The sequence below is a fragment of the Micropterus salmoides genome, unplaced genomic scaffold (assembly GCF_014851395.1).
Source record: "Micropterus salmoides isolate LMB-PRFRI ecotype aquatic unplaced genomic scaffold, ASM1485139v1 Ms_hic_scaffold_18, whole genome shotgun sequence".
In the NCBI taxonomy this organism is placed as follows: domain Eukaryota; kingdom Metazoa; phylum Chordata; class Actinopteri; order Centrarchiformes; family Centrarchidae; genus Micropterus; species Micropterus salmoides.
This window is the reverse complement of record NW_024040928.1, coordinates 11068170-11140258: the sequence shown is the minus strand read 5'-3', so window position 1 is coordinate 11140258 and position 72089 is coordinate 11068170. Positions and strand designations below refer to the sequence as shown.

Genomic DNA, 72089 nt, shown 5'->3' with positions numbered 1-72089 from the left:
ATTGTGACTATTTTGGCAAGAGAGAGAGTGAGAAAACACAGCATTTGAGGTGAAGGTGTGCTTATATCCTCATGGGCATTTCCTGTATACGCACTGGTGAAATACCGTCTGAGACAAGCCGATTTAAACAGCCAATTTGGTCGACAATGTTGTGCTGTTTTAAAAATAGCCTCATGTAAAGCCATTTAAATGGCTTGGCTTGTTCTGAGTTTGTTCATTTAGCCTGTTCAGCTTTTCACAGCATAATGGAGCGAGAATTGCCTCTTCCTGCTCAGGGATGAGGATTTTGGAAGGCAGGAGCAGAGTGGGACGGTGTTGACAAAAACAAACAAATCATGCTATTTTTGGTTGGATTTTTCAATATCAATATTGTGCTGATTTGGGAAAATACTATATATAACTCCAGTGTCTGAAAAATATGAACACACACATAAAAAGCTTAAGCCCAAGTAATATTTTTTTTGCAAGCATGGCACAAAATCTGCACAGTGTGGCGAAAGAGCTCTAATATGCAGCACGGTATGTAGATTAAAAGTTTGACTCACATTTTTGATAGTTGAACCTAAATGGGTTTTACTTAGTGGACAGATTTGAGATGCCATTAGATGCTATGAATGGAGGGAATATGGTGTACATGTAGCTTAAAAAATCGAACTTCAGCCATTGGAGGAAAGAAATAATAACCCGAATACGTAGCTCTGGTTTTGTTTCTCATGTGATCATAAATGCCTCTTTACCCTAAAGTTTACTGTTCACTGTCTGTCCACTACGGTCAAAAGCAAGATACTGTGTCTTCACTACTACTGGCCAGATAAGCATGAAATTTTTGTTCATGCTCCCCAGATGATGAACCTCACTTAAGTTGGGGCATGCAATTTTGTCTAAAATTTCACCAATGATAACACATCTAAAAATCTAATGGTTGGATCTCCTTGAAATCTGCTGTTCATGGTCTCCAGAGGATGAATCATAATGTCTTCAATGATGGCCTCTCAAAATCTGGCTAAAATTTCCAGTTTTGCACAAGAAATATGCTAGCTCTTAATAGTGTCTCATTTCTCATTTCCTAAAAGAAGAAGAAGGAAAACATCTGAGCATGTGTGCCAGTGAGACATGTTTTCAACTGTTTTGTTCAGAAGGGATCAATTCAAAGCTTTACCTCTGGAGGATGAATGTACTACTCGTTAGTCTGCTAAATGAATGTAATGTAAAGGAACATAAGTTATGATCTAACAGACATTTGCTGCACACCTCCAAGTGGATGTACCCTTTTAGATACTCTGAAAGCTGGACTCTCGCGCCACCCTGAGGTCAAAATGTCAACCTTGTAAACTTGATAATGCAACATGCAAACTTGTTTCGCACATTCATGATCCCAGGATGATAAACGGTTTTGATTTAAATGACCCCAAGCCGTTTCTCTAATGTCACTTACATAAGGAATGTTACATTTTTATCCTCAGCACACTGGAAAAGCTGGAGTATCAAAATTGTCAATATGTTATTTAAAAACAAATAGCACATGCATCCAACAGTTTTTTATCAAAAACACTGCAGCCCTTTGGGGCCGCAACGGAGATTCAGACTTTTAGTTTTGTTTACATGTATATCCTCCTCTCTCATACACCAAATTAGTCAGGGTGTGAGTCACTCCCTGTATGTGTTGTCAGAAATAATGTTGGAGCACTCAAAATAATTTCAGTGATTATCTACGACAAACCTGGAGCTGGGCGGTGCTGGAATACTGATAACCTCTGACTGTTATCAGACAAGAAAAAAACAACACAGATGAATAAATCTCCCCCATGACAGGGCTAATGGCGTGGCAGCTGTATTAATCAATCCTCATCTATAAAAAAATATATATATCTATATTATATTCACACAGAGCAGTGCTTTGTCTCTGACTGTCTACTGAACCGAAGATGATGTGTAAAAATTAGAATTGATTTGGTTTTGTACACAACATGCAGACTTACTGATTATTGATTAGTTATCTTTTATGAACTCGTTTTTTTTTTCGTGTTTTTTCTATCTAATTATAATATAAACCTACCAACAGACAATCTGAAAAGATCAAAGCCAAATCTGTCTTTCTTTATATACCATTTCTCTTAAAATGACAAATAAATAATGGCACACAAGGATTAACCTGCAGCAAATGCCATCCAAGTAGTGGTGGTCTTTAGTCTAATAAACAATTGGCACTTTCAGTACAAATATGTCTTAATTAAATCATGTTATTTTAAAAATACTCTTTACTAAAGAAAAATGCCTGTATGGTTAAAATCCAGCACATTGTGACAAATCAACCAAACTTTCATTCAAGTTCCTGGCTTCTATTCCATATTTCCTTGTTGGACCTTGTTGCAAGCTGCTTTATAGAAAAAGTAATTTACTTACAGGGCAACCAGTCGAATCCCCAACCTTCAAACCTGCTTGCTCTACTCCATCGTCTCAGAAAATATATAATACACCCCGGTGTTATGCATGGACCACAAACTCTGACATTTTAATTGAATTTACAGAGAAAAGGTCTCAACAGCCAGATTCTCTGAGCATGGTATAGTAACTCCAATAGTAACTTCCAATATCCACCTCCGGCTGAGTCATTCAGTCATAATCTCAGTAGCTGGAGGGTATCATCACTTTCTGCAAAGTGAGAGGAAATTTATTGGTGCACCCCAACTCCTTTATTCGTCAATATCTTTTACAAAGAGATTAGGCTTCACGAGACATGTTAAATGATGCTTTAATTGAATTAGGATATTATATAACTGTGGACCACAGTCCCCATATTTGAATAGAAATCAGGGTGATAACTCTGCAATACTTAACAAATTGGTTTTCAGCAGTGCAATTAATTATTAACAAGTCGAATTATATTAAAGCAAACACTGGAAACACTGTAATGTATTATAATCTACTAGCACAACATCATCATAACTACAGCAGTATACAGTCACACAAATTACTAAATGCAAACATGCCCTTTACATATATACTGTATATTTGGAACTGTTTCTTCCAAATATATATTTATAAAGGCTTTTATTTATAGATGTAGCTAGGTTTTGCCTAAAAAAGTAAAATGTCAAAGTTAGAGCAAGTAAAGCTAAAATAAATTTTGCATTAGTGTCAAATAAGCTCGGCGCTAGACAGTTTGAGCTAGAGACCAGTGAAGCATGGTCCTGATTCTGTGCATTGTTTTGTAGTAATTCTGGTCTCTCCAGGTGTATGTGTGTGTGTGTGTGTGTGTGTGTGTGTTTCAGAACTCAGTCTTGGCTGGTGATTGGACTCCCTTGCCTCCTTCAGCACTCAGCTGTGACTGTTCCTCCTGCAGTCCCTCATTTTGCGTTCACCCAGAGATTTCTTCACATGTCTGACCACAATGAAGGTGACCACAATAAGCACCTTTCTGCACAAGTAACACAGGTTTGCATTACCTCTAAGACAGCTCTCTTTTTTTAAAGGTTTTTTGTTAAAAGTTAGGGGACGGAAAGGAACTGTTCTCAGAAGAGAAGAGTTTTCATGAGCTTCTTGAAGTTAGAGAGGGACGCCCCTGCTCTGATGGCATGTGGTAGCTTGTTCCACCATTGTGGTGTCACAGATAAGAACAGCCGGGACTGAGATTGCTTTGTGTGTAGGGATGGCAGAGCCTGACAGCGTTCGTTGGAGGAGCGTAGTGGCAAAGAAGGATTTTCTACAAAACATTCAAGGATTTTTAGGATGAATGGTTGATGAGAATTTGGTTAGATGTTATCCTTACCGTCTGGGTCTGTAGTTGGATTTTTAAAAGAATGGAGGTTTTAGAAGCAGAAAGCACCCTAAATGTGATAATATTTACTAAACTCAGGAAGAATATCACCATCTTCCAAAATCTAGGTGCAATACTTGACAACCTTCTCTCCTACAAGTCCAGCATTTCAGAAACTATATTGATTCCTTTCCATATGATAACCTGGACATCAACTTGTCCAGACTACTCAGACTACTGTCCCTCATGACTCCAGGAATGTTAAAAATATATCTGTAGGTCACTTCTGAGCAAAGAAAAGAAAAGAAAAAAAAACATAAAGTCAGCGAGGTTGTTGAAGTATGTGATAAATATTGGCAGGGCATCAATAAATGCGATGCTATCACAGCGTATGTTCCAGCCACTTACACAAAGCAGATGACATCACCCCCAGAGAAATAATATCTGATAGTCTGAATTGATGATTCAAATTTTCCACTGGGAGCTGCATGAAATATCAGTTATGCCCTTTGACTGGCATTTGGACACGCTGCTCTACTGATTACCCAGGGAAGCCAGGACTGCTGTCTCTGCTAATAGGGCAAAACTGACATGCTGTTAATTAGTGGGGCCTAGTAATCAAAAGGTACACAGACCCTCATTTAACAGTTGCCAATCACGTATCCAGGATCAAGTCAGAGACAGCCACAGGAGGCTTGGCTGAGCACAAAGGCACAGTGAAATGAGGCCTGGTATGCTGACAGACACCCTTCTTTTATGATACCATGCCCGCAAAAAGATGCAAATGTTTAAATTAGATTTAGCTTCCATGCTGATTCCTAACCCCTGAAGAAGCAGGTTGTCTTTTCCTCAAAAGAAGAGGAAAGTTAATATATATCAGTTTTCTAAAAACAGAGGAATAACAGAGGAATCCCACCGAGCTGCACAACTGTTTCTGCAATATTTTTCCATTAAGATAATAAGGTCTGATACAGATGATACAGCTGAATTAATTGCTAAGGAGATGACTGTATCAGTCATTATAATGCACACTGGAGCATTAGTTGCTGAGATTCTTTTTTAAACAGTGATGGTTCATTTTGTTCATTATTCACTGGTGTTTGGGTTGTGTGACTGTAAATCAGTCTGTACGGGTTATCCATGGTCACACAAGCGGAGATGCTGACCGGTTGATGGTCAGACACAGCGCAACAAGTTCAGGCAGGTGGTGGAATCAAAGAACACGAGAGAGACGCTTAATAGGACACCCTAAGGCAGGCAGTGATGTAACAGAGATGGAGAGGGTCCTGATCAAAGAGGAGGATGAGCTGAGAAAGCATCATCAGTGGAATATAGTCCCAAAGAAGTGCAGAAGTATTTTGAACTGTATGTGGTGCATGGCGTAATAGCGTAATGCTCAAATTGCATTCAAAGATATTTATCACTGATCTTAGATGGGCAAACACACATACATACACAAACACACATATATGGTCAGACCGACATAAGGGGTATCCTTGAGTCATGCCGGCAGCTTCAGAGGTTTACCTTCAGGCCAACCCCGTCCTATTTTTCCTCTCTTTTTCTATCCTTAAAGGGATCTCATTCATACCCATACTTTATGTATGTTCACCTTCCTGAGCAGATTAATAACCGCAATTTCAAGAGACCCGTTACCCTTGTCAGTCATAACACTATGAACCTGTCCTGCGAATTACACACTGGAGCGGTTTATTCCATTTGTGACTGAACAAATGTGCGATTACTCAATTCTCTAATCTTTAAAACTATTCATTAAAACAACTGACAGTGAAAAATTACTATGCACAGCTGAACCGACCAAATCATGTACACTTTGCTCTGACAATTGACTTTGTAATCTCAGTCTGAGTAGGCCTATATGCCTGAACTGACTCTACCGATTTTTTCTGCTTTCCATGTCTGCTTCCACTTTTATGCACCAAAAAAGCCTTCATCTGAGCAGTTTTGAAAAATACATCAAAAGTTGAATAACAGAACAAGATATTTCCTCCATATGGGTCAATTTTAAAAGGGGAAAATAAGATGCAATGTGAAAACTATGCTTACTATATTAGCAATTAATAATTACTTTTAAATGCACAGAGTATTTACCCCTTATATGAGAATAAGAAACACTAAATATTCAAATAAGTAATGTTACTCAGATGAGAGACCTGTTTTTTTTTTTTTTTTTAGCAACCAAATAGACAAATGAGTACCAATGGATTTCTGGTGAAACATGAAAGTCTGCTGCATGATTTTCAAAAGGCAATAAGTGGGCAAAATGTCAATCTCAACAAGGAGCAGAGAAACTGTTAAAATGAGAAGCTTGATGGATTCCCAGGGAAGCCTATTAGTAAAACGCCAGTTACTATAAACAGAAGGGTGCTTACAAGCGTAAAAGAATTAATGTTTGACATGGGGGTGGGCAAGAAAGAAAGCATTATTGAGTACTCGCCTCTAAATCAAACTGTGGCCATGAATGTAAATTAAAGACATAGCTGGAGTGGGGCGATATGTCTATTTTGACAGTCTCAGTGCTTTCTCCAATAATCTGCTATGACTGCTCTCTTCATATTCAAACGAGAACAAAAGTCAAGAAAGATCTTCAAAGTCCTTTTGGAGCGGTGTGTGTTAAGCACCAAGGATGGGTCCACTTCTTGCTTGATTATTCTCAGACCTTTTGTTTTTCTTCTCTGTTTCGTTTGGTGGGGAGAACACAAAGCTTCGTTTGAAAGGCCACTGTGATCTGCTCTCATTCTGATTGCAAAATCCCATGAAGGTGTAAACAAAGTGAGCGCAACGTCTCAAAAATGAATGGGATTTCATTTAAATCACTGAGCTAAGGACCTTGCATTTGAACAGACTTAAAAGTCAAAATATGAAACAAAAATTAAGAAAGAGGCTTTCTTCATGTGCTGAGTTCAGAGGGATGACAGTGGTGTGTTGATAGCATGCAGGCACCCATTCTGTCTCTCTTCTGGCTTGAAATTCTCTTAGGAAGTGCCGCACTGGTGTGTAGTCTCTGTGCTATAGTTGAGTTTATGTGACTGATCTTACCTTCAGTAGAGGGCTTAAAGGGAAATGGAGCCCACAGCAACATTATTTTTTACCTCGAGGTGGTTGGGTTTAGTATGCGGCAATGCAAACCTTCAGCTCTTCTGCAATAGCCACATTAAACACACGAAACAAAGGTTAGACTCTACCCACCTTGCAGCTATTACCATGAGACAACACTTTTGCCTGAGGGTTGTGAATATATTATATATTTAATATAATTTCTGGCAGATTGGTAGCCTCAACTACATATAAATTATCATTCACATCATTTATTTTGATATTGGAAACATTCCTTATAGCACAACCCTTCTCCCATTTATTGAGGGGTGTATGTGCTGTTTCTTGGTCAGGAACAGTTCCTAGGCAACCAGAAAAGACAGGACATTTCTAGTCATGGCCAAGAATTGTCGTTTTTACACTTTGGTTTTTGTACGAACTAAAATACAAGATATAACACATTCATTAGTGAGCTTTAAAAGTGCTGGTAGCCAATTGGAGGATTTTGTTACCTTTGGACAGAGCCAGGCTAGCTATTTATCTCTCTTCCTAGACTTTATGCTAAGCTGAGCTAATGAGCTGCTCACTCCAGCTTCATCCTTACCGGGCAGATGTAAGAGAGGCATCAATCTTCTCATCCAACTCTCTGTGAGCAACCAAAACGTGCCCAAAATATCAAACTATTTCTAAAGTGTACGGTAAAGAAGAATAATCAATGTTTAAATTCAAGAACAGATTGCAGGCCTCACCAGTATTGCTAGCAGCACATTTCTCTCATTGTGGCTTAGCTATATTACAACTATTACGACTATTATTACGACACACAAATGTGTAATTTACAGTGAAGAAATCAGCAAAAATATACCATGCACACACATTGAACACTATACATACAATATGAACATTGTGTAATGTATGATTATATACATGTAACACTCACCATCTTCTGGTCCAGCTGTATAGAAGTTCTCAAAAAGTTATTTTCACATCATTTATATTCCTGTCTGTTCCTCCCTGTGAGTGTTTGCTAAGAGGGAAGATACTCTAACTCTGAGCACGACACTATAGATGAGCCCTCTAACTTCTAAACTCTTTTGGGAGAAGGTCTCTAAAGGTGAGAGGTGAAACCAGGAGGGAAAAGCAAGAGAAAAGGTTGGAGGGGAGAACAAGGTTTAATAAAGGCCTTAAAAAATTCTCTTCATGCATCTGCCAATAACCCCGGTGTGTTTGTCTCCTGTCTCAAAAAAGAAGTGTGGGCTGCTGAGCCCAGGGATATTAATTTGGAGCCCTAATGTTCTGTGGCAAGGGAATTGGAGTCATCTCAACACAAATAAATTGGATCTTGCGGCTCATCTGTAATGCAAAGCATTCCTGCAGGTATGGCGGCGAGCTGAATGACCCCGTTCCAACACGCAGGAGGATATGGCTAAACTCTCTGGCGTGGCAGCGGTTCAGTGGTCAAGCTGGGTTCAAAACAAGAGGAGTGAAGGAAGGAAGAAAAGCTGTGTATGATATCTATGATTGATAGGTTTCTGATGAGGTCCTGAGTGCAGCTGGCCAGCGGATCTGAATCTATTTGTCAGATATGATTGCAGTGATATTGAGTTTTGGGGAAAAAAGAAGACAGTATTGTGGGGGGGACAGAAATATTTACAGAGTGAGAAAGATAAACACCAGGCAACACTGCAGGGTAAGAGCAGAGGATGGTTTGGGAAAGAGAGGTGTGATCAGTGTTTCATAACACTCAGGCTATTACACAGCCTCTCAGAACCGCCTCCCTTTGTGCCCTCTTTCCTGGTCATCCACAGCAATGATCAGAGCAGCCACAAGACTATTTTTGATCCTCTCACTTTTGGGCTATTTGTTGACCTCTTTGCCAGCATGGCTCCGTAGTGCACAAATGCCAAATGCACAATATGTTGTACATGAAAGGAGGGAAGTGTCAATCCCGCAGATCCCTCCTTGCTGCAAACTCAGGAGCTTTTTCTTGAAAGATCAAAATGACATGATTGTGGTCAGGACTCCACTTATGTGATGTTAAAGGAGATTTAGATCCCAGTTAATGAGGTGGGATTTCAGACCTGGTGTCTGGTTACCTTTGAAGTCCATTCACTGCAATGAGCTACTTGAACTACGCATTAACTCTGTGGAGTCTCGAACTACATTATGACCTTCATTTATAGTAGGATCATAAACCAGACCTATTTAAGAATTATAGCCTCTAAACCACAAAGCGTTAACATTTCTACATACTGTATATATTAACATTGATGTCTGGCCCAGCGTTTCATAATCGCATCACATTTCTAAATATAAAAACACCAGTATGAGTGCGGCAGTGAAAATGACACTACACTCATGGAGTCTTTCAGCACAACTGCTGCATTCTCCCATTTTCATTTCCACACAGCATTAATAGAATTCCCTATCGCCATAAATTCCTTTGGATATCTGTGGAATTGCATTCTCTTTTGCAATAATGTCTCACCTTCTTTGAACTGCAAAACATGGTTAAAAACATCTCATGTGCACACAAAAAAAGCAAAATATGTGCAAACAGAAAATAAAGTCTGACAGAATTATGATTTGTCAGATTAAAAAGCAGTTATTTTTCTCACATGTTGTGTGTGTGTATGTATGTTTGATGTACAGTACACTAGCTTCCATTTTTATTTACCACACCAGCAACAACAAGAAGACATTCAAGACAAGGAGACAGCTAGCTATATATAGAACATATTGATGTGAGAGTGCATGAGTGCCTCAAATCTATAGCATGGATTTTCATAATAATAATCAAATTAACAGGGAAAGGCAGGTGCTTATAGTATATAAGGGGCACATGGAATCATGCTTTAAATAGGGCTGTGCTTAAAATATTGATCCAGAAATATATCATTAAGTATTCCTTGTTGATACTTGTATCGATACAGCAGGAAATGCTGTGACACAGTTTTGAAAAAGAAACATCGAACAGTAAAGACCATTTTAAAAGTTAAAGAATATTTTATTTGCACCTTAATAACTCTGGGATTAGAAACGGAAGCGTCTGAACGTTAAGGCTTTTTCTTCTCTGTTATACAGAATAATAAAGTAGAGAAATTGAATACAGACAGTTATTTACTGCATGTAATTCTAGGTAGTCAAGAGGGAGACACTCACAGAGACTGCTGCACACCAAGAGCTGCAGGGAGAGGAAATAAAATGCCAGATTCAAAAAAGTGTGGGAAACCTGAAAAGGAAACCTAAATTCGTGAAAGGATGAGGGTGGCCATGGCAGTTTGACACACAAATCTATAGACAGAGGTGTGTGTGTGTGTGTGTGTGTGTTTGTTATCTACAGTATGCAATACTGTGATCATGATTTCATATATTGTATTATGAGTCTGAGATATTTTTGGATTTTGATTGACTATCTAATCGTAAATCTAAATAAAGAAACTACAATGAGTGTGTATGTTCATTCTGTTAGCCCCTACTAAACATCACAGAAGCAATAATCTTTCCTATTGACATTTCATACCTTTTCCTGAAATTACTAGGTCCCTTTCTTCTTCACTCTTTACTTTGATGTCAGGAACATTATTTATTTTACACTTTACACTTACTTTTAACAGTTTGTATTGTGGTTTTGCTATTGTAAACACGAGAGTTGCTGATGTGGAGAAAATATTTTTGTTGTATTTCAAATGTAAATCTATTCCAATCCTGTTCTGAATTGAATGATAATTTAAAAAAGGGCTGATAAGTAGGCTATAATTCGGAGGAATAAGTATCAGAATAAACCTGTTTTACCAATGTGGTATAATTATTTTTAAGGCACACTGTGTTTTTTTAAATAAATACTGCAATAATACTAGTTCAAAGTGAAAAGTCTTTAGTTAAATTATATTTGAAAAAAAGACAGAGCAGGCACCTTTGTTTATATTACTGGAGAACATACGTTAGCTGTTGGCTAATTTATTATTCATTCATCTTACTAATACTTAGATTGGGCAGGCCTTCATAAAAGGGCCTTTACAAAAGAAATTTAAAATAAATATAGGAAATTTTGCCTTGACATAAGGGCAGCAAGGGGCAAAAGAGCAGGTGCTCAAGCCTTAGTCAAATTTTGATAGGGGTCAGCTCCATAAGACATGTAATTGTCAAGTAGATGCATGGTGCAGTGTTGGCCGTTTTCAACAGGTTTTTTAACAAGAGAATGCAGTTTCATAGGTGTTGATAGTTTTGATTTAATGCATTTATCAGGGATGTACTGGGACTGAAATTCAGCCCGGGAATTTGAGATGGAGAGGCCTTTTATGCGAGCGCCATGTGGGGGCGTGGAGAAAGATTTTTTGCAGTTATTTTAAGACAGAGTGTTACATTGTATTGTATAGTCAGAGTCCCCTGTGTTGGACCCTGACTGTGCTTGTACTAATTATACAGCTACATATGCATGAGAACATCAGTAATAAATATAACTAACAATAATCCATTCTCTGATTCCATCTATGGATGATTGCCTACCCAGCCCTGCACAGTACCCCTGTCCCTGTTTCTCCAATCCAACTCCAACTTTATTTCTAAAGCACATTTAAAACAACCAGGTTGACCAAAGTGCTGTACATGAAACAATAAAAAGACAAAATACAACACCAAACAAGTACAACATACAGATCTCATGCCGGATTAAAAGCCAAGGAACAAAAATGCGTTTTAAGTTGTAATTTCAAAACTGGAGGGCTGGGGGCCTGTCTGACATGAAGAGGCAATTAATTCCACAGTCTCAGGGCTGCGACTGAAAAATCAATCCTAAAATTAACTAGGAGCCAGTGAAGGGAGGCAAGAACAGGGGTGATGTGATCTCGCTTACGAGTTCCAGTAAGGAGACGAGCGGCAGCATTTCGAACCAGTTGTAGACGAGAAGGAGGCCTGGCTAACACTTACATACAAAGCATTACAATAATCACGGTGTGTTATCACAAATGCACTATAACCTTCTCGAAGTCTGTGAAGGATAAAAAGGGCTGTAGCTTAGTAAGAAGCCTAAGTTGAAAGAAACTTGCTTTCACAACAGAAATCCCAATCAATTTTAATACCTAGGTTTGTTACAATAGACTTAACATAAGGTTCCAAGGTGCCCAGGTCTATTTGAGAGACATCAGAGGCGCCACTGGGTCTAAAATTATGATATCTCATTAAAGTTTAAAAAACTTAAAGCCATCCAGGCTTTAATATCATTAAAACAGTCAACCAATCTTGTGCTACCATCTTTTCTTTTGATGGGCAGGTAGATTTGAGAATTCTGGTTATTGTCCTTCTCTTCCTTGTCCTTCTCCTACAGCTCCTCCTGTTCTGCCTCCTCTTCCTTCAACTGTTGTTTATAGTATATATATATATGTATATAAACTCAGGTTATAGCATTAGTTCCTGCTTGGTCCTGCCTTATCTGCGCTGCCACATCATCTTTCCACCAAGATGTCGGTTATTTTAAACATAAACATTTTAGCACACATTTCTCTTTCTTTCTTTCTTTCTTTTCGTCATATTTACCTGCTCTGTTGTGCTTGTCACACAACCCTGGGACAACACCTATTGAGATTGAACTCCCAGCTGGAAAGTAAACTCCTTTCATCTGCGCCGTTGAGCCAATCAGATTTCAGCAAAAAGGAGGGGCTGCCCGGATCCCCCCTCAATATTAAAAGTATTAGTTTGGCCCAGTCTGATAGACACAGACAACGGTCGCACTCAGCCGGCTGGCGCAGTCATGGATCAGTTAAAGTTGAACACAAGAAAAATGTAAAACCTCTTGTATGATATGTCCAAACTGGGTAGTAATTTGCCATGATCTTGAGTTGTGTTAGTGAATGTGGATATTGGTAGCAGATTTGTGATGATTATTTATTTATTTATTGTCACCATCATATGGGTGGTTTCATATGTTGTGTTTTCATTGATTATCCATTACACATTTATAACTCTTAGTTCATATTTGTTAACACTCAATCTGCATCATCAGTAGCCTACTGCTGGTGTGATTTGATCCAAGTTAATTGACAGCAGGCCGGGCAACACAAGCAAACAAACCCATAGGCCTAATTATCATCTAATTTTGATTAAACCGTTGCTAAAATCTGATTGGTGCATCGTGTCGCATGTGACGTCACTTTAATCCAATCCCACCCACATAAACCCAGCGAGAACAGAAAGGACAAAAACACAATAGCGGAAATCATCTAAATCAGAGAGTGCCTTCTCTGACATTATTGTCGTCCACTTGAACTAATCACATCAGCAGGCTCATGGCAGACATCACTGGTCCACTCAGAGAAATTTAAGTGGCTGATTAAGAAAGGCACTTTGGTAGCAGCTACCTGCCCTGAAAGACTTTAACTCATGATAGATGACAATACCCCACCAAATCGTAATTGTAAAAAGGTTTGATGATAAATATATAGTTTATATTTTACTGTCACTTGTAGGCCTTTTTTATATATATAGTTTACCATCTGTTTCCAAACTGTAGCTCCATGTAGGGTTTCAATAAGCTAAATGGTTTGAATATATGTGTATAATCATTTGTTTTCCAAGATGAAGCTTTGGATACTGTTGCCTGGTCATGATTTGCAGTAAAAAAGCTTCCGCTCTAAAAGAACATTAACCTCGTTCACACACTGGAAGTAGTGAAAGTAAACGCAGGGAAAGAGTAGACGCTGCTTTCTCCCTTTGCGCGCACTGCGAAGCGCATCGGACTGCTCTCCTCTCCTCCCGCGCCTGTTTCTGAACCTCTCTCTCTCTCTCTCTCTTTCTCTCTCTCTGTCTCTGTCTCTCGGAGGGTGTTTTAACTTTCAGAAGGCAACAACATTTCAGTCGACTCTCGAGGTGAACGTTTCAGTGGGAAGGGAGAGCTTTCATATTTATAGAGGAGAATGATTACGAGAGTGTGACGGCGGCGTTTTGCCTAGAGGAGACCTGTTCGCCCGAAATGATTGGCTATTTCTGCAAATGAGAAAGTCTACGAAATGTCTCTCTCCCTGGGCGACACCGTCAGCATCCCAGCCACGATGTACAGGCGGAAACAAGCGAGTGTTTGCGTCCTCCAAACAATATTTGGATTGTCAAGAAGTCAAAGGTAGGAAATTAATTAATGCATTCAAGCTAAAGCTTTTCTTTTTTTAGATCTTGTTTTGTTCACAGTTGGCATTGCTTTTAATATTTGTAAAACGTGATTATAATTGTGAAATGCCTTTACGCAAAATACGTTTTTGGTAATGCACATGATAAAATCTCTGAGACAGAAAGAAGTGGATAAGTGTCGCATTCCAGTGTGTCTGTTGTGATGGAGGATGTTGATAAAGAACTCAGCACACAGTTTCCACCTGCGACTGCTGGACCATAAATCCCATCCTCTTGTCGTCTTTGTGTGTGTTATAGATGTGGCATGAAGTCATCAAGTCGCTCTGTGGGCTCTGTACTGCAATAGAGCCCATGTCTGTACAGAGATCGGCCAGAAAGTGCATTTTAAGAGTATTTTTACAACCTGTAAAAACAAAGAGCATGAAAAGGAGTGGTTCAGTGTCTACATGCATCCTCATTACTTTTATTTTCATTTTTACACATGCAAGATGTCATTAGTTTAAGGTGATAACAGGGATGATTGTTTCAGCCAAGATTTTGCAGCTTGGGAAAAACAAAGAGGCATGCAGCAAGGAGCTTATGTCCTCTTTCTCACTCTGTCTCTCTCTAACACAAACACACACACACACTCAGAGAGAGCTATCAATCCCCACCTTTTGCCTCTAATCTACCCCTGGTGCCTGCAACAATTGGGATGGCACAAGTGATGTCAGGTCTGATCGCAGCTTGAACTGCAGTCCTAATAGACTGAAAAACCTTAACCAGAAAGTGGCTTGTTTTCAAAATAATTTCCAACTTAATCCACAACACATTTATTTCACTGTATTGTCTGATTTTAAGTATTTTATCTACTTATCTATCTATCTATCTATCTATCTAGCAATGAATGTTAGAGACAATGATTATCAATAGGCATTGAAGTCAACTTAGCCGGAGCCTGTCTCTCTCTAACAACAAACCACTCTATAGCATCAGTGTGCATGGCTGCTATTGACAGCGACGCCCCATTGAATTATTGATAACACATGTGGCTGCAATTTTCATTGGTGAATTTACACATCAAGGAACACTTACAAGCATCTAAAGGAGGTGTGAAAAACACTAAGCCAAGTGGTGAGAGTGTAGTTTTACACAAGAGGAGACAAGGGTCCAGAGGAGTGCAGACTTCTCTGTGGGAGGTTCCTTGCTGAGGGTTTAATGTTTTATCAGCACCACAGATAGATACGTTGAGGGGGACAGACTGTCAGCAGTGGCTGGACGGAATAGGATTCAGATTAATTTCAAATGGATTATGACATTTTACACAGTCTTCTTTGATGATAATAGTCCATAAAAGGATCAGTCAACACGGTTTTAAGCCCATTACTCACTCCTTCTTTTTCTGTTGCTTTAATCTGTCAGTGGACTTTCATGTGCCGAGGCCAGGGGTAAGGTTCACTGACAAATGTGGTTTGGTATGTATTTGCATTTTCTGCAATGAGCTCTCATGCATTACCCCGATCGGTGATCATCAATAACTACCTGGTGTAACCTTATTATGCATACAATATGCCAGCCACTGCGTTTCAAATGAAATTACAGAAAGACGAAGTTGTTGTTGTCGAGCGCAGCGAGCAGATCTCCGCATGCGGTATCCAGGAAAAGCTGTGAGAGACACAGGCTGGATGAAATGGGTGGGTAAACATGGCCGACAGATAAGACACATTGGTATTCAGCTGCATCTCGCCACGCTGGCCTCGAGGCCCTGGCTGATAATACCGTCTCTCGGCTTTGGGGTCAGAGGTCTGTGGTTGATTGGCAACGGGCTGACACAGGGAAATAGAGTGTGCTGACTGGAGTCTAATGGGGTTGAAGCGCACAGATATATAAGCATGGCTGGCATGTTAGCCGTGCCACAGTCTCATTCTTACCCTTGTGCACCTGGATGCTTACAGGTTGTCCACTAATCTATTAGCCCCTTGTCAGACACCTGTGGGCTCCCTTACACAGCAGCACTGCAGCACACAGGCCTGTGCTTGTGCCATCTCTGTCATGCTGAATTGTTTTCCTCGCAACAGCGTTTTGCTCTGCCTCATTCCCTTTCAGCTGTACCTCCCAGCTCTTTATACCTCTGTGTCTACCAACATGCCCAAATGCACTCAACCAGAGAATCACATATAAGTATGATCTCTCTCTTTCTGTCTGTCTCTGTGTTGCTCTCTCTTTCTCTCCCAAACACATCCACCCACTCATACACATATATTTACTCAGAGCTGTACACGCACAAAACACAAACGGCCAAATACAAACGTGCACACATGTAAACACACAGGAACGGTGGTTATATCTTCAATATTCATCCACTGAGGTGTCCTACTTGCTCAGCTTGCACCGAAATAGCTTATTCACACTTAAATTCCCATTAACCAGAAGAAAAGCCGATCTCTGCACCAACAACACAGCAGAACCCTTATTTAGAAGCAACACCAAAAAGATTTCTCTGAGCATGCCTAAGTAATGACACGAAGTAATCCGCTGTCAGCTTGTAGCATTTGTGCTGAGTAGGAGTGTTACAGTGGCAGAAACAGGGAAGTACTTGGAAGAATACTTATTATAGCTATATGTATTTAATCTGGTTCCTTAAACCATGTCAGAGAGAGTGAGTGAGTTCATTAGCATTGATCTGTTTGCAATACCTGATGCACTGGTCTGTGGAAGACCTTACTGAAGAGAAAACAAAATGGTAATTTTTGTCTGAGGCTCCACCATCTGCCACTGTGAGAAACTTTGAAGTCTTTAGCTCCTTTTTGGAAGATTAACATCCAGTTTTGAATTGTCGAGGCAATATCTCTTTGAGCTGCAAAACTCCACTATCAAATCCTGTGTGGTGGAAGCCAGTAAAATTAGTTTCTCCTCTTGCAAACTGTCTCACGAGATTATGCTAATCACAGCGGCGCTTCACTATTAATGCAGTAGTGATTTATTGATGTTAAAGTGCTATTTTGTAGCCCCTTTAACTTAAGTGGTTTGATTTTAAAAAAAAAAAGAAGCTTTCTGACATATTAAAAACTCAGGGACACAGGGGTTTTGTTATGTAAAAGTTGACACCCAGTTCGAACTGATAAATAGAAAGCAGTACAAATAATAAAAAAAATAGATGCAGATCATGTTTACAAAATCAGTTTTGATTACTCATCAACCCCACCCAGGAGGTCACAGCCAATTTTCAGTAATAAATCATCCCCCCCTGGGGTTGGCAGGGGTGCAGTATTTTAAGGACACTTTAGCAAGGCATTGCCAGAGGCCCTCCGGCCCCAGAAAAGCAGCAGTGTATGCAGCAACAGCATCCTAAGTAGACAGCAACCTCAGCACCTGCTCATCTTTAGTTTTTCATGAGAATTTGTTCATAACGTAAAGTACTCACATTTGTAGTCAACTGACTCAAGAACTGCATGAGTGTGCGGTCCCTGGAGCTATACGTGGACCAAAGGGCGCACTGGTGTGGAACAACAATGTCAGCACATTCAGATGCAGGAGGTCCAACGGGGAGGAACTTTGTTGGCTGTCCGGTGTTTACTGAGTGTCAGGAAGCCCGGGAGCATGGGGCTTGTATTTTATTCATGGGGCAGAAAACATGAAAAGTGCAGCAAGCAAAAACGTTTCATTATGAGGGGAGAAAGAGAGATTTAGAGACAGTGAAAGAAGCAAGTAATGATCACACAGAACATTGAAACATTTGAAAGTGAAGATTGTTATTGGCTGGTCAAGTCACTTCCTCAGGACACTGATATAGTGGGACTCTTCTGGCCTTCTGTCCTGTCCGGAGGAAGACTACCCTCGAGTATAGTTACATAAAATCTTTAATTATGGAGCTTAAGATGATGTAATATTGGAAACAGCGAGGAGAGATCTTGATATTTTTGTTACTGCTCCGGAAATCCATATGGCGATGGGGCAGTGGATAAGACAATGCCTTTGGTGAGTGATACCCAGGTTCAATTCCCCACTGTGACCCATCCACTAATGTATCTCTGAGCAAGACACTTAACCCTATGTTGCTCCAGAGGTGTGCGACCTCTGACACGTATATCAATTGTAAGTCACTTTGGATAAAAGCGTCAGATAAATGAAAAATCAAACTGGATGTCTGTTGTATTTTAGTTCATGTATGAGTATGTAAAGGTTAAGCAACATAAAGATTACAATTTTGTTGGCTGTATATGAATCAGCTTTCTAACCATGATTAACCAAAGGATAAAGAAAATACAGACAATGAGACGATTAGTGTACAAGTTATTAACCTGTGCACCTACAAGCTATTATCCATATCCCATCAGCACAATGCTATTTTGCATTATGTTTAATATGGTTGTCTTCAATTGGAAATGCCTTCTCTTTAAGCATTTGGTAATAGTGCAGTAAGCCAGCCATACACGATTGGGGTTAGGACCCCAAAAAATAATCAGCTTTTGGCATTTCTATTCAAAACGCAGATTAATCAGACAAAGGTTAAGGGTGACAACTGAGAAGCAGAGAACTGTGGGTTATTTGTTGCAGTGTGGAAATGGCTGGGAGGGAAAGTTTATAATTTGGTTTAGATATGTTTGATAGTTAAATTTAGAGTAGATGCATCCTCTACAGCTGATTCAGGCCTCTTAATCAGGCTGCCCAGCAATGCCCAGAGAAAATATTGGCATTTTACTGTATTGTTGGCATCTGTATTATAAAGACTGATCAATGGTGGCTTACTTAGGAAAGTTCTAAAGGCTGTAACCACACCTGTGTATGGTTGTGCATCTCTGGTTTACATTTATGGTGAAATGTCAGAACAGTTAAGGCAGCTTTGTATCAAACAGACAGAATTTTTTTAGAAGGGGAAAATGTATGGAAGCAGATCAAGGCTATTAAGATGTGAAACCTTTACGCAACTGAATGAATCCGTGCTGAATAATTTATTTTGCAATTGGTAACAAACATTATAACACACATTTCACTTCACAGTTCAGCACAACAGGTCATCTCACAACCAAAATGCAGTAACGTAATAAAAACACTTCATACAGATCTCAGAATCAACTCGTCCCTGAACACTGACATCATTTGTCTGCCAACAGCCACTCTTTGTCCCTCTTTACACTATGACCTTTAACAACTTTAGCAACAATTAGCGTTACAATTTAGTGTTACTATTGCTTTTGAAGTATTTTTATTTGTTGTTGTACCATAAACCAAGATTTAATTACAACAATAAGGCCACTTGTTTATTGCACAGGTTGCCCCTACCTTACAGTTTATGTCTCAGAAATGACAGAAAATCAGAACTGCAGCAATACGCTTCAATTGGTGATACTTGTTTGTAATTTTTGAGAAATTCCAAGTACACAAAATGAAACTAAAGTACGGTAATTCCAGTAATACAACACAAAACTATACATATCTCCTATACATACTTGTATAGGAGAGCTACAGTTCTACTCAACCCCGTCTTCTGCAACCCGGTTTTCTCATCCCCATCACACCTCATGTCCTCTCTTGCAAAGCACCTTGCAAAAAACTTTTTGCGTGTCTAATGCATCCTTGGCAACCTTCTACAGATATGTCCAGACATCCAGCATTCATTGTGTCCAAGAGGGACATCTGATCATGTGACTGGGATGTGTGGGCTTTGATTACAAAACATTCTGGATTCTGCCTTGTGTGCCAATGTAAAAAAAAAACTGTAATTAAAATTTGAATACCACCAAATTTACAACACTTCAAAATTTTCACTAGTCAATTTCAAGTTGTGCAATTTTTTAGGGTTCACAAATTCAGATAAAATGAAAGTGCCCAATATTAAAGAATACTGAAAGTGCCCAATATTTAAAAAAAACGATATATATATAACTTATATATCAATAAGCTCAATTCAGAACTAAAAATTATTAATTTACTTACATTAATTACAATACTGTTACAGGTTAGTAGCATAGAACATATTTATAAGCTCTGCCAACTGTGTTTTTGATGATGACCATCTACAACCAATTTTCTTTAAACTTTTAGCATATATTCAAATAGTAAAGAAAAGTTGCCACCAATGTTAAACAAATACTAACATAAATGTCAGCCATTGATTCCCAAAGATAAGCCCTCAGAGCTTTATAGGTGAAGGAGAAGTGAGGCTGATGACACCAGATAACAAAACAACAGAGCAATAACAATCAAATTACATTAAAGTTGACAGCAATGCTGTGATGTATTGCTGTTACTAGTCTGGTATCTGTATGTATGTGTGTGTGTGTTAACGTTATGTGTCTAGAGTGAGGAAGCAAATTAAACTTAATTGAATCATCTGCAGGGTGCAGCTCCTGACAAGCGGTATGCTGTAAAAGTTGTTGCTGCTGAGGGAACGACAGCTAAACTTTGATCTAATGAGAGAAAGTGTTTGGTAAACTGCAACCTGCTGGTAGATGTCAAAATAAAAATGTCCTTCCACTTTTCATATCGAATCTAAAAACTCTCCCTTTCTCTGTTGCTGCTTGTTTCCTTTCCAGATCTCAGAAGGCTGAATGCTGAATGCAATTAACACCTTAACACCTGACATCAACACACACCACTGAGGGGTGCATCTGGTTTTATTTCACCTGTCACTTTACCATCTTCTTGTCAGACCTAACGTCCCCGAGAAGCCCCACCCACTTGCCTTTTGACCCCTGTTGCTATGGAGAATCTCAGTGAGCTCCAGAACCCGTTGTTGGACAAAAACAGTAAGCACATGGTCAACGGCTATGGGGGTGACTTCCCCAACAACCAGTACCAGGAAAACATTATTAATTACTTTGCTGGAGGAGGAGGTGAGGGAGGAGGAGGAGGAAAGGTGAATAACAGCAACGTAGTGAGCGGAGGTAGTTACAATACCAACGGGAAGATGAAATCTCAGCAGCTTTTGGACGCCACCTCGCTGCATCTGGCAGTAGAGGCCTTCTACAGACCCAACTTCATCCTGTACAAGGAAGACAGTGGCAGCATCAAGGCTAAGGAATACAAAAGCGAGTGCTGTGAGACCACCTTCACAGAGAAGAAAGCGAAGGAGGTGTCCAACACAGCAGGAGCGGACACTGCTGGCACCGAGGATCCCCAGGCGAAGCTGCTGGAAGACAGCGAACACATCAAAATCCAAACTGTTTCCTATGAGGTTGAGGAGGACGAGTATGTGGAGTATGAGGTAAGAGAGACAATGCATGAATATAAGAAACCAAGAAAGCTAGCATTTGGCCAGAAAGTTGTTGTTTTTTTAAACTGATCAGATGAATAGTATTTTTTGTGATATTCAGTGCTGAATTTCATTTGAAGCCCAATATCATACTGATATATCCATCTTGGATACCTGCAGTGTGTTTGTGATAAATAAGAGAAAGAGGGAGCATGCTTGTATCCCTGTGGTGTATCATAACGTGACTGGGCTCGATGCCTGGACATTTTGCAAACCACAAATCCCATTTGATCCAGTGACCTTGGCCTCAATTCCCAACTCTAGTAAAATTCGTTAGATAATAATAAATCATCCATGCATGCCTCACCCAGGGATATTAGGTGCTACAGTACTGCAGCATTAGCAACGGTATTTTCACTCACAACTGGCACGGCCAATAGCACAAAGCACTCCAAGAGGATTTAGGGGATTGGACAGGCGGAATAGGGTGTTGAGGTCGACCCATGTCCTGCAAGGCCTAATGGACTGACTGCCACACACCCGTGAGTCCACTAGAATTAACCTGGATTGCTATGATAAACATGTAGTGCTGAAATGCAACGTGACATGAGTACATATAGTATAGCTTGGGGGCTCACTCCGCAGAAAGAAACTGGCAAAAAAAACCATAACAAACATGGTTCTTTACTAGCTATACTCAGAGAAAGAGATGTAAAAAATGAATGTGCAGACCAAAGATCAAACAACCTGCACATTTCCTGAAGTGAAAAATTTTCTTCTGTCTGTCTTTTTTTCTAAACTTAGGGCAATGCACACAAAAACAGAACAGATGAGTTAGAAACAATATTATGTACCACCTGGAGGCTCCTCTTAGCCGTTCAAAGGTTAACTGAACACATTACCATATTGTTCATATTTTTCCACATAGGCCTACTTCCTGTTCACAAATAAAAAAGCATCATCAGACCCCTTAGCCAGTTTTGAGATGTAAAGAGGAAAATACACATACACATTATTATGTAGCTTCCCACCAGTAGACCATTGGTACCACAAAGTGCAGGGTGTCTCCACCTCCCACAGTCCACAGTCTGACACTATTCAGAGACCTCAAATAAGAAAGCCCTTTTGCTGACACACACAGACTAGTTGGTGTTCAGCACTTAACAAGAAACCACTGTACAAGATGTACTTATTATGTAACCTGACTCCGAAATTGCATTTTAGCAAACACAGAACAGTTAATCTCCCAACCATTTTTGTTATTCATTATTTATTTCCTCTTGTGGTTCTTTGATAAAAAGTCATAGGTACAAGCCTGTGTTTATTAAAATTTTGAAGCAGACTTTAACTAAGACTTTGCTTCACAGATCTTTAAATTCTGTTCTGTGCGCCACTTATGGTGGGTGGAAACTAAATATCTCAATCTGCAGCTTAAATCAGTTAATTTTAAATTATGCAGAATTAAGCAAACATGGAAATGTGTTTTGTTCCTGTGAAGAAGTGTTTTGAATTCACTACTGCTCTGATTGGTGCCTCTGGCTGGCCTCTTTTCCATGGCAATGGTGGCAGAGGCCCGTGGGAATAGTAGTATTTAGACCGGTAGACATGTAGACAAAACATGATTTCTCAGAAATGAAGTTGAGATTAATTAAAACTGGTGGTCAAAAACATACCTATAGGCTCATTACATCATCTAGGAATGTTTCTATGTTAACTAACACTGAGGACTGAGAATAAAGAAACTTCTAACATGGGAGTACAAAATGTTTTGCAACTCTGTTGATTATAATTTAAATGTATTGTAATAGCTGTATAAAATGATACATGGGGTTAAAGTCTGTTTATTTTTTTCAAAGTTTTCTCTAATTTAATTAAATTTATAGCAGTTGGTTCATGTAAAGGCCAAGTATAATGTGGGTGTTCATTTGTATTCATGAGTATGTGCTTGTGTTTAATTAAGTTTGTGTTTTTCCAAGTGTTATATTCACTATATTAGTTCAGGAGCAATATTTCATATAAATGCTTGTGTGGAAGTGGAAAATAATAAGTGGCAATACAGTTCACATGGGTGGGGGGGGGGGGAAGAAAAACGGACATATGGTAATTTATCAATGCACCAAAACACCAAGTAATTACAAAAAGCCCCCATATTAGGCTGATTTGGTAACATCACGGTCTCAATGCTACGCAGATAATGTAATATCCTATTTAAATACAATTGTGGCTGTATTATTGGTGTCCCCTTCAAAAATCACTTTTCTTATGTTTATTTCCCCCCCTGACTGTTCAATGAAATGTAAATGTGTATCGGCTGGTACACCTCTGGCTAAATCTGCATCTGTCCACTGCAGATGCACTATCCCCAACCTGGATGAATAACTAGTATACATAACATTAAATAAAAAGTATAATGTTAGTATAATATTAATATATTTATAGGTTACACTTTATTGGATAGTCTGCCTAGGGCTGGGCTTATTAGGTACGTTGATATAATTTCAAAAGATATAAAATTAGACAATACCGTTTATACCGATATAGTTCAATATGTTTCCGTAAAGTCCTCCAGATTTTGCTTGTCTCTCTCCCTCACCGCACAGCCCAACCCCTCCCTCTGTGTCTGCACGCAGCCGTCTCACAAACTCACAAACAAGATGGAGGGAGACACAATGCTGGTTGACACTGCTGAAGACCTGGCTTGTAAAAAAAAAACAACAGTTCTGTCAGTGTTTCCCACACATACACGTTATTTTGGAGGGCCGCCCAGGTTAGGCGACACATTGTTGCATTTTTCAGAGAAACACAGAGTTATTATGTTACAAGTTGTGACACGGTGGATATTTTACAAGAGCGGACCAGGTGACTTAGACAAGTGACATTGAACATACCAGTCAGATGTCCTTCGTTGGCTACCATGTTGGTTTTGTTTTGAACAGCTACGTCGTCATGGAACCATGGTAGGACAAGTCCAGAAGGGAAGTTATGTTTTTTTGGGCGACTTTATATAAAGTCGCCTACTACTGATGGAGAAGTCATTGGAGCAGACATAAAGGGAGAGAGAGAGACGGAAAGAAGTGCAGCAGAGGGATGTTAGGTCTAGGGCTGGCTATGTAATTTTTTGAGCTTCAACACTTCGATAGTAATTAAGAGCAAATAATCGAAGCCACCCGAATAGGAGGATGGCAGAGAACAGACACTACAGTACGTAGACGAGGGCACAGGGACAACACTTGTAGTGTAAAAAACATTTGAGTAAGTCTCATCCATTACCCGCCCGGGAGATGGTTCCAGGCAGGGGCGCAAGTTAGGACAATTCCAAGGGCCTTTGACTGACAGGGGCCCCAAAAAATGAGTAAAACTAATATACAATAATATTATACGTTATATAAACCATCATCATTGAGTATATATATACATATATTTCAAATATAATAATAAAATGAATGAACTCTTTGTTTTTACTTGTTTTTGGCAGTAAATGTTAAATATCCCCATTGACCAAAAAGTAAACCACTGACCACCCCCCCTGTATCTGCATGAAATGGTTTGGTCCTGCCTCTGCACTGATCAGTGACGTGTTTAGTTTGCAGTCAGTAGATGCGCCAGAAACACAGTGATCACAATGTTGCCTAGTAAACCAAACTCTGGTTTTCAAAAAAGGAAAGAATGAAAAGAGAGAGAGGAAAGACAAAGGAAAAGATGTCAATCTGTAACCCAGATTTTCACCAGGAAAGGTAGGCAGCATTTAGACTGTGAGTGGTATTAACCTGTTGGCTTAATGTCCATAGTGAAATAAGCTATCTAGCTACAGACTAGTGTTAGCCTACATTTCATCAACATTTAATTAGTACAGAGAAACGGTTAGCAAGATATTCATATTGAATCATTGTCCCTGCTCCTTTTAGCAGACTAACAACAGATGAGTCAGCAGCAGCCCAGTCTCCCCATAACTGTAGCCTCCCTGTCCCAGTGAAGAAGGTGAGCAACAGTGTGTTAATAACATCATGCCAGGGAGTCTATGGGGATTTCTCTGTGTCTCTTGCTCTTTTTATCATAACAAAAAGAAAATTAAATATTTATTAATGACAGAAATTCAAAGACAAATTATTTTCTTACATAATGATCATTATGAAATAAAATAAAAACAACCTTCTGTCTGCACTGGATGCTGGACAGTTGGAAACGGTCAGTAGCTTACCTCAGCTTGCATGTAAGTTACAGACATGATATGATATGTTCATTTAGATTAAATTATGGCCGTTAAATGATATCTATAGACTTTATTATTCCCATTATGAAGGGCAATTCATTTGAGAAGCTTGCACAGACACAAAATCTATCGTATCTAATGTAAGTAATCAAGTGGTAGTGATACAGAACTGTAGGTAATTTGGGTCAATGTTCTGTAGTGTTAGTGTCATTTATTGGTAAATATTTAAGCTTTTTTTCTCATTAATGTTAAGACAATTTTATCTCTTAATTTTACAATAAAAATACATTGTGACTGTAAAAGATTGCCTTAAGGACATTTTTTATGGTGGCTTTTAATCTTGCATCAAATAGTGAACTGCATGCTGTATGCAGAATTGCATGTACAAATCACCAGCAGCAAATATTGGGCTAGTACTAGTATTGAACTACAAGAAGCAAGACAGTTGCAAGCCTTTAATTAGAGTTATGTAAAGTTTTTGATGGGACAGTTAGGTCATAGACATGCGGTGACACAAACTGTTGTCATCTCAGGCGTCATATATAAACGCTTTGGAAAAACCCTGTCTATTGTATGCAAAACGTCAATTTTGCGTGTGTATGATGCACTGCAGTTTGCCATAGCGTTGCAACACAAAGGAGGCTAACACACGACATATATACTGACTTAGGTTTAGGCACTATCTTCTGTGACGGTTAAGGTTAGGGTAAGTTGCCTTGGGGGACTGTGAATGCCTCAAACACAAACATCTCTAGCTAGCAACCCCCAGGGGCATCATATACAGACGCGCCTGGATGCATCTCATAAACACACAAAATTGACGTTTAGCGTGAAATAAATACGCTTGACAAGCATTCATATATAATGCCTGGCATGAGAAAAGGCTGGAAAACAACAGCTGCGCAGAAGCGGAATGGGGCCCAATTAGATTTTTTTGTCATGGGGCCCAGAACTTCAGCCGGCACCTCTGTTTCCAGGTGCTTGCCACTGGAAAAGCCTAGGGAAAAGTCTGTGAGCTGCTCTTTATTGGAGGCGTGGAAGGTTATCAGATGTACACCTGGCAAGCAGACCACGGAGTGCCCGTCGCTGTAGTCTTTTCTCCTGTAAAACTGGGGTATTCTTTTTGAAAACTCACCTTCTCAGGTGAGATTTTTGCTTTACTTTAAGCACTCTCAGCACGCTTTAGTTTTGCAAGAGAGAAGACTTCAGTAGCAGAAGAAGGATAAATACCGAAGAAGTTCTGCTGAGTGAATGAGTATCGGATGGGGGAGAGATAGCGGCGGTCATGGGTGTGCAAGTCTGCCTGTGTGTGTGTGAGAGAGAGAAAGAAAAAGAGAGAGCGCTTCATTTATTTATTCTCATAGCTAAACTAACTAAGTTATTATTACTAAATCTTTGTTTTTAAGTTTGTTATGGCAAGGCTAGCAGACCCAAGTGCAGGACTAAGAAAGGGAGAAAAATTTATTGCAGGGTTAAATGGATCGTATATTTAGCACGGGAAGAGCGAGGCATGGTGAAAGTAGATGTTTGCCGAACCGGGTTGGTGGCTGCTGTCCAGCGCAGGGGGAACCGTAGCTGAGAGTCCAGAGTGAGAGAGTCTGATCCGAGCAGGTCCAGAGCAGAATCCGGGAATAGTTTCGCCAGGCAGGGGTCCAGGCGGAGAGCGCACGGGATGAGTGGTGTTTTCGGTAGCGGAACTAAATCTAACACATTATTATGCAAAATTTACTTTTAACTTTAATTATAGCGACTAAATGCTCTTCTTCTACAATTGGCCTAATATAGCCTAATTATTTTTGCGTTCATTATGTTGTTGTTTGTTTGTTTCCAGCCTACAGTTTACTGATTAATTTTAAAATGTAGGACATTTGACTGTTTTGATCTGTTAAATTAAGCAATTTTAAAATTAATAAAAGCCATAACCGTCACACTACTGCACTCAGTTTAAAGTGCTCCCACACAGCTGAGGGCTTCATTTCATTTTCCCTTTGATGTGAACTGCAGCGTTACGTTCACTGCTGTCGGCGTAGGTCAGGCGCGAAAAACCCCCTCAATAATCGAATCTCATGATTGAAAATTGAATGTGCACCCAAAGGTCGAATATTCGAATATTCGGGTCCAGGCCTAGTTAGGTCTGTGAGAGTGAAGGGAACAAGCTACTACAAATAGTAAAAACATACCCCCCTCCCAGCCACTTTGCAAAAAAAATACAGATAGGCCTATATATTTTATACCGGTATTCAGCCTGACAGTACCAGTATATGACTTTTTGGTCCATATTGCTCAGCCCTAAGTCTGCCTACAGATAGTATTTGTAACATCAGCTTGAGATTCAACAATTCAACTGTTTCACAAATAAAACAGTTTTCTGATATTACACCACTGTAGTTAAAGTTGAATTAAGGCTAATGTTATGTATTCATTATAATTTATATATATACTATATAGCTTACCACTAATATAATATTAATTTCCGTTAATATTAATATAACATTAATTTCAGTTGGACAGCAGTTTCATTTTTGTGGGTCATTTTTATACATTAAATCTTTTTGCAAGAAAAATGCTCTGTGTTAATGCTTAGTACTAATTTGACTAAGTTTGCTGTAATGCAACAAATGTCCTGTATCATCCACGCTGTGATTGGTTGGTTCACGAAAAGAGACATTGACAAGCAACTTTATGCAGACAAGTGCATTGGCACTTGATCTTATTCCTGCTCTGTCTCCGCCGACAGAGATTAGACTGGCAAGAATGGGAACAGGTGAGCGTCACAGAGTAGTGCCCACTGGGTAATGCAGTTCATTTAGGGCCATACCGGTGATGCTAAAAACATTCACCTGAAAATTCTAGATTCTATTTCAGTTCCATTGTCCTTTTCTCTTTATAACGTGGCTACAAAGAAGAAGACAGGCTTAGGCGGCGGAGGCTTCCTCTGAAGAGGTTGGGATCGGCAGTGTAACAAAAGGATGGAACATGATACTTTTATATAGAGGCAATTTTCTTCAATTTTCTGAACTGTTCAGCTCTTTATAGTAACACAGTGGTTGTGTGTGTTTTGATGGATGGGGGTTTTTTGGAAGCCTTCTCTTTGAGGAAAAGATGGATGTTGCACAGCATGATTTCACATGTCTTTTTGATTATGGATACAGTATGACAGTGATTAGTCTTGGTGTGTCATTATAAGGTAGTGTAAGCTCGAGAGTAATGATACACAGTGTTGGGTAGGTACTCAAAAAAGGTAATGGATTAAACATTACTAGTTACTTTTTTTTTAAGTAATGCCTTACTTTACTAGATTGCTCAATGCTGAAAGTAACTAGTTATAGTACTAGTTACATTAATTTTGAATTATTGCATAACATTGTTCACGTTGTGAACATCAGCCCAACATTTGTCAAGAGAAGAACAAGGCTAGAGTACAGAAGCCTACTATAATGCTTAAAACTTTATTTGGACATTTCATTGGTATTTATTTATTTTCTCCGTGAGAGGGAAGAATTTAGAAAGTTGTGTGGTGCTGTAGAGAGCCCCCAGATGGAGTATTGCATGGATCATGCGTATTCATCCAGCCAAGAATCTCGAACCATTGTGGAGCGACCAGCCCAATGCGGACGGTCAGGTGATCATTCCCTCTGGCTGGATGAAGTCTGATGCTCCTGATGATCCATGATGATAGAGAAATATAGAGATTAATGTAAAGCAAGCTGTCAATATTTTAGATAGACCCCCAAAATATCACAAATCATGCTTTTAGGGGAGCTGATGTCTTATTAAGCTCCCCCATAGTTCGCACCCTGGGCAGGAGTCAACAAATCAAATCGATTGTCAGACAAGCTGTTCCTCCTCAGAGCCAGTACAAGACTGCCCAGGCTAAAGAGTAAACATAAACATGCACAAAAAGGACGTTTAATTTATTTTTCTCTCCTCCCGTTATGCGGTTAGTTCAACAACCAGTTTGCAAGTAACGCCATGATTTTGTTATTAGTAACTGTAATGTGATTACTGAAGTTATCAACAGTAATGCGTTACGTTACTGCGTCACAGACAAAAGTAATCCGATTACAGTAATGCGTTACGTGTTTCCCCCAACACTGATGATACATGACTACTACTAGCTACTAGTATAGGTATTGTTGTGATGTATCACAAAATGGACAGGGAAAAAAATCTTTAAGGTATTGCTGATCATTATATCCCTCGACAGTATGCGCACTTCAAGCATTACAAGTGACACTAAATATAAAAATATTAAAGCCTGCTCACACCAGCATTTCAAATGGCAAATTCTATTCATGAAATCACCACAATTAGCACATTAGCAAGTCTGCATACATTTTTTTTGCAACAAGTTAAACTTTGGAGAACTTTGACCTGCAAGGTTGCACCAATGACGATACCTTGCCATCTTTACAGTGCCAACTTTTTAGAGAACGGAGAGCTGGAATGTTCAAAATGTAGGGAGCTAGTGTAGCTTATTAGCTGTGTTACTCCTCAGCTAAAGTATGAACTGCTCCACAAAATGACATGGTTTACAGACAGTTATGAGACAGAAGTCAACGATACAAACATGTCCTGTGAAAAACTGTGTGGACCAGTAGCGACCAAGCTAATTGCTTGCTAACTGACAATTAGCCATACCACTTTCTGGTGTGAACCGGCCTGTATGGACACATCCTTCGACATCTGGACTGTGTTTTTAAAGTTTTTAAATCCCTCTCTATTGTGTCTGTTTCTCTTTATATGTAGCTCCTCCTTAATGAGTTGTATTAATTCAATAAAGCAATCAGTAAGGCGTAATGGATTTTGCCTGACTCAGCTCAAAAGTGGTCAGCAAGAAAAGAGTTTGTGTCCCTAAAAATTATGTTTTTCACCAATCATGTTGCCTAACTGAATCTTGCACAATGTCTAATCCATAATCCTCATAATCCTGTGATGTGGAAGGATGCAGCCCTTACAAATGCATATTACGCATGTTATCTGAAAAGATTTCATCAGCACTTGAGATGTGACAGTGTTTAGCAAGCTGCTTAACTACTGTAGCTTTCTTTGAGATTAGCAAACTTTTCTTGCTGTGAACCAAAACACGTCCCTCACAGGTTGATACACCAACAAATATGTCAAAACTTCACAATATGTAACCTGCTTTATTAGAACGATTACAGTGATCAGAGCTATTATTGTCAACTTCACTAAGAACTGGAGGAAGACTTGGCTTGAGGAACTGACAGAAGGATTTTTAGAGGTACAGACTGTTATGGGAGGTTGCCACCGCTCGACAGGTGTTGCATTCAGTACGGGAAATGATGTAAAATTATAAGCTTTAAGTCCTCACCAATTCATAAACGGTCATTATTACTCCAGGCAGTACAAAATGTACTTTGCTTTCCCTTTAAATTGCAGATTTTCAAAGCATGGTGTTTTCAAAACTGATCGCTAAACAATACAAATGGGAAATTGCTGCAGTGGAATAAAGAGTTCTGTATTTTATTTAGAAATTGATTTATTAAATGCACAAATTCTCCAATTATCAAAATGTGTGAGCAGATTACAGATCAGTCAAGTAGAAGAGAAATTTCATCATGATTATTTAAATGACATTTTCCGTAGTTTTAATTTCCCTGTCAAATTTAAAATGCTTTTTAAGAAACTGAGTTCAGTAATAGCTGCTAGACAACAAACATTTCTTTCGAGCACCAAAAACATCCAATTATCAATTATTGGTAAGATTCACTGAAAATGAATTCTCTTTGTCAAAAGCCTTTTCATACCTTGCATCTTCACATAACAATTCTCTTTATCAGTTGTCCGCTTTATGACTTTTAAATCAAACGAGACTTTCTCTTCCTCCTTTTTCATTAACTTGCATTTATTCTTTTTGAGCAGAATATTAGAAAACAAACAACATAACAGCAGTTTGTAAGCAGAACATCTAATAAATAGAGGGTCTGTGATAATAAGCACTAGCTCTGCTGAAGTACCCCTATAAGCTAGGCACTTAATCCCTCTCAGCTGTAAGGTCGCAGTTGTGCACTCTTCCCTTCATGTAGAAGATTAAAGCAAAGAGAATTTTGCCTTCAGAGGCCGGCAAGCCTAACACAGAGCTGAAGTCTTTCCATGTTACAGATCTCTGTGCCGGACAACCAAGAAAATCTCATCTGTCTTCTCTTATCAGTTCCAGCCTTAACATATGTACAGTGAGCACCGGAGGTCTGCCAAGTGGACCCAACTCTGTCTCTGCCTCCCTCCTAGTCTCACTGCTCACTGGCAGATGAGATCATGTCCACACTCGCAAACAATCAAGCTTCATATGGAAAAAGCCCTGCTGTTTGGCTTTCCATCCACACCCAAAAAACACTGCTCTTCTAAAACGATGACACGCTGTATGCCTGCTCACATCCCTGCTGTGATCACTATTTTTGAATGCCAATACAGAATATTACACAAGAGAAGCAAACCTGTACTTACATTGATGCTGTCTGAAGATTTCTCAAGCGTGAAACAGTGATTTGACTGACAGTGTCAGTACTGCAGTGCCAAAATTACCTATGGTTAACAGGTAGCATTTATGAGCCATGACAAATTAATGTTTTGCTTTATACCCATTCAGTTGTCTGACAACAGCATCAGAAAAAAGCAACTTAATTATGTGCATGGCTGTACCATTAAGGTGATCATGGAGAGAAGGCGGTGTTGTTTGTCAAAACTGAAGAGGAGGAAGAAGAAGAAATTTAGCCATTTTTCTGATTTGTGTGTCAGTGTTGACCTATTCTGACCTGGAGAGGCTGGTGTTACAGTGTTTTTAGATGTACCTGCCTTAGATGGACATTGTTAGATGCAGTGACACAGTGAGGGTTGACGGCGTACTGTTGCTCCTTCCTTAAGCATAATAAACTGGGATTCCAAATGAGGACACACCTGGCAAAGTTAGTGCATCTAACAACGTTGGAGAAACAGCAAGATTTTGAAAGCATCCAACTGAAAAAATCTTACCACCTACCACCTCCTCCAAAACACATTTTCATGCGCAATGATTGCATACGTAGAGTGCGCACAGGTAGGCAGGCAGGTAAGCCTGCCAATCATTCCGACCGGATTTTAATCATTTTGTGTCAGCATTATTATTTAATTTATAGATAGCTGTTGGGATGTAAAGAATTTAAACACATTTACAATGTTGTTTGATGATGTCATGTGGTGAGGGGACTCTCTGTCTCTTTGTTTTGTTTTGATAGTCACACCTACCGGGAAAATCAGGTTGGTGAGTAAGACTCAGTAATGAAAAAACAGAAGTTGCTAACTGTAATGTTGTGCCATTTATAATAATAGAAGCCTGGGTATATCAAATGTTATTTGTTGCTAACTCACAAACTCAGTTGACATACATTACAGTGAGCATGGTGTTTCACTTCTTATGCTACTGACCTTGCCAATAGAACAGTTCTGGACTGGCAGACTCTGCCACTGACAATGCAAACCACTGTACAGAGTGGTAACTAATGAGTGGTAGTGCATTTAATGGCTATAGCAGAATAAATACCAGTCATAAATAGCATCAAAATTGTGTTTAATATGATGTAAATTGTATGGATTTTAACTGGATTGGATTGGAATGGATTATAAGGACAATGCTTGCCAGCTGATGTGACCCTGGATATCTTTGATCTTGCGGTCATGCATTCAGTCCAATAAAATTTTAATGTATTTTCACCTGCATAAAAAATAGCACTTGAGGTAGGTATAAAACCCACCATTTCTATTTGTCTGCCATCTGCTACACCATCTCTGGTGCATGAAATTTGCATTTATCAGTACATTTCGTATTCACATAATAATTTGAGCATGTGGTAGACCTGCCCCGGTGCGACATTCCAATAAAAATGACCTCTTCTCCGCTCTTCTACAGCAGACTGTACCCTTTTTTTCAGCACAGGCATTGGAGTGCTGAAATCGTGGCCGTGGGTGTGAAATCAATAGAGAGATCTGTTTTAAAATAAGCATATTTCTAACTGCCCTCAGCCTCACCTCTGCAGCATTTTAGATCAGACCAGTTATGATTGGAGGGGTTATCTATTCTCACTAAATCTGAGGGGACATGAGTGCTCATGTCTTCATTAAATCTAAAATGTAGTCATGCTGCAGTTCAGTGCACACATATTGTTCATTTCTGAAGGTTTCAGTACTCATTATTAGCCTGCCTCATATATTATGGTGAAACCTTTCAAAGATATCCCATTTCTCATTTAGCAGTAAATGACAAACCAATCTCTTGGATCATTTCAGTTCAGCAGCAAATGGGTCTGTCCAATGGATTTTAAATCTTGCTCTCCTTTGTTAACTTGGGATATTTATCCCATGGTTTGTTGTGTCTGTCTGAGCTATAGAAATCGTAAGCTGCACTCTGCGGCTCCAGAAAAGTAATGGAAATTGTGACATGTCAAAGAATATAACTATATTATAAATGTAACAAGAACAAATAAGTGCCCTTTGGTGTTTTCTCCCGGACTGTGATCTCACCATGTCGACCATGCAGTCAGGCATCTCAAACATTTTCTTTCTTTGTGCAACTCTGACATAGCCTTGGCGAGAATTCCATTGAAATTGTATATTATCTAAATCCTAATTTCCGTTTTCAGAAATATGGCCTTAAACTTGACGTTTGCTTACAAAAGCTCACAAAAGCCATTTGAATGACCATCACTGATCATGTTCACACTTGGCCCTTAAAGGGTTGATATCAAATAACACATTTCATCTGTATTTAAAGAGTTTCTGAGTGTTCAAGGTCCAATTGAGCAAATTCAACCCGAGTTAAAGTCACCAAGTACATACTTGTACTGACACACTACATATAAGTACATAGTGATCACGTCTGTCCAGGCTGCTTTTACGCTCTCAAATACTTATTTGTGCGCTCAAATCACGTGCACGTGCCTGTTTTTTTAATTAATTAAATGCCATAGCATCTTAAATTGCATTATAAGTGGACAGAACTTTTTTTACACCGTTTTACACCATGTACAGTGTAGGTTTATTTTGGTCACCAAAGTTTAATTGTTGTTTTAAATGGACAAATGGTAGGAGTAAAAAAAGACTTGATAGAAATACCTCTTATAATAGTAATGAACTTGTATATGGTCTTATAAAGAGTTTTTGTGCTCCAAGATGTACAACTCTTTTCTGTACAAGCTAGTATGGGTGTCTCACTTTCTCACTGGTCATCCAGTTTGTGATACATACATTTCGCAATTCTCATCAAGGATCTTAGTTATTCAAGGAAGGTTAAAATCAAGGATAACTGGACTTGAAGATGTTGAAATGCTTCCCCACATTCAATACTACACACTTTGGACTGAAGGGAACTTCTTGGGAGATGTGCTATAAAAACACAGTGTGATCACATAATAGTCATGAAATCCATTCAAGAAATACATGTGCAAAATTTAGGGTAGCTGTATTTGAGACAGTATGAGCAAAAGGGGCTGGTCTGAATAACTGGTCTGTTTATGTAAAGAAAATGATATGTGAAAAGTGGTTATACGGTCAATTAGAATATAAGCAATAAAACAATCTCCTCATTCTTGGTGTTGAATGAAGTTCTTGAAAAATAAATAAAGTAGTACAGTATGGTGTCTCTGCCAAGTTCACTGTTGTTTCCGTAATCCTTGCCTGAAGGGAAGCTCAGAGCATTAAAACGTGCCTAATGAGAAAGATGGTTCTGTAAATGCAATTGGTTTTAAGTAATATAAGCCCCTGTGGAGATTATAACATGTTACGAATCTAAGCAGTACTTTTGGGGACAGACATTTAATGATTGTCCATCAGTCGCATTTTGATGACTAGGCTCTTTTTGCAATGTTCATATTATTGGTGGCCAGTTTCAAAACTTTAGGACTTAGCCATATATCCACTCTGTCGCTCTCCATTAGGCTGGCAGGTCACCTTCTCATTGGGTCTGAATATGTAATACAGCCTTGTCACATCCCATAGCAAATAGTTGGGCACAGGCTAATCAATAACCTGCTAAATAATAGATGCTAGCTGCTTCACTCTAATGCAGGTGCAATATCAGTCAGAGTGACTTACACTGATCAGCCATAACATTATGACCACATGACAGGTGAAGTGAATAACACTGATTATCTCGTTACCATGGCACCTGTCAGTGGGTGGGATATATTTGGCTGGAAGTGAACATTTTGTCCTCAAAGCTGATGTGTTAGAAGCAAGAAAATGGGCAAAGGTGATTATCTGAGCGACGCTGACAAGGGCCAAATTGAGATGGCTATAAGACTGGGTCAGAGCATCGCCAAAACGGTCTGCAGTGGTCAGTACCTATGAAAAGTCGTCCAAGGAAGGAAGAGCAGTGAACTGGCAGCAGGGTCATGGCTCACTGATGTATGTGGGGAATGCTGGCTCGTGTAGTCCGATCCAACAGATGAGCTACTGTAGGTCAAATTGCTGAAGATGTTAGCTCATGCTGACGCCTGTCCTCTCCTGAAAGCTTCTATAGGAAAATTTGGGTCCTTCCATTCATGTGGATGTTACTTTGACACGTACCACCTAACTAAACATTGGTGCAGTCCATATACACCCTTTCATGGAAACAGTATTCCCTCATGGCAGTGGCCTCTTGCAACAGGATAATGCACCCTGCCACAAAACAAAAATGGTTCAGGGATGGTTTGACGAACACAAGTTCAAAGTGTTGACTTGGCATCCTAGGTCCCCAGATCTCAATCCAATCGAAAATCCTGGTGAAGTGCTGGACAAACAAGGTCGTCTTGGTGCCAGATACCACAGCACACCTTCAGTGGTCTAGTAGATTCCATGCCTTGACGGGTCAGGGCTATTTTGGCGGAAAAAGGGGGACGTACACAATATTAGGCAGGTGGTCATAATGTTATGGCTGATCTCAACGTCAGTTTTCTGGATACTGTATACAGTGTTTCCCATACATTGATTTATTTGTGGTGGCCCGCCACAGTATTGACACTGATTAACTGATATTACACTGTAGAGCTGTGCACAGCGCTTCGCTCAGCCTCTCCTCTCACTAGCTCCCGCTCTCTCTCTCATGGTAGCCGCTTTCATACAGAGATCCCAAAATAAATGCAGAAAGAACATCCGCCATTATACCGCATTCGCTCATTCTTACATTTGCGGTATAGTCCCGCAAACGTGTGCTTTCACATAGCAGCCCGGCTTTCTGGAACCAGCGGCGTAGAAAAATACCCTTAGGTGTAATATAACACAAGCATGCGGGTTGCGGTCCGGGCTCAGAGGCGGATCAAAAGGACCCCCTTTTCGGCTTTGTACCTTTTATACAGCGCAGCGAGCCAGCATATTGGCGCAAGTCTCCCGGAAAATAAGGCAATGTGAAAGCGGCTGTTGACAGCAGACCTGTCTGTTAATAGCCCCTCCTCTTCGTGCATGATCTGAATCAAAACATAGTCATGTGCTGAATCAATCCGGAGTTGAATGGTTAGTGTCCTGAACACTAACACACATTTGTCCAAGACTAATGTATTCAAGTTAACTCTGATAAGTTAGTCTATCTATGAGGTCATATTATGCTTTTTGGCTTGTTCCCTCTCCTTTATTGAGTTATATATCTTTTTTGTGCATGCAATAGGTTTGCAAAGTGAAAAAGCCTAAGTCCAGCCTAAAGGGAGTCCCCATCTCCCATAGAAAGCTCTGCTCTGAACTGCCTGAAAACAGCTCGTTTGTAGTCCAGCTCACAGTACATATCACATCAATGGGGTAGATACCTAGGGAAGGAAGTAAGAGATAACAAAAAGTGCAATCAAAACAAAAAGTGCAATCAATACAAGATCATTGTAGGGGATAGAAGAAGAAGAGCACAGGAAGTGCATGTTAGAGGTTAGGAGTTAGAGGTGTTGTAAGAGGAAGTGTTCTCGGAAGACATGAGTTTTCAAGAGCTTCTTGAAGTTAGAGAGGGACGCCCCTGCTCTGATGGCATGTGGTAGCTCGTTCCACCATCGTGATGTCACAGATTGGGATTGCTTTGTGTGAAGTGATGGCAGAGCCAGGCGGCGTTCGTTGGAGGAGCGTAGCGGCCGAGAAGGAACGTAAGTTTGTATTATGGAGTTTAGGTAGATATGTGTAGACCCAGTAGTCACTCTGTATGCAAGCATTAGTGACTTGAATTTGATTCTGGAGGCCACGGGCTGCCTCTCCTCTCCCTTCCAAACATTAGCTACCCTCCAGGCAGGCAATGGACATAAAGTTGTTACTGTGATGCAGAGACAGAGCTCAGTTAAAACTTTATGGATGAAAGATACATTTGTTACAGATTAATAACTCACCACTCTGAAACTCTTGCTCCCGCCCATGTTGCTAAGCTGATCTTGGGATATACAGCTGAACCGAAGCCGTGTTTACCGGCTTCTTACGAACCACCCTACTCTGCTTCTGATTGGCTAGTAGTCTTTAACTAGGAGCAGCGCATGTGCAACTCCCAACAAAGATTTTATACAAGTAAGATGTATCACTCCATAGCTAAAACGAAACGTTTACTACACAGGGTGAAAAGAGGAGCTACAGCAATGTGCAGTATGACAAAAATATGGTGTTTTTTGAAAATGAAACCATGTAAACCTGTTCTGGTACAACCACTAAATAAGATTTTAAACCTGAAAATGAGCATAATATGACCTCTTTAACACTGTCTGTTGAGACACTGACACCCACCTTCAAATAAGTTATTACCAAGCAAGGAGCCTAGCTAATAAGGATAGCTAAGCTCTTTGGTTTGTGGAGGTTTGCATGCTGTACATGGCTGCTAGTCAGTATTGACTGCTCAAAATCTGAGTCTGGACTTTAGTTCTAAAGCTAATATTTAGATTGTTTAATGCAGTCACTTCTGCAGCTTTTGGGTGAAGTGTTGTTGAGTTTCTTTCCTTTGTTCAATGCTCCTCCTTGTCCACTATTGCTATATGTATCTATTTAAAGCATTTGCTTACTGCAAATGTAAGTAAACATGGATTATGAAAGTGGGTCCCAGGCTGGACGAAAACTGGGCACTTCATAGTCCTATTTGAGGTGTTAGGCCATGTGCACCCGAACATCTGTTTTTCTAATAACATGGAGTATACGAGAGGGATTCTGGTGTCATAGGACAAGAATTCCTTGTTATTTGTTAGATTTAATCCCTGATTTCTTTGCTCTGCAACACAGTTTTGCTCATGCACTTCCACCTGTTTACAAAGCATGATGTGCATGCTAAGCATGAAGTGTAGTGCTTCCCTGTTGTAGCCTCATTTCACCATCCTAAATTGCACACCTGTCAAGAAGAAGCCACAGGGCAAAAATAAGAAAATAAATAAGAAAAAATAATAAATAGTTTTGTCATTAATTCTCTGCAGGTAGTATATCCCCCTGTGACTGTAATACATGTTTGAGAGGACTGTATCATGACGAGGCTGTTATCAGTGTGATCACACACTCTGTGACTGAGTGTCCCTCTGAGGTTCGTGAGTGTTGGGGACCTCATGGGGCTGCTGAGCCCAGGCACTGTGTGAATCACACAGTCTTAATAACTGTGCGGTAAAGCTTGCATTTCTTTTTACCAGCCACCCCCTTTGGTAGCACTCTGTCGCACTGCATGATGCATAACAAACCCTTAAGACACCACCCTAGTCACATCTGGGGCCCCGAGGCTTCTACCCTGGAATAACTTAACTTGACCAGGGAAGCCAGACGACTTACAGATATGCACCGTCTTTTGTAGAAATATTATTAAATGAGAGAGGACTATTAAGAGGGCACAGATCCTATTGACTTGTGTCTTGACACTATTGCCAGAGTAATCATAACATCATACATAGTTTTCATTTCCCATTAACACTGATTCTGTAGTGGGATCGTGAATGTGCTGAAAATGTCATTTTTGTGCTGTATTGCATCTTTAATGGCATTCGCTCATTAACTTTGCCTATGCATTCAGCCAAGTAATTGAATTCCCTTTGGTTGTGAAGTAGTTTTCTGCATCCAAACCTTTCTATACTTCACCTTTGTGTAGCTGCACAGTAAAGCAATTAATTTGTGTAATCTCAACTGCTGGCTTTTACTTTATGAAATGGCTAAAAAGACAGCATTCATTTCTGTGGGTACTTTGATTTGATTCAGTGTGGCCAGTGCCTTTTAACTTGTGATGTGTTTGTTGTGTGTAGCTTCTTTTTTCCTCTCTTGTACATTCGGGCAAGCAGCTGCATTGCTCAGATTCAAAAGCTGTCTTTTTACAGCATACAACCTTTGATTGTACAGTTTTCATGGACTCGCTGACTATTTTGGATGTATTGTATAGTATGGCAATGGGAAATTATATACTCCCTTTTTCTCTATAGAGGCCTGTGGCATCTAATTTAAGAAGGTGGCTCTCATAATATGAATCTGCATTCAAAAGCATATCAGAGAAATGTAAACCAAACTATGATATATTCGCACAGACAAAAGCATTAGACACATTTTCTGTTACTGTTTTATTTAAAGGGGAATAATAAAAATAATAATATGATGACAGGAGCTGAGAATAAGTAGGGTTATTTTATTAAAGTAGTCAAAATATGCAGTTAAAATGTAACAAATGTACTCTAACAGTGCTTTAATAGTGTTCTTGCCGTGTTCACTGTGTCTTTTTCGCAGTGTTCTCTGTGTGCAAAGCCTATATTTATTTATTTATTTATTTATTTATTTTACTGTCATGAGTAAATCATCTCCATAGTGCTTAGTTTGAATTTGTAGACATGTTAGCACCTCACAAATAAAAAGAAAAAAGATTCATGTTCACCCTCATGCCATGCTGACATGATTACCTGCCTTCCAAGTACACACGGGAGTACAGGACATTCACTTGACATGAAATCAGGACTACAAAAAAAAAAAGTAATCTCCGTGCAGGAAGAATGGAGAGCAGGGGGTTAAAAAAAAAAAGTGGACAGGAGCACATGGCCTGTATGTTGCAGAGACAATTTGGCTACAAATAAATTACACAAGCCCTCCTCTTGGTTATGCTGTCATGGCAGAGGGGTGAAACCATCCATTAGCTCTTCATTACCTGTCAGCCTGTTGCCTCCTGTTGACAGGATTTACGCCCCACAAGACATATCTGAGTGCAGCTAGCAGCACCGGCATGCATAGTCATTAGGATTTTCTAGTATAGGGGAGGTGGTGAACAAATGACACCCCACGCACACGAACATGTACGCGCACACACACACATAGACACTCATTAAAAGTCAGGTAGAAAATTAGTAAACAATATTCTGTTTACTTTAAATCAAATGCAGCTTCTCAGTAAATCCAAAGGCTGTCATGGCGATGGAGTTGGTTTTGTGACCTGTAACTTACAGCATGTGATTTGAATTCAGGATGACATAGATTTGAGGTAAAATAAAAGATAATGGTGTGATCACACACTCCATGAGACAGCTTTGCAAAGGGATTGGTGGCCTGTTTTTATCTGTTTTGGATCTCCTGTTATGATTAACAACCTTGCTGTACATCCAGACAGGTCTGCATGTTCTTGTCTGCGCGACTGTACCGACTCCAGCAGACCTATTGTTGGCTTGCCTGACCTTCTCTGCTTCTTGAACTTCCCTCTCCTTCTTCCCTGGTAACCTAAGCCAACCAAACAGCTAGGATCCTTGGATGATGTGTGTTTTCATTCTCCAAACAGCCAGAAGGCTGTGCAGGTATTGTCAGTAAGCTCTAAGGCACAGAGCAGAGCTGGCTCTGCAGAGATTGCGCCATGGCGCTTGCTTAAGGCCATGACAGCAGAACAACATTATGCAGCATGTAGGCTGCATTATGCTCATGTGTCGTGACCTTTTTCCCCCACAGCATTGCATTATGAAGAGAATGAAAATACATTGATCCTCTTGGCAGGGGCCTGTTTTCACAGCTTTTAACAGATCCATAAGTACAGCTTGACACAGAGCGGCATTGTCTGAGGTTGCAGAGACAGATTAGAAAGGTTTTGCTTTCTCACTCACTTTTGGAATTTAATATACTTGTTGTCTTCCAGAGGTCTATTTTTGGATCAAATTAATCCAGTGTTGCCCCTACCATAACTGGGCTGGGCCCCCACACATTTCAACCACGCACCCACTAATCCCCACCATCAATCAGGCAACATGACTATACGGGCGGCATGTTATTAAAAACTAATTGAAAGCTGTTTCACCCCTCAAAGCAAATGCATTCCCACTACTCTTGCCAAGTTACTGTAATTTAAGTTTTAATACAAAGCAAACACCACTGTACTGCTGTTTTGCTAATTGAAATTAATCACTCTTAATGTATACAATCAAATTGCATGTTTTTAACCCCTTGACGCCTGAATTTACAATTATATAAGAAAATTTATTTTTATTTTTTTCATTTGCTTTCAAGCTAATGCTAATTTAAGTGGACATGTTTGATTTGTCTGTAGAATACAGAATAGAAATAAATTCAGGTATTATGTAGGTATGATTATTAGCGACAACAGGCATAAATGAGAAACCAGTGCTTGCAAAAGGTTCCTTGGTACATATCGAATATGCACAAACTGGCATTGGGGGAACACATACGCTATCTCGGCTGCAGTCTGAATGGAAGCGGTGTGATGCGAATATGCGACCATCAGTGTTAAGGGGTTAAGAGTAGTCTGTAGGTCCCTTGTTTCTTGAAATTATTATTATCATCACAAAAATGTACCTTTGTATTAAGCAGACACTAATGATTTTTTTCAGTAGAGGTTTTCCTACAATATAGCATTAAAATAATAATGGCAAAAAATGTAAAAACAATAAAGAGTAAAACAATTCCCATGCCCTATGACAAGGATTTTACAGTTGACCCAGAGAAGTCTGAATTCAGGAGTTAAGGGAATCATGAGCCCTTTCATTGGGCAAAAATATCTTATTTATTAGAACATCAACACCAGCAGAAAACCAACAACTCTATCTATCTAACATTGACAAGGGCGACCCCAGGCCAGGCCTGAGGCCAACACGCCACACAAATACTGTAAAGATTGTCTCTACCTTAGAAATATATCCATGTAATATTAGAATCCTAATGTTTGAGATAAAAGTCAAAATTCATTAGGTACACCACAAACACATGCAGGGATAAAGATTTATAAACCCACGGAAAATGCTTACAAAAATAAGGATTACATAGTGGCAAAATGTCAGATTGCTCAATGAAAATGAAGAGAAAGCATTTCCTTTGTCACCATCTTAAATGTGATGATTTGACTTTTGAGAAATGTTTTACCTGATATCCCCCACATCTTATTGAAATATTCAGCTTGATATTAAACTCAATTTCTTTGACACAACAGTATGTTGTTAGCCTTGATTTCTTTCATTTATTTCTCATGTTCCACCCTCATGCTGGAGCATCCTTCAAACAGAATGATATGTGAAGGATGCAGCTTAATGTCTCATATAAAAACTGTGGCCTCAATCTGTGATTTCTTTTCATTACAGACACTGTGCAAAACAAATCTATGTCCTTATTCTTCCTGTCCCTTGTTGTGGAGGAAGATATGCTGTACATGTGTGTAAACTGTATTTCTTCTGGTAGATTTTGGTGTTGGCCATCAAGCCTCCTCCCATTAAAGAGGCTTGAGTCCGTTTTAAGTGCAAGACTTAAGTGTTTTAGCTCTCCACAATTAAAAATCTTTCTCTTTTCGTGGTTTATGCAATAAACATAAACAACTGCTTCAATAATAAAACGGAGACTGTTACTGTTGCTACGCCTGCCAAGCTTTCCATTCTCGCACTGCACATTTTACAGTGATACCAGTAGCAGATTTCACATAAATGGGTCTTCAATTCCACAGAGAAAAGCAGGCTTCTCATTTTGTCGGCTAAAATTATGACTCTTGCTCGCAGATTTTATAAGTGTAGCAAGATAATGTAAGCTAATGTTAATACTTACACTCCTTAAGCCAACTGAGAAGTCTGTCTTCAGCTGACTTTTCAGTGTTTCCATCTGACACATTTTTAAATGAGAACCGTGTAAAAGGTTTATAAATATATAAAGTTACTAAATGGCAGCATCCATGATAAAATGCTAAAGGACTGAGGCTAAAGGCATAACTTTAGCACCCTCACCAGTTGTTATTCCATGACATGATGTGTATATTGTGACAGGGGAACAGCATTGTTTCTGTATTTAAGTGCAGCATGGAATTAAAAATAAAATGTAAAAACAATAAAATAATAATAACATTTAATTGTTTGGATGCTTACACAAACAAACATACTTAAGCTTCATTCAGACTGCAGGACCCAAATCCCATTTTTTTTGCTCATATGTGATTTGGACCACTTTCATATGTGGTCCAAATCCGATACAGACTGGATCTTTTTAAATGTGACCTGAGTTTGGATACTCAGGTCGGAATTGATGCGACTTGTGGGAGAGAGTTGTGGGGCAGTTGCGTTATACAGTGCCAGAAACCATAATGAAACGGACAGAAAGTTGTGAACACTGTTCACTGTTGCTCCTTGTTTACTTCTGTAGCCTACAACAGAGTGCTGAGTGTGACGTTGTGTCCTTCTGCGCATGCGGGTCACTTTCAGCCGCGGACAGTTCTCACTGGAGTCTGAATTGAGCATTAAAGCCTGCAGTCTGAACGTAGCCTTAGACAAGCAATACGGGGGTTAGATTTGGACACTACATTATTGTTCGGATTTTCAAACAGTAGTATGCTTCACTTTTACAATAGAAAATGATTGAACATATGAGGAATAAGGGGTTTAATGAGGTTGGGGCTCAGGCACATATGCCTATGACAGAAATACACTCATTAATGTTGGACAAGGAAGCACAGGGATTGGATTGAGTGCAGCAGACCATAAGAAGATCACTGCCCACGACATTTTGTGTCCACCCAGTCAGATTAGTAGGACCAAATGACACAAAATCCAAGGAGGAGATCCGGGATAACAGCTAAGCTAACCCAGCTTGGACCCAAGACAGTAAGCGTGAGAGATGCATCAACAAATCCCAATATAACGATGGGGAAAAGCCATGAGTTTGGCAAATGTATTAGTATCTAACCCAAGTTTAGCAGGAGGTACTGTAGTAAGCTAGCTAGCCAGTCGTTTTGCACATTTGCAGATTACGTTAGAGCAGATAAAGACAGAGTTTAATGCATTCCTGTTTTTAAGTTTTTGAAAGACTACAAAAAAAGACGTTACCCTCCCAACACCCTCCATGCATACTGCTTTGACGTGTAGAGAAATCCAAAGCTTGCCTACAGTTAGTAAGTTATGATTGGATAGTTCCTGTTCGGAGGAGGGATTGAGCAAAAGGTAAATTCTCAACAATGTGTGTTAAAGGTTGTTTGGCCAAATGTGTTCGTAACAAACCCACTTTATTTACATTTTAAAACTGTGAATCAGAAGTGAGAATCTGTAACCCTCTAAACAATATGCAGATGTATGAGCTCTTTTGCTGAAGGCATTTCAGTTCCATGTGAGGAGTGTTGGGTTGAGTGTGAAATAGTTTCGTAAAGCTTGAGGGAGGAGGTGTGTTTGATTCCTAACTATTTTGCATCTGAAATGAAGTGTACTTTCAACCGTAACTTTTTTTTATGCCATCTGTTGTTTAGATGCCAAAATGTAGGAATCTGCATATCTTGAAACTAATGAGAAACTAATGGGCCATCACAAAAAGTCCATGAATACGAGCTGTGACATTATGTGGAAGCAAATGATCCTGCATGTAGTGACTCGTATATGTTTTGTTTCCCATTGCACAAATGCCTTTTTCCTCTTCAATGAATACAGATTCTTTTTCTACCCATTCGACTTAAAAACAACCTGTACCTGTGCACAGCTTGTTGTACTGCGTAAAGAACATTTTTTTCATCGTTTATAGTGATATCTTCCTCAATCTGTCTGCCCACCTACATCACCAGTGATCAAACTTTTCCAAACGTGGATGCACTAACCAGTCGAAAGAGGGCAATGCAACTTTTATTTGCTTATTATGACAAACGGGTGCTGCAAATGTTTGTGGAGATATGAACTATGCATATAGGATGAGGGTCTTTACTGTTTTTTTTAGAGAATACGCCCCTTCACTTTCTTGGCAACAGCTAGATGAGAAGATTGATACCACTCTTATGTTTGTATGCTAAATATGACATTAGCCAGTAAGCTTAGCTAAGCACAAAGACTGCAAACGGGGGAAACAACTAGCTTGGCTCTGTCCCGTGGTAACAAAATCAGCCTACCAGCACCTCACTAAAGCTCACTAATTGACATATAAAAATTCATATCTCATTTGTTTAATCTGTACAAAAACAGGAGTGCAAAAACAAGTTGTGGTTTTACTATTTCTTGGCTGGCCACATAACGTCCGTAAAACTAAAACATGTCATTTTCACACATTTGTAAGCAGTAAACTAACAAGACATAACATGATAATTAGTGAGCTTTAGAGGTGCCTTTGGACAGAGCTAGGCCAGTTCTTTCCCATTTCCAGTCTTTATATTAAGCTAAACAAAGCTAAGAGACTGCTGGCTGTAGTCTTCACTTTACTGTATAAATGTGAGAGAGGTATCAATCTTCTCATCTACTCTTGTTACCCTTTAACTCAGTGGTTCTCAAACTGGGGGTCTGGAGCCACTTCAGAGAGTGTGTGGATGACCTGAAGTTGTATGAATGTGTTTCATGTTGTGACATAAACAAACAAAAGTGCTCTGATGCGAGAAAGGCTATTTTGCTAACCTGAATCTTGTTTATTTCAATCGCCTGCATTGTTAATGATTGATAAAAATTAAATCCGTTTTTGCTGGGGTGGGGGGGGGGGGCAGGAACTTCTTTTTGTCCATATACAGGCCACAAAACAAGTTTGTGTTTTGACCTGAGTTGCTGTTCTCTGTGCAGACAGACTGCTCCAGTGACAGTGAGAGCGAGGACAACTTCATAGTCGTCCCTCCACGAGACCACCTTGGCCTGGCCATCTTCTCCATGCTCTGCTGTTTCTGGCCTCTGGGGATTGCAGCATTTTATTTCTCACAGGGGGTGAGGACACACACACACACAATCACATGCATGCAATTCACACACATCCAAAGTTATTGTCTGTCACACATGCTGCTAAATGATGCAGCATCTGTTTGTTGCACACATTTTCATGAATTTATAGATATGCGAGCACACAAACACACACGCACACACCCAGCTCTATATATGACTCACCAAAACATTAAGGACTATCACACACAAAAAAAGGACTGACTCTCTAACTGCCGACGCAAGGCCACTTTTTACTGAGCTACCCATCAATAACTCAAGGCCAGTCTGTAATGACTGTTTGATGCTCTGTAAACAGAGTGAAAGAAGCCTTTAGGAAGAGTATATAAATCACTTTCAAGGCTCTATCTGTAAACTAGGGGGTACTCAAAATACTAAGACGAGAGATGACCTTTGAACTAGTGGCACTTTCAAGAGGATTGAAGATGAACCCAATTACAGGTGTGCCGACGTATTAAGCTCTCAGACACAGTCTTGTTTGAGCTGTAATTTGGAAAGCAGATTATGTGTGAAGAAATGCATGAAAATACTAGAAACAAATGCTTAAAGGGAAATTAAGTGATTGTATTCCAATATACTTTTTGTTAAACTCACTGAAAATTTCCTCACGGTTTGCTAGCTCTCCGTTTGTTGTGTACTCGGGTTTTCCTTCACAGCCCTGGCTCTTTAAATGGAAAACAAATAAAGTGGTGTGGACCATGCCACACAACATTGTTCCAGCCAATCAGCAACAGTTAGTGCTCCTGCACAGGGGTGATGGGGGTAGTGGTAGAGAGTTCTATACACCAGCACATCCGAACGTGCCCGACTCCAGGCACTGTGAAGAAGGACAAATGGCCGAGAAACACCAAAAGAGGAAAAGGTCTGAGTACAGGTCTCATAAACAGAGGAGAAAGTTATATGACCGGGCAGTTATATGTGAAGGCGTTTCACAGCTGGAGAAAACTCTCAGAGATTTTAAATGTGGAGGGCGGAGCTTCTAAGCTCAATTAAGGGAGAGTGTGGGTTTTTTTGGTAGTTGAGTTCAAACATCAACAATCCTTCTGCAGAATCACTTACTCTAAATCACTACTACATCTAAAAAGCAGCTTTATTTCTAGGATATTTATGTTTCTGGCTTTCATGCACAAATATACTGTTTTTGAATGTTAACTGTCAAAGAATTAAACCAAAGAACAGTCAAATTCAAATTCAAATTTTTCTAATTCAAATTAGCTTTATTGGCATGAATGTGTAACAACAATATTGCCAAAGCATCATACATACTACATAAGAACAATCAACCCCATACATTTCATTAAACAAGTAATTAAAGCGTAAAGTAATGTCTTTACAATTAAAATATCAGATCATGTCCAGAGCTTTAGTTTTAAATTCCTTAATGGGTAATAGATTGGCATGCAACATTATCGTTTTACGAAGGCAAGGCCCTTGAAAATAACATTGCCTTGCCAGAGATATTGACTTTGATGTAAAGATATAAAGACACATTAGTATCAACTGTAAAGACAGCTGTTATTTCCAAAGAGAATGAGGTGATTTTAGAGTGCGATCTGTCAAGGTGTGATGAGGCAACAATGTTACTTTTGAAGCTTTTGCCAATGTGTTCTTTAGCCGCACATAATGGTTGTCTAATGGATTCCAACCCCTTCCTCCCTCTTTTCAAATCCGCAGGAGACCACTTCGGTGATGGTGTGTCAGTCAAACAAAGAGCAAAGGGATCGCTACTTGTCTTGCTTCTAATCAGTTCTGTTTCTCTGATGTGCTAGATCAACTTGAAAAGGCCATCAGCAGCCATCAGTAGCTGCCACACACAAACACACACACACACACACACACACACACACACACACACACACACACACACACACATATATATGCATGCAGCGTCTGTTTAACGGTACATGTAAACACTGTACACACACACATCCTGAGAGAGAAAAGCTTTTCAGTAAATTGTTCCGCCTTTGACTATAAATTCTTATCAAACGCTCAAACATTTAGCTGTCTTATCTGTGGGCGCGAGTAGTCCGAGGCAGATTAAGGCAGTCAGTGAATTATCTTGTCAGGAGCTAATTTGATTCTTCCTGGTAATTATGGGAAGTGATGGCCGTGTTTAGGGATGGATGGTTTTTCTGCCAATCTCCCTTCTTTAGAAGGTGCCGTCCAGAAGAGCTGTCAGGAAAAGATATGGTGGGAGTCTGGGATCGCATCATTTTATAGCTCAATAACTTCACTTCACTGGTCTTTCAGTTTCATTTGATAGTTCAGGGAGCCCCTAACTAAATTAATTCACTCTGTCGCAGTTAGCATGAGGATGTTGTAAGTTTTTAGCTGAATACGGTCTGTAATTTGATGATCTGTGTAAACGTCTATGCTACTGTACCATCTGTACTGAGAGAAGAGTTTATACAGTAAATACCTATTCGGTCAACATGTTCCGAATCTGACCGCCTGTCACTTGTTTAACATTATGAAATATAAAATTTAGGAGCAATCCACACAGAAGGGAACTGACGAAGAGAGAGAGAGAGAAGAGAGAGAGAGAGAGAGAGAGAGCTGCAGGCCGCAAACAGCTGATTTTGACAGAGAATCGTTCATAAATTCTCATAAATAATCTAACACTTTTTCATAGTTTGTGTCGTTTCTGTTCTCTGCCTTTGTAGGGCCGTGGAAGCAGTTGCATTATGGGATAAGGCAAGGGCGAAAGAATGAGCTGAGGAGAGGAGTTTAGAAATTATAGCACATCAGCTCCGTCACTGACTCCGAGGACATTTTACAAACAAACATGTTAGGGTCCATAATAGAGTCTGTGGACTGCAGATCAATAGTGTTTTTGTTTTTGCCCCACTGGAAGGTCAGACCTAGTCAAACAGAGAGAGCCGCTGCATGGCTTCCCAAAGCGAGGGCAAACACACACACTCACACACAGAAGCAGACATGCATTCGTCTATTGCTTTACATTACTCATCCTATTTGCCAAAGACTACATATTTCATTCTGTGTAACGTCTTTATGATAAATAGTGCTTTACAGTTTCAGGATTCAGCGTTAACCACCCACACACACATCTGATAATGACTAAAATACCACGAATGTGTGGGGGAAATTAGCTTGGAGCATTTGATTGGGAAGCGGAATTGAGTTTCAATTATTGCCACTAATAGGGTGAGTGTTTTGTTTGGAGATGCTGATAAATGTTTCTCTCAGCTCTGAGACATCTGTGCTGGGAAGTGCAGAGTTGAAGAGCCGCAGCGATTCCTTTCACGATTATGCAAATAAGACTCCGGTGAAGTTATCTTAGGGCATACAAGTCATCATAATGGATGAAAATGAATGAGCTAATTATTGCAAAACAGTTTATGTATTCACATATGTGCCTGTGTGGGGGAGAGACAGATCCAGAGACTGGGAGAGAGAAAGAGAGAGATGCGGGCCTTTGTCTGTTGTTTATTTGGAAGAAAAACCTGTTTAGGTTGTGGAATTGACTTATGAGAGCGCATCGCAATATAAGTCTCCATGCAGCGAAGTCTCAGATGTTATCTTTTTTCTATGACACCACATTTCAATCATTTTGTCAAAGTTGTGGAGATAAAGCCTCAGTGCTTCTAACCATTACCCTCTCAAGGGGATTCAAGGAAAAATCCTCACATTGACATATACAGTACATTATACAGAGAAGAGGGCACACACACTTTCAACCTACTGTACTCATCTATTGTCCACATTATATAATTATTATATTTTATATAGTGCTGGGCAATGACTATAATCGCAATTAATTGCATTGTTATGCGCAAAATTGAATAATGAATTCTAAAGTAGTGTATTGCGCCATTTTAATTTAAATGTACTGCTATATACACAAAAGTGCAATAACATGTGATTTGCAAACACTTTAAACAAATAATGTGCTTTTTAGCAGCAGTATTCCCTTTCACAGTAGCAATAAAATATTTCTTGTAAATCTCAACTTAAACATTAATGTAATCAAATCAAATATTAAAGCAAAGCTATTTGCCACTGCCAGGGCTTTACCTTTTATCTAGCTTGTTAAAACAAGTTACCATCAGAGTCCAGTTTTCTTGGGGGGTTTTCTTAACAGGTATCAGCAGAAACATTTTTCTTTTATCCGGGAGCAGCAGAAACGGTCTCTGTTCAGTAGCAAGTGCCCCTGTTAGAGTGAGGTGAAGTGGTCGAACAAGGTGTAGCGACAAGTGGGTCGCGGTGGTGCTCGCCTCACGCACACGACCGACCGCTGACAAGTTGAATTGTCTTGAACTTTTTGTACGTGATCTGCAGCACAAATCATTGGAAGAGAGACTGATCTTCGCTGTTTGTGAGTTTCCAAAATCTAAATAGTTATCAGGATATCAACAGGAGGGAATTCACATGGCAGACCATCCCCGCAAAACTAGATATAGGCCTATCATGTAAATTTATGTAGCCTATAATTTTAACTTAAGTTAAATAGGCTACAGCTGTGTAGCGCACATAAGCCGTTGCCATGGTTACCGTCAATAGAGCGCCTGCCATTTACTCATGGAGTGTTGTCTTCTTCTCCCACTTGTTTGGGTAGGTGATTTGCAGGCTGATCAACATCCCGCCCCTCCTGTGACCCATGTTTTGACTGTTTGTGTATTCAGGGCCAGTGAGCAACGGACTTTCAAAATATCAATATATTTTTTTAACTGTGTTAATGTGCCATAAAATAATTTAATTGATTAATGCGTTAACGCGTTAATAACATGTTAACGTGCCCAGCCCTAATTTTATATTATCATGTTCCTCGGGGAGAACCACAGCATGCTTTGGTTGAACTGTTTGTGTAAAGTGGAGACAACGCTTGATAAGTAAATTACAGTATTTAACAAATGCTTTCACTTGACAAATGAAATAACAAGCGTGTGCCCTTCCTGGCAGTGACCAGAGGTGGGTAGTAACAACTTACATTTAGTCCATTACGTGTATTCGAGTAACTGTTTTGAGTAAATTTTACTTGTCAGAGTAGCTTTAATGCATCATACTTTTACTATCACTTGAGTAGTTTTTAAGAGAAAAATCATTACTTTTACTCCGCTACATTTGGATACATTCATCGCGCTACTTTGCTACTTATTTATTTATTTATTTATTTACCATAGTCAAGCATCCACATGACTCTGTTTGAACAGAATAATGGCTGAAACAACAGCATGGTAGTATGGCTTTCAAATGGCACTAGCAGTTAATATTTAGGCTGCAAATTCAAATTTAGCATACCAGCCCCGTCTCTTCCCAGGGCATCCGATACCAACGCTTTGTGAGTCTTGGGATGATACCATTTTGGCCAGCGGGTTTCGCTTGTGAAGTCAGTAGGCAACACAGTGCTGACATGCTAATATGTTTAATAATAAACAGCTATACACAATATATCATGCTTAAAAACACCTCTGCCTTCCGCCTTAATATAAATATTCAAGCAAATAGTGTACGAGCAGTCCATATTTGACTAGTCATGCTTATTGGTGTAGCTTGATGAAGACAGACCAAATTATGCACACACAAAAAAAGATAAGTTACTCTTATTTCATGTGGATGTGACTGATGTAATGTTTCAACCAGAGATGATCTTCCTCAGGTAAATGTGAAGAAGTGAACACACCTTTATTTTATAGGCAATAAATTATGAAACATCATAGAAATTATCTCATTATTTTTTACTTTACTTATTGGAGTAATATTAATGCAATATTTTGGGGGAAATTGTCCTGGTGTAAATTTGGCAAGTTATCTAATCAGGTGATGGTGACTTGTCATTTCATCACAAATAAATAAAAAGTGTATGTTCACTTCTTTGCCTTTACCTGAGGAAGTCTATCTGAAATAATTCCAGTCACATCCACATCAAATAAAAGACTAGGAGCATTGTTTTTTTTTCTTAAGTTACTCACTAAGTAACTCACTACTTAAGAATTTTTTTGTAAATACTTGTGTACTCTTACTCAAGTAGTTATTTTGATTGCAAAGCAACTTCAGTACAGTTTTGGACTACTCTACCCACCTCCGCCAGAGACGGAGAGAAATAAACTGTCCTACACATCATGTCCGTCACATTATGACTATTTTCAGGATTCTCTCCTCCAAGAGACCTCAAAGAGAGAATGTGCTCTGTCTCGTTTTGAAAGCAAACTCCAACCTAATTTCCCATAAGGCCTCCATAGCGGAGCTTTTGTTTCAATAATTACTGTATTGACATGGAAGCTAAAAGACCTGCCTTGAATACATGTCCTTTGTCCTAATTTGTTTCCTGACCTTTGGAGGCGTTTGTCTAAAGAGTCTTTCTCTCTGGCTCTCATCTGCTTCTCTTTGTCTTGGACTATTAGGCATTGTCTTCTAAAACCTCCTTGGCACTAATGAAACACATGGTGCATAGTGGAACGACCTCATGTGTAGTTTTTTTTAAGTATTAACAACCATCACTGATGAATTGTAAATATAATTTTTTTATATTAATTATTTATTCATTATTCTGCAGATAAAGGTGCTGTGAGATGCAAAGCTGGCTGATGCACAAGGGGAATCATTATTTCTAACTGCGTTGTTGTCCGCAGAGAAAAATGAAGGATTCAGTTTTACAAACCTGATCAACCTAAATGTCTTCCTTCGCAAAGACAGCCTTAACATGGTGACATGCAACGTTGCAATCATGAACTTGCTTCTTCACTTGAGTCAGTATCCATTATGCAGTTCTGCTTCCTGAACAAATGCAGGAAAGACAGACTCTAATTAGCAGGTATCCTTTCTGCAGTTGCTTTACTTAGCTGTGATATAGGTGATCTCTGATTTATTATTCTGATTTTATTGGCAAAATCCAGGCTTCACACACCACACATTTTGACAAATGTAATATGCATCTGTCTCACTTAATTGACTTGCTGAGAAATTGCCAGCAGGGAACAGGGACTAACAGAGTCTAGATGAGAGTTGGCTATCCAGGGCGGCTGCACTGGCTCTGTAGTGTAGATGGGCAGAGGCTGTGAATAAACAGTATTTTTCATAATTCTATGTACAATGTATAGATCACACTCCTATTTATCACAACTTTCGTGTAGCAAATAAAGGAGTTGATCAAAATTACCCTTCTAATACATTAATGTCAATCCATAAGTTTTTTAGCTGGTTATCTGGGTATCATCTTTCAGCTCCTCAAGTGATTTCGATGAGCTCCAGCAAGGAGTTTTAGTCGCTCTCCCTTCAGTAAGCCATGAAGAGGACCAAAGCTGATAAAGCTTTGGCACCACAGGGGCCAGCTACCTGAACCAGCTGGCTCCTGTCAATGAGGAAAAGCAGTGGCCCAATTCCAAAGTACTCCCAGATTTCTAAGCTTCTCATTCTGTTATGATCAGTAAGGTTAGGCATCCTCCAAAAAAAGCAAATTTCAGCCACGCTTATCCACAGTCTGAGAGCTTGTGAGCAAAGGTCAAAACAAGGATTTGTGTAAAGCCGTGGTTTGATTTTTAGTTTTCTATTCATTGCCACAGTTGGATAAAAAAATCACTGCAGACGCTGCATCTAACCATCTAACTGGCAGTCACCATCCCTCTTAGCCTCAGTCATGAATAAGAAGAGTCACCTCTTATAAAAGATGACCGTGGCCTTGTTGGAGGTAGTGACGCTGATGCCAGCTTCATCACATTCACACACATCCCACATCAGCCCCATTTACATTAGAATGAATTCAACAGAATAATAAAGGTCATTTCACACACTCACACGCTGCTTTTCTAACTGTGCTAGCAAACATTCAGCACAATAGTGTGATCAATGTATTATTATGGGTAAAATAAATTATGGTTGTGATTCCTGTAACATGTTGAACTGAAGTACAAAAAGATTAATATGCGATGGCATTTGGAGTAAAATAGAACAGAAATTAGTTTAGGGCTAGACAAAGGAGATGGAAAATGGAAAAGCAAATACAAAGTCCTAACAATGCCACTGTAACACTTTCTACTGTTGTCTGTATGTGTAATTTCTGTTTCAGTGCTGACCCCTATTCAGCTATTTGAATGAAAACCATACATCAAAAAAGGCATCTCTCTTCTTTGCATTTCCCTCCTAGCAAGTATTAGTATAATTGCGACTGTCTATTTCTATTTAAAATTAGTTGTTATTAAGCAATATAAACATCATTGGTGTTTATACACTTATATTCACAAATATTTAAACACACACAATGCGTATTGGTGATTAACACTGAAAGTGTTTGTTTGCAAGATAAAAGTCTACATCTACTGCTCCGCTAGTATCTACATTTCAAAATAAATGTTTGCGTCTTGTTCCCTATTTCTACCTCGTTCTTTGGTGTTTTTGAACTGATAAATGAAGACTGTCATGCTAATGATAGTGCTATTATAATGCTATTATATATATATCTGGTCGAAAGATTGTTTTAAACGTAGTTTCAAGTGTCAAAATGGAAATCGCAAATTATGTGTATGTTACACACTCCTGTACAGTAGATGGCAGTATGCACCTAAATGTTGTTTGCAATCGGGTCTTAATCAAGAGAAGAAGCAGCAGCAGAAGGAAAAAGTGTCGGAGTTATGGGTGAGTTCATTCCATCAATTAAAAATGTATAAACTCTTAAATTACGATTTTGGCTATAGATATACTTTGCAGATTTCTGGGTGTTATTGTTGTGTCCCTGACGTTAACGTATTTGATGAAACCTGCGATGACTTTAACGCTTTAAACTGCAACAGTTTCAATTAGACGTTTGTTAGCGAATAGTTCAACACTAACTTGTTATCTATAGCAATTTATTATAACAGACTTTAGTGCTTTCTTTCTTTGATTTTAGCTTTTTTTTAAATAACACATGCATAGGGCACAGCGTACTGTGCTGAGCAAGTCACTTGTTGTTAACAAAAAAGTTTGTCTGAAACAAACAAATCTAAACACTCTATGAGAGCAGATCAAGAGTATGATTTTGTTCAGTTTTTATAAACACAGGGTACGTTGGAAGAGGTGAGCTGCAGGGGATATCTTCTGAAGATCCCCACCCTGGATCCTGCAGCAAGTTCTGCCAATGTGCGGGATGACAGTAATAATGAAGAACAAAATAATAAATATGTTATACTCTCTCCAAGACTCGTTTTTACTTAGATATTCTATATTATTTCCTTAATAGGGAAATCACTGCAAATAAAATTGCTTATTCTATTCTAGTGTGCTGTAGCCCTACTGACATGACTACTGGCAACGCAAGACTTGAAAGTTAGACATCGGGGACAGGGACGACCAGATCTCGTGATAAAGACATCCGCCATTTTTAAACGAGGGATACGTTACGATTTCGGCCTTTCAGTGAGCAAAGGGCGAGAGTTTACTGCAAACTAGTGATGGCGAGATGAAGCTTTATGCATCCAATTGGTTCACTCATGGGCCGAAGCTTCACGGTGCTTCATTTTCTCTACTATGCTATCAAGTGGACAATAAATGTAAAACAGGCAGTGATTATAACGGCAACATGGCTTTGGTGTGTGAAGCTTTGAATTGAATAAATTAATGAATGATGTTAGTGATGCCAATACATGACTGATTAGCTTTTTAATAAGGTGTCAGAAGGAAAGTGGAAATAAGGGAGAGGGTTATGATAACTTGGTTTGTGACTTTAGATAATAGAGAAAACATTTTATTCATCTTTATTTAAAAATAACCCTTCCACAGTGCTTCAGGCGGTTTCTTTTTTGGAGATGATTTTACCTGCTTTAGAAAATTATTATTATGGTAATATGGGGTAAGAGTTTAATTCTTACCAACGCCACAAAATGTCAACACTTTCTTTTCCTCTGTTTCATCACAATTTTTGAATTTATTTGATCAAAGCAATTCTGACATAAGTTGATAAACTTTTTTAGTCATTTAAAATGAGCTGTAGATAAAATCTAATTGTGTTCAAGATCAAAAGTCCACAAAATGTTCAAGAGGGTCCGTTGCATTTTGCTGCTCCTTTCGAATCGCACGCCAACCCCGCAAACCATCTCCTGAATGTCTATGAAGATTCTCAGTCTTCCAGGTCATAGTTATCCAACGAAGGTTAAAATCAAGGGCAACTGGACTTGGTTGAAGATACTGGAAGACGTTTCGTCCCTCATCCAAAGGACTTCTTCAGTTCTGACTGACTGGCAGGGAAACTCAGCTATTTAACCTCAGTGGGGTCGTTGGCCCGGGTCATCGATACCGCTGGTTCGTTAGTGTTCCTTGTTGCTGTGACGACAGTCGTTACAGTCGTTAAGACTGCCTGTGGCCAAGACTGAACGACCATCGCTGGTTCTTCACCTGAGGCCAATAGGTTACGTTTGTTTAGTTTCCTGGGAAGTGATGAAAGGACAGCATTGTAAGTGGGGGATAAGTGGTGGCGTAGACCCCCTCCCCTGTTCAATGACGGCTTCTCAACCCTGGTGTAGATGGCTTCCTTGACACCTCTTTCAAACCATCCATCTTCTCTGTCTAAAATGTGCACCTGGTGGTCCTCAAACGAGTGTCCTCTGTCCTTCAGATGTAAGTAGACTGCAGAGTCTTGACCTGAGGAGTTGGCCCTTCTGTGTTGAGCCATGCGTTTGTGTAGTGGTTGTTTAGTCTCCCCAATATACAGGTCTGTGCATTCCTCACTGCATTGGACCGCATACACTAGATTGCTTTTCTTGTGTTTGGGTGTGCGGTCTTTGGGGTGTACCAGCATCTGAATCGGTCACGTACGGCCAGCTCGCAAGTCTTCGAACGTCACCACATAGGCTACATCATCAACACAAGCTTCGATACACGCTTCACAAAAATCATCCTGTATTACTCGACACACGCTTCGAAGCCTCGATATGGACGGACACATCACTACTGCAAACACTGGATGCAAAAGGACATTTACTTTGGTCTTGTAAGTATCTGTGTCTTTGTTTGACATGTCTTCATTATTTATCTACATTATATGTTAACGTGTAGGAACCGGGACATTTAAGCGGGTAACAGTGTAAGGCACGTTGTGGTTAGCTTAACATGCTGCATGCAAGTGTAACTTAACGTTACTCCATGATACCCACAGGTTTCCTCATGCCTTACAAACTCTATATTATCTGAATTCAGAAGGGGTGAACATAAAACATGTACAACCTTACCTATTGTAATTTGTAACCTATTGTATTCTCACTAGATCATTATGATATGAAAATATGAGTTTTTGACTTTTGACACTAAATATTTATTGCAAATTCTCCAGCATACAGTCAGCAAAGACAACAATAAATATTCAGAACAGAACACTTACATTCACCGCACATAGCTCTCTCAAAAGAATAAAAGCAACTTTCTCTATTTGGTTGTACTAATGCAACATGGCTTAAACATGTGTCGTGTTCAAGTATCTTTATATATTCCATATATAAAGATAAATGGGTCAGTAATAAATACTTTTAAATTAAAAAGAAAAAAACGTTATAAATTATTTTTATTAACCTTCATTAGAATAATAATTAGAATTATATATATTATTAATTATAATTATACTGTTTGTTTTCATTTAAAATCATTTGATGATAGTCATGTCTTATGGGGAAACAGTCAACATAGTTAAATTATAATGTTTACTTATATTCATATTCTTACATATTCAACAGTTATGGATCCCATTTACCCGAGAGACTGGCGCCAACTGAGAGACCCATCTGATGCTCTTCCTGCATCAAGTAGCAGCTTAGATGAAGATCTAGATTTGGATGTAGCCAACCAATTTATTTTATCATTATTTATGTTTTTATTACCGCATGTTGTTAAAATTGTTTGTATTTTCATATACAGTATATATATGAACTGTTTTGTATTTATAATATTTTAGCAATAATTCCTTTATATTTTCATCATGTTGTATTATCTTAAGTTGTCTACGTTGTAATCCTTTTTCTTAATAAAATCTTTATATTTAATTTGTTTGGACAGATTACCATTTGTGAGAACCTGTTTTGTTTGAGTAAAAACAATCCTTTAGCCACAATTCTATTGTCTATTAGAGGTAGATATGTAGTCATTCAAAAGCTGTGTATTTGGTCTATTCTTGGGCTGTGGTTAGACGTCTATTAACTTTTCACTGACAGCCCAAATTCAGCCCTGTTTTAGCCTAGACATCTGGGCTCTGTTTAGACGTCTATTAGACGTCTTTTAACCGTGAAATTGCTTGCTGGGGCGAGCTAACGCCAATGTATCACATCGGCTAAATGCAGTCGTGTAACCTTATCATGTAACAAGCATGGATTACTTCAACTTCAAACTGATAAAAACATTACGTTATCATTTAGGGCTGTACGATTAATTGCATTTGCAATATTATCGCAATGTGATTAAACAAGATGTGGCTCTGTGCCTTTTTGAAGTACTGACCATTTTTAATCTCTAATGAGTCGTCAGAGGATGGAGACGGCAGTGCAAAGGGCTGCTAACATAACAAGTCGAGATTGAAAACATAAGGACTTGGGTCTTGACGAGCCTGATTCTAGTGTTGTTTTTGAGGTTTGTAGTTCATACGGCTCACAGGATATAAATAAAAACATATTATTGTAGGTTTTTATGGAGCCAAACCTATTGTAACATCAGTACATTTTGTGCAGACAGTCACGTCCGAGGGCAAAAGAATTTATTTACCATTTTAAAACTGCTATTTGATTGTGAACGAAGTCTGTAATATTTACTGTCTTTGACTAGCTGCTGTTTAACAAGAAAGACTGTTTAATGCTGTGGTCAGTTACTCACACTGCAGTAGTTTTTACGAAAACAACTGTTATTTGAGCAAAATGGTAAACACAGCACCACAGAGAGGATCTATATGTGCCTATAATAATACATGGTAACTGGGTCGTGCTGACGGGGGTTGTTGTCTGGAAAAATAAGTATAAAAAGCCTCATGCTTGTTGAGTTTTTCATTTAATTCTGTGAAATTATGATAAATCTGCATGTGTGTCATTTGTCATTCAGTGCTAGCAGCTGATATGAGCATCACCTCTGGTCCTTGACATTTTCACACTAATTGCAATTTCTTTTACGGGTTATGCCATCCTTCAATTGCGTTCCCTTTTTCCCCCTGTGCCTCCACAGAAGTAATGGACAGCCTCTGTAATTATGGTTCTTTTGAAAATGGGTCACTCTTTCTCTCGAGGTCCCTCCAAAACTATCTTTGAATGACTTTCTTCTTCTCTTGCATTTTCTCCTTTCCAGACCACCAAGGCAGTGAACAAAGGCGACTTCCCACTGGCCAACATCGCCTCCCGACGGGCTTTGTTCCTCGCTGCCCTCTCTATCACTATAGGCACCGGTGTGTATGTGGGGGTGGTGGTAGCTCTCATTGCCTACCTATCTAAACCAGGACACATATAGCAGCCGCACCTTCCCTCCACACTCCTCCGGGGAACCCAAGAGGAGAATAACCCCCTCTTGGGAACAGCATTGCTCCGGCAGACTTCGAAGGAAAGTTTTTCGGGGATGTACAGTTTTTCCCTCCACCTTCCTTTCTTTCCAGCTTTCTCTCCCTACAGGCCCTCTGTCAGCCAAGATTAGCCACAGTGACTGCAGATAGGTCAAGCAGGGGAATGAGAAGATGGGGAATTTGGTTGTTGTTGAGAGAGGGAGAGGGTATGAGTAATGGAAGTATTCCATGTTGGAGTCCAGTTTGCATCCCATTGACTTAAACACCTGTTGGCTTCATCCTCTTTTGGCTAGTTTTTAACTTCCAAGACCCCTACAGAAACACGGAGGTGGAAAGACTAAGACGAAAAGTCCTTGAACTGAAGGAGTTATTAAAGAGCAGAGGTTGAGAAGGGTTAGAAACCAACACAAGATCACTCTAAAACTAACCTGCTGTTGCTGTTATTTGAGATGCATTTAAAATTGGATCCTTTCTGTCTCCTCCTGTCATCTCAGTTTGCCACCCTGGACTGTCTTTAATAGATAGTGAGCTTTTCTCATCAACTCAAACAGCAAGACTGCATTTGTCTCTGGGCTGACTGGCTCACAGTGTATGACCACACTCGCAGATTCTGAAAGCATGACAAAGGATGGCTTTCATTTCCGGAGAATGCTTTAAAAAAAATATAGAACTACTGACGATAACTTCTATCAATGAACAATAAACGTCTGAGAGGGGGAAAAAACAATCAAATACGATCAGAGGCTGTTTCTTTTCTTATTCAACAATAAACACCGGCATGAATAACAAGAATCTGAGCGGCGCCTCAGGCCTGATTTTTACCTCTGAGAAGGTGTCCATCCATCAAAGACATGCCATGACATCTAACGAAATCTGTTCATGCCAGATATGGTTTGCCTGCGCACGTGCAAATGTGCTTTGTTTTTATGTTTGTCTTTTTGTGTTCCCTGCTGTCTAAAGGCACCTTGATTAATCTCGCTTTAAGCAATGTTCATTTAAAGCCTTTGATATAAAGCAGAGATGTGAGGTGGCCAGATGGTCAGAAATTCTGGGGGAAACTATGTACAGTGACTCCCAAAAACGCTGCATCTGGTAACACAATGTGAAATAAATCAGCCACTCACAATGGGTGAGGAAGTTATAAATCAGGTAGATAATGTCATTAAAAGGCAGGCCTTCCATATCCTCACAGTCTCGCAGATTTGAATTTAGCCGTGATCAGTTATTCTCTGCATGACTTTAGCTGTGCCAGCAGTATACTGCTATGCATGATTGATTGGATTTTGAACATGTTTTTGTCAGATCATAAAAAAAGCTTAAATTAAAATTGATTAGGCTGTGAAGGGGCTTATATTTTGTGCCATACTTTAACTCACATTCCTTAATCCGGCAATTAAAACAGAGGGCGTTTTAGTATAATAAACCATTGAGACATTTCAATTTGTCCCTTTCTCACAATTTCAAGAATTCTTACTCAGTTTGAAAAACAGACACTGAACAGACATATTCTCTTTGTATGAAGGGCTTATTAATAACTTAAGATTTTAGTTTGTGTTTTTGTACCATAGATTATATGTCAGGCAGATGCTAGTTTGAGTAGTGAAGCCTCAAGAGGTGACATTATACACTCAGTTTCCCTGCACAAGTCCTGCATTTGTCATACCTGACATTTATGGTGCATAATTAGCTCCCCATAATGGCTTTTTCTAAAGGAATGTGTACTCTCTAGAGCATAGCCCTAATATAGCACAACCACATTCATTTCATTAATAAGCCACTTTTGGCATTGCTGGTTGCTGTCAAACCTTGCAAGTAAACAATCCATTTACACATCCTCAGCTCTGCATTTTAAAAGAAACATGTAAGTCAGTTCTGTTGTGCTAATGAAGAGTGAATATTGCCCATGTTCTCCACGAGGGGAATTTTCCAGTGTGCTTTGCTTAGATAAAACTGCAGCTAAGACTCCTAGCTTTTCTTAGAATTTTATTTTTGGCTTCCTGTATGAGTAAACACCCAGTTGTATTGTAATTAAAGCCAGTCAGCGAGGCCTATCGATAAACTGAATGCCAATTGATTTCTAGGTATTTGTTTGGAGCCCTAAGATTCACTTCATTGAGTTTCTGGTCATCTGAAAAGCTGGTGGTTACACTGTAAATGTTTGGCCTTATAACCTCTGATCCCCTCCCACCACCTGTTCCACTGGTAACTCATGAGCTACTGATTCCACGTCAGTGTACGCACACATCATGACCATCACTGTAACTAAACTGAAAGACTCCGTACGTTTGCTTTCATCTCTTGGAGAAAATGTTATTGCTGATAGTGATGAACATGCTTTGTGTTATGTAGCGTATCATTCAAATGATGTGGTTTTATCTGGCTTCTTTGGCAACCTGGTATTGTGCAATATGTTACAACAGTATGTGGGGTGGGTTTCAATGCTGTTATTTTCATTCCTCAATGCCAGGGTGATAGCGCTCTCTTTGTGTCGTGCTTTTAAGCCAAATTAAAGAAGATGACATTTTTTTATTACAATCATGTTTGGGGGATTTCTTTCCTATCTTATGTGAAGGCAACATGTACATAGTGCAAATAAAGACATGTTCAAATGTAATGACAAATAAATCAGAAAGGAAGGATGGCCTTTCTTAAAAGCAAAAATTGTTTTTCTTTGTGGTTTATATAATAATAAGTTCTATAGTCAGATTCATATCCAGAAAACCTTCCACAAAGAACTGTCTGAGTAATTGAGATGCTTGAGTTGTCCTTAAAGCAAAAGCAAATACAGACTGAGTCATGGAGTGTAGGTGGTTTTGCCAGAAAGAGACGGAGGAGCGGCTCTGAAATTTGTAGCTGCAGTGTTCTCATAGCTGCGTGCAGTAAAGTACACCTTTCTTTGTGCTGTCAACATCATGGCTGTTGAACATAAATACAGAGCTGCACTCAGCTCAACGTTTGACACACTGAACAACACAGGTCCAGGACAAACTGAGGTTTAGGATAGTCAGATTCATGTAGGCCAAGAGAGTAGTGATTACAATGCAGTGGGTTTGGACTGTCAGTGGCTCCTAACCTTTTTTGTCTGGCCTACCCCCAAAGTTCTATAAGAAGAGCTCAAATACCTCTTCATCAACACCACCCAAATATGTACTTATGAATGGATTATAAATTGGATGAACTACTTCAACTTTTAACTAACAAATTCAAATGCTTATTCATTACATTGAACTTTTTCTGTTTATTAATTACATTACTTTTCAAACCATTACTTTTAGCTAAGTGTTTCAACTGGTTATGTATTACTTAACGTTATAGCTAACTATTTCAACAGCTTATACTTTTAGCTATTTCAATGGTTAAATGGTTAAAAATGTTATTTAGAACTGCATTTTCTGCATATTTCAAACTGCATTTCAACACATTTTTACTATATATCTCTATTTCAACTATTAATTATTAACATTATAGCTAACTTATTTAACTGTTTCATTACTTGTAGGTAATTGCTTTTATGTTATAGCTAACTATTTCAAAACTGTTTATTCATTACTATAACAATTTCAAGCCACTCTTAACTATATATTTCAACCATTAATTAATTAATTTTTACTTCATTACTTGTAGGTCATTTCATTATTCATTATTTTTAGCTAACTATTTAAACCATTAATTATTAGATCCCGAGCATGAACATGCAAAGACCCTATAGAAACTGTCACGGCCTAAATGTTCCCAAAAGCTCACCAAGCTTTGCACACACGTCAGGCGTGGCGAAAAATTATGTATTTTAAGGGTCTTGCACATGGGCATGGCAAAATGGCTCCATAGAGCCACAATTGGAAAAAAATCAGCCCGTGCGCCATCTTCAACCTACATGTTCGAAATTTTGTGTGGACATGTATCATATAAAGACAGACAAAAAACCTCAAGAACATATCCTAAACTCAACAGGTAGTCAGCCATTTTGAACTGAAAGTCCGTTGACAGGGTGCAAACTCTTCAGATTTCTGCTGTGCCTTCTAAAGGCATTGACGATGAAAGGTTGTGCTATCTTTGAGTTTTCGTCAATGGGCGTGTCCGTGGCATGGCGTTCAAAACTGATGACTCGCCATGAAACAGGAAGTTGTTATAACTTCAGTATACATGCTCACATCTGCACCAAACTTTACATGTAGGATAAGAGTCCTGCCCTGAACACATCCATATGCCAATATTCAAAGTCATAGCGCCACCTGCTGGCAACAGGAAATGTCATGTTTTACGCTATGAAGGACTACTCCTAGCAGGTTGGACATATCAACTTCAAAACTGTCCCAGAAAACCCTTAACACATTGATGAGGCCATATTGTAAAACTTGAGTGAGTTTGCAGTTAACGGCGTGGTGGTGGCATGGTGGCGAAGTTAAACTCTTTGCCATGAAACAGGAAGTTTTTGTAACTTCAGTGTACATGCTCAGATCAGTATCAAACTTTACATGTTTCATAAGAGTCCTGCCCTGAACACATCTACAAGCCAATATTCACTCATAGTTGTAGTGCCACCTTCTGCCAACAGGAAATGACCTTCAACAAAGCAGCCCCCCTAGCACGTTTCACCTACATATACGAAATTCCTGTGACACATGTATCGTGTCCAGACGTACCAAAAAGCTTTCTGGAGTGATGCTCTAAACCCAACAGGAAGTCAGCCATTTTTAGTTTGATGGTAATTTTTAGATGATTTACACATGCCACACTTTAACGTACTCCTCCTAGAGAATTAGTCTGACCGATTTTTGCTGTCTAGTCTAATCCAACTGTTGATTAAAAGTTGTACAAAAGGTGAGTTTTTGAGAGACGGCGTGTCCGTGGCGTCCAGAATCGATGATTCACCATGAAAGGGGAAGTTGTTGTACCGTCAGTGTACATGCTCACACCTGCGCCAAACTTTATGTGCTTGATAATTAATATATTTTTTTATCAAATCACAATTTCTCTGGTTAGGAATCACTAATCCACAACATTGAGTAACTCCTCACAAAATGATCCCATTTAGGTAAAAACTAAACCCCACATGCAGCGGAATCATTCTGTGTCAGAGCTGATTCTGAGGTATTATAGGTTGAAAATGGCTGTGTTGTGCCAGTGGAACATGCAACAACAGTGAGTGTGACTTCAGACCAGCTGGGGAAGAGCTCTCATTACAGGAGTGAGTAAGGGGTGAGTCACAAGCTGATGTCTTTGTCAGTGAACACGCTGCAGCACAATAGACTATGTTGAGATGCTTGCCTAGTCATCAGGGGTGAAAAATGCTCATATGAAACAGAACAAAGAACATGCTCCACTTTTTTTACAAGGATATGCTAAACAGCCTATGTGCAACACACAGGCAGATTGAATTAATAAGCACTAGAGATCAAAAGAAGATTGTAGTGTTTCCCAGCGTTCAGTCAGTTTGCATGAGCAAATAAGACAGTGAGCAGGAAAATATTTTGCTCATCTTCTAATGTCTCTGATTTATGCAAGAGAGATTTCATATGCTTCCTTTAAAAATTATTTGTGTAAGTTATAAGCTCTTCAGAAAAAGGGCCTGTTATTATAAAGTTACAAATAGAATCATCACATGCTTTCAATCATTACAGAATATAGAGTTGTTGTTTTTTTAGATTTGACTCAAAAAAGCTGTGCTGGGCGTCTTACTCCCCCAGTTCCTCTCTTCTGTGGATGAGTCAGTTTTCATCATTTCAACAACCATTTCTTGCTTGCATTAGATCATGCCAAAGATTATCATGGGAGAGAAGTGAGCCTCTCCTCATGTTTCCTACTGGAAGCTACAACACTAAACTACAGTCTTTTTATGCAAGTGCAGTTCTTGAGATTGGTTATTGTATTTCACTCCAGGATGGTGCAATACCCTGGAAACCTCCACTTTATGAGCTCTCACACTTGCCCACACATGACAAAAGCTGCAAGTCAGGTGTGTTTTACAGCCTCCATTTGTATTGTCCACTGGTGGATTAGGCAAAACCAGGTGTAGAGCAGCTTCCACACTGTGGTCCAATTTGTGGTTTAATTAGAGCTTGCATGGCACATATCCATCACTGATTGTTTTCTGAGTCTGATTCTTTTCTTAGCTGCCATTGTTTTCGCTGCAGGAAACATTCACTCTGTTTTTGTTTTTTTCCTACAGAGCCGGAGACGACAACCTTTTTAAACCAGAAGACAGAAACAGAAATGGGAAGAGACTGAATTTGATTGCAAATGTTTTAGTTTTGCTGGCAATCATATTGTTTTCCCAGCCTGCCAGAAGATTGAGGGGTGTAATACATAGTTCCAAACTCCTCTTAAATCTTTTTGAGGTTTGTTTGGGGAGATAAAGTGCCTTCAAGGCACCCTATAAAGATTTTATACCAGCGAGGAAGCTTAGGAATGGAAACTGAAAAGCAAGCGAGTAGCCCCTTTTTTCAACCAAGGTAATTCCTGGCAATATTTCCCTACAGCTGTAAAATAAGAAACAATGCAAATCATTTTTCAAATATCCATACTTTGTTAACCTATTGTATTTGAGCCTGCCTTAGTTTTTCATTGATTTGGTAAAAAGAAATGAAAGGGATATGCTAATTTTTGGTTTTTAATGGAATTGCTTGGGGCATTAAAAGGGTTTTTTGGACATATTGCAACCTCAGATAAAGAGGCTCATTTAGCTTATGTGACTCAGGCACGTTTTAAAAATAGCACAATAAACAGGTGCTGGTTTTGAACATACCTTGTGAGTATATAATGCAAGACTATTTAAGAAAAAGGAGCTTAGAGGAGTGGGCATTGCCTTTTCTATTGAGAGGAAACTGAGCGTCTCAAAAGGTCCAAACCATGAGGAAAACAAAAAGGCACGCAAATGTTATGTTCTCTAAATATTCTCATCTTCAATAAAAGGACTAGCCAGGCCCCAGGCTCTTTTGGCCACATTTCCATAGCAGTCCCTTATGCTACGGCTATAGATCACAAAAGCATTGTCATGAAAAACCCCTTTGGTGCAAACGTATTCCCATTTCCAAACTGAACACTGCTGTAGAGCTTTACCTATCTCTCCACCTCCAGTCTCTATATTTAGACTGTATATTCTTTGTGGGTATATTTGCTTTAACTTTACTCTTTCAATAAAGAAACCTCGGTGGAGGTCAGAAAAAGGTGTTCCAGCTGAATAACACTGATGAAAAGACGGTGCTGTATTTATAATTTTATTTCAGATATTCATGAGAAATAGTTATATATATATATATATAATATCTACACTAGATTGAGAGACGTGTATTGACGTCCTCACTATTTAGTTTGGTAGCAGGTAACATTAAAGCAAATGTGAAATTTGTACTGTTTCTTGCTAAAGTCTGCAGAAGGCTAAGATATTGTACACATGAGGACCAATATAATCATCATTGGAGTCATAAATCCATGAATTACACCTGTAAATTTGATTTCCGGCATCATAAGAAATTATGTGGAAGCTAGTTTACTGTGAGACTGGATTTTTATATTACATCATGCCTGTACAATAGTGAACTCGTGGCAGTTTGAGTCCAGGGCAGATGCATGAAAGAGCACTTGAATTGAATTGCGCAATTATTATGTTTACTGTCTGTTTCTCAGTGCAGCATCAGGATCATGGTTTATCTTGTAGCAGCAGTTTCTTTATGCAGGTGGATTTTCAGGCTGTTACTGCTGTTGAAGAGCCAGTGAATAATGCAGGTCTGACTGAGAACCTCTCATACAGAGAAAAATCTCTTTTTATAAGTACAGCCTAAACCTACTGCTGCTTCACTGCTGGGCTCCATCCATGACTCTGCACACCTCTTGTAGAATATAGGCGGTGCAGTTCCAGGAAAGCCCTTTCAAATGCAATGCAAGTGAGGGATTTCATGTTTTCACATAACTCCAGCTTTTATCTTGTTTCTGCACTTGTCTGTAAGCAAAGGGAAAACAGGGGGCGAGATGGAACTAATTTTATGGATTTTGAAGCCCTCAGGAGAGAGCCAGATACCTCTGTAAAGATTTATTTATCAACTCAAAAGCAAGTAGGGGAAAGAAAACATGAGATTGTGCAAAGGAATCTATGTATGTCGCTATTCAAAGTCGGTCAGAGGCAGCAGTTGGGCGGCTGAGGAAAACATATCTTTTTTTGGAAGATAAGATAAAGTAAAAAGCCAACAAAGCAGTTATCACAGTGGGTAACAGATTCATTTTAGATGTTATATTATTCAGCTTTACTGGCCAGCGAATTGTTAGAATGGAACATTTGTGAAGCCTTTGCTTTACTTATGAATGGTTCAACATTTAGGCAAATATGCGTATTCTTAATGAAGCTACAATGAGCAGCCAGTTAGCTTAGTATAAAGACTGGAAACAGGGGGAAACAGCTAGCCTGGCTCTGTCCAAAGGTAACAAAATGCACTTACTAGCACCTACACTTAAAACTACAACATATCATTTTACACCAGTAGATATTAAATTGTTAATTAGTAAAATTCCGCAGTACTGGTAGGTGAAGTTTGTTTGAATAGAACCAGGCTAGTTGTTTCCACGTTTTTTAGGTCTTCTCTTTGACAACAAATGTGATGCTTAGCCTCTGCATGACAAAACTTAATAATCCACTTAAAGCTGCTGTAGAATGGAAAACTATATTTCCCTTGGCATAGTTAAATAAAGTAAGTAAGTAAGTAAGTAAAGTTTAGCACCTTTCACAGATAAAAATCACAAAGTGCTTCACAATAAGATGTAATACAACACAGTAAAATACAATGCATAAGAAAATTTAATACAAATGGAAAACATAGAACAAAACCATAAAAAAACATAAAAATCATAAAAACCCCACGTCTAACTAAAATCCTGCTTGAATAGCAGCGTCTTCAGTTGCCTTTTAAAAGAATCAACAGAATTCACACAACGAAGAAAGGTAGGCAAAGCATTCCACAGCCTAGGTGCCACTGCTTGGAATGAACAATCCCCTCTGGTTTTAAAATGATGTGGGGAACGTCTCGGGTTACGTATGTAACCCTTGTTCCCCGAGAAGGGGAACGAGACACTGCGTCGGTGACGACACTCTGGGAACGCCTCTGGGCGTGGCAGGGCTGAAATCATGAATGAAACTACTCCAATCCTATTGGCGTTGCTAGAACGGTAGCGTGTGATGGCGTAACTGGAGGCGTATATAAGCATGCCGGCACACCGGACCCATTAGCTCTTTGCTATGAAGCAAGGCACTCCAGGCGGGGCGACGTGTGGCCGACCGACGCAGTGTCTCGTTCCCCTTCTTGGGGAACAAGGGTTACATACATAACCCGAGACGTTCCCCTTCGAGGGAACTCGAACTGCGTCGGTGAAGACACTATGGGAACGAGAATACCCACTATTCCATTCCGAAGCCTCCGCCTGCCCCCCCCAGCGTGCAGAAACCTGTAGGCACGACTAGGAGGAGAGCGCACAGGTGCCGGGTGCAGAAGGAAGGTCCAGACTGTAAAACCGGATGAAAGTGTGAGGAGTGGCCCAGCCAGCTGCCTCACACAAATCCTGGAGCGAAGCCCCTACGAAGAGGGCCCTAGAGGCCGCCATGCCTCGAGTAGAGTGCGCCCTTACAGCCATAGGTGAAGGTAACCCGCGCACCTGATAGGCCAGGGAAATAGTCTGAACAATCCAGTTGCTGATCGTGTGTTTAGAAGCGGGGAGCCCAGCCTTGGAGGACCCGAAACACACCAGCAACTGGTCTGGTTTCCTTCACCGGGAGGACCTCGGAGTGTAATACTCAGTGCTCTGACCGGGCAGAGCAGATGAAGTCTCCCCTCCTCCGCCGTCACATGAGGTGGGGGATGAAACGCCTGCAGCACCATAGACCCTGCCAACCTGGACGGAACCTTAGGGACATAGCCCGGACAGGGGTGCAGGATGGCTCTGATCCTCCTCGGGGCAAACTCTAGGCATTGAGGAGAAACCGAAAGTGCCTGGAGATCCCCCACCCTCCTCAGAGAGGTGATAGCGAGGAGAAAGGCCATCTTAAGGGTCAGGTGCTTGGCCTCAGTCGACTAGGGGGCCTCGAGAACCACCGCCAGGTCCCAAGTGGGAACCCTGGAACGAGTCACGGGGCCTTTCCTTCGGGCTCCACGGAGGAAGCGCATGACCAGTGGAAGCCTCCTCAGAGGCCCATCCCTCAGAGGGGTGTGGAACGCCGCCACGGCAGCCACATACACCTTGAGTGTGGATGGGGAAAGGCCAGCAGAGAAACGGTCCTGGAGGAACTCCAGTACCATAGTCACCGGGCAGGTAACTGGGTCCACCGCCCGTTCTCTACACCAGGTGGCAAACACATTCCACTTCAGGCTGTACGTCCTTCTTGTGGACGGGGCTCTGGAGCTCAGCAGCGTCTCGACTGTCCCCGCCGTCAGGCCCGCCTCCAGGAACTGGGCCCCCTCAGGGGCCAGACCCACAGTCTCCAAAGGGCGGGGAAGGGTGAAAGACCTGGCCCTCCGCCTGAGACAGCAGGTCCCTCCTCAGGGGGACCTGCCATGGGGGGCCCTCGAGGAGCGATATTATGTCCGAGAACCACACTCAGGCCAGCCAAAACGGGGCTACCAGAAGTAGACTGACACCGTCCTGATGGACCCGCTCCAGAACCCCCGGGAGCAGAGCGACTGGGGGAAAAGCATACAGGCGCAGCCTCGGCCACGTCTGCACCATGGCATCCAGCCCTAGCGAGGCTGGGGGCGAGAGGGAGAACCAAAGGGGACAGTGCGTAGTCTCTCGAGACGCAAACAAGTCCACGTCTATGGGGCCGAACCTTTCGCATAATAACTCCACCACCTGGGGGTGGAGTCTCCATTACCCGAGCCTCAGCCCCTGTCTCGACAGTAGGTCTGCTCCCTGATTCTGGGTCCCAGGGACGTATGTCGCTCTGAGGGACAGCAGTCTCTGCTGGGACCACAGGAGGATCTGATGTGCCAGTTTGCATAACGGGCGCGAGCGCAGACCCCCCTGGTGATTCAAATAGGCTACCACCACCGTGTTGTCGGTCCTGACAAGGACATGGCGACCGCGGCCCACCCTGCGAGTGAGGCGTCTGTTGAAATAATTGTCTGGCAACATGACGCTCCCAACACGGAACCAAGGCTTCCATTCAGATGAATTTCCCCTCGGGGAGAATCCCTTGGATTTTAGCCACCACTGCAGGGCTCTCATGTGCAGCAGGCCAGACGGGATTACGCTGGACGCTGCTGCCAGGAGACCCAACACCCTCTGAAAGTGTTTTATAGTGATGGTGCAGCCTAGCTTCACTCTGGTCACCGAGGACAAAATGGACCCGACGCGTGCAGGCGACAGGTGGGCCCGCATCGTCATCAAGTCCCACACCACCCCTAGGAATGTAGTCCGTTGGGTGGGCGTCAGCACGCTCTTCTTCGCGTTGAGCTGCAGCCCCAAACGCTGAAGGTGGGCGAGGACGACATCTCGATGCCGAACCGCTAACTCCCGAGACTGAGCCAAGATCAGCCAGTCGTCGATGTAGTTTAATATGTGGATGCCCTGGAGCCTCAGCGGGGCCAGAGCTGCATCCATACATTTGGTGAGCGTGCTAGGAGAGAGTGCTTGGCCGAACGGAAGAACCTGATACTGGTACGCCGCACCCCCGAAGGCGAACCTCAGGAACTTCCTGTGAGAGGGACGGATGGAGATGTGGAAATATGCGTCTCGTAGATCTATCGTGACAAACCAATCCTCGGATTGGATGTGACTGATGATGGCGGGGATGGTGGCGGGGATCCTGAACCTGAATCTCCTCAGAGACTGGTTCAGGGACCGCAGATCTAAAATCGGATGCAATCCTCCGTTCTTCTTGGGAACTATGAAGTACCGGCTGTAGAACCCGGACTCCCTGACTGGTGGGGAAATGAGTTCTATGGCCCCTTTCTCCAGCAGAGAGCAAACTTCTTGTCCCAACATCTGGCTCTGCTCTGAGTGCACCGCAGTCCAGACCACCACGTTGAATCTGGGGGGGCGGACCCAGAACTGCAGCCTGTAGCCCTCCATGACGGTGCACAGGACCCACGGGGCTGGTGGCCAGTGTTATGCGCAGGTCTCTGGCGGCACCCTGAAGCGGAGGTCCGCCAGGGACCTCTTCCCCCAGCCCCGGCGAGACTGAAGAACGGTCCTCAGATCCGTTGTCTCGGGGGGCTGTGTGTGAGAGCGCCGCCTTGAGTCCCGGGTGCGCTGAGGGGGACCTCGAGCAG

At 40.2% G+C, this 72089-nt stretch overlaps 1 protein-coding gene across 1 annotated transcript; it reads left to right on the top strand.

The window, feature by feature from the left end:
* The first annotated feature begins 13557 nt into the window (after positions 1-13557).
* syndig1l (synapse differentiation inducing 1-like) lies at positions 13558-62499 on the top strand. The gene is made up of 4 exons (XM_038726068.1): positions 13558-13928; positions 20449-21119; positions 46236-46373; positions 59631-62499. The coding sequence occupies exons 2-4, from the start codon at positions 20616-20618 to the stop codon at positions 59787-59789; spliced, it is 801 nt and encodes a 266-aa protein (XP_038581996.1). The 5' UTR covers positions 13558-13928; positions 20449-20615; the 3' UTR covers positions 59790-62499.
* The last annotated feature ends 9590 nt before the right edge of the window (positions 62500-72089 follow it).

Excerpts from the sequence above, each read along its gene's own strand:
- syndig1l (XM_038726068.1), top strand. The coding sequence starts at position 20,616 with ATGGAGAATCTCAGTGAGCTCCAGAACCCGTTGTTGGACAAAAACAGT. Across the intron at positions 21,120-46,235 it reads ACGAGTATGTGGAGTATGAG|ACAGACTGCTCCAGTGACAG; the intron begins GTAAGAGAGACA and ends TTCTCTGTGCAG. Across the intron at positions 46,374-59,630 it reads CATTTTATTTCTCACAGGGG|ACCACCAAGGCAGTGAACAA; the intron begins GTGAGGACACAC and ends TCTCCTTTCCAG.